Source organism: Rutidosis leptorrhynchoides, chromosome 5, assembly GCF_046630445.1.
Source record: "Rutidosis leptorrhynchoides isolate AG116_Rl617_1_P2 chromosome 5, CSIRO_AGI_Rlap_v1, whole genome shotgun sequence".
Lineage (NCBI taxonomy): Eukaryota > Viridiplantae > Streptophyta > Magnoliopsida > Asterales > Asteraceae > Rutidosis > Rutidosis leptorrhynchoides.
Window position 1 is genome coordinate 109,871,892 of NC_092337.1, and position 72,089 is coordinate 109,943,980.

The 72,089-nt window shown below is 34.6% G+C and overlaps 3 protein-coding genes across 4 annotated transcripts; all 3 read left to right on the forward strand.

Annotated features, from left to right (window-relative positions):
- Positions 1-28,719: 28,719 nt before the first annotated feature.
- On the forward strand, positions 28,720-44,710 carry LOC139850276 (agamous-like MADS-box protein FUL-L). 2 transcript variants are annotated; one of them, XM_071839863.1, is made up of 9 exons: positions 28,720-28,930; positions 29,033-29,237; positions 32,176-32,254; positions 34,891-34,955; positions 36,775-36,874; positions 37,639-37,680; positions 38,195-38,236; positions 44,119-44,222; positions 44,330-44,710. In XM_071839863.1, exons 2-9 carry the CDS (start codon positions 29,053-29,055, stop codon positions 44,448-44,450), a joined length of 738 nt encoding a protein of 245 aa, XP_071695964.1. In that variant the 5' UTR covers positions 28,720-28,930; positions 29,033-29,052; the 3' UTR covers positions 44,451-44,710. The 2 variants fall into 2 exon arrangements, with proteins under 2 accessions (XP_071695964.1, XP_071695965.1); XM_071839864.1 differs by lacking the exon at positions 28,720-28,930 and having other exon boundaries at positions 28,947-29,237.
- Positions 44,711-50,780: 6,070 nt separating this feature from the next.
- On the forward strand, positions 50,781-55,399 carry LOC139848927 (uncharacterized). The gene is made up of 5 exons (XM_071838608.1): positions 50,781-50,790; positions 51,397-51,819; positions 52,218-52,283; positions 52,433-53,809; positions 54,186-55,399. The coding sequence occupies exons 1-5, from the start codon at positions 50,781-50,783 to the stop codon at positions 55,397-55,399; spliced, it is 3,090 nt and encodes a 1,029-aa protein (XP_071694709.1).
- A 150-nt stretch (positions 55,400-55,549) lies between these two features.
- LOC139848928 (uncharacterized) lies at positions 55,550-57,471 on the forward strand. Its single transcript, XM_071838609.1, has 2 exons — positions 55,550-55,805; positions 56,168-57,471. Exons 1-2 carry the CDS (start codon positions 55,550-55,552, stop codon positions 57,469-57,471), a joined length of 1,560 nt encoding a protein of 519 aa, XP_071694710.1.
- The last annotated feature ends 14,618 nt before the right edge of the window (positions 57,472-72,089 follow it).

A 72,089-nucleotide genomic window follows, 5' to 3' on the forward strand; every position in this document is an offset into this window, starting at 1 on the left:
AAAACTTGATAGTTTATTATAAAAAGTATTTTGAATGTAAATGATTTTTGTATATAAATTTGTTAACGTTAACAAAGTATTAAATAAATACTTTGAATTAATTTGTTTCAACAAATATAATTAATATAGTTACCTATTTACTATTTAAAACATGATTGTGTATGTATATAGTAATACATATATATGTATATGATTTCCATATATAAATGTTGATTATATGTATAATTATTAAATATTCAATAAATGTTATCATATAAAATATATAGTTAAAATGTATTATAAAATTCTTAATATGTAAAATTAATATATTGAAGTTGATTTATCAATTATTATAATAATATTAATATTTTTAATATTAAATATCAAAATTAGCATCGTTATAAGATATAGATATGAAATATAAAATATATGAATTGTTATATTATTATTACTAATATTATGATCACCATTAATAAATATCTTAGTTATCATCATTATATATATTTATTGTTATATTACTATTATCTTTATTACTATTATTATTAATACCAATATTAATATTATTATTACAAAAATTATTATATTCTTATTATTAAAAAAAATTTTGATGTATTAATGTTAGTATTAATATTATGAATTATTATTATTATTAATAGAAAACTATACAACTTATTATTATTATCACTAATAATATTAGTATTGTCATTTTATTCTTTTTAATATCATTATTATTTATTATTATTATGTAATTATTATTATTATTATAATCAATATGTTTTTATCATTAATATTAATTTAGATACATAAATTATATAAGGAAATCAATAACTGGTATGATTTTGTTATACATATCTATCAAAAACTGTTTATGATTTTTGTTTATATCTCTAAAAGCATAAATTAACTGTATTAATTGTACCAATTGTTGGATGTATCTATCTGTTTATTTACATTATATATATTCTGCTTGAATTTTCTGTCCAAGATCGTTACCAGTCCAATCTCGTTACAGTACAGTCAACTCGATCCCTATATGTTTATTAAGTTTCAATTAGTTGATATCTATCAATTTATACGCTTTATATTACTGAAAATTCGAGAGTGAAACTCCAAACACAGAAAATAGAGTCGATACCCCTGTTCTTGTTTCCAATTTTATCAAACCTCGATTTCTAATTTAATTTCAAAAAGTAATATTGCAATTTTGTTAGGAATCTTTCCTTTAATCTTTCTGCAAAATATCAGGTTGCAATTCGATTTATTGAGTAAGAATTTCGAAGTCAAACATTATTTTTTAAAAAGTCAAAGATTTTGTTCTTCACAAAATTCGAATTCGGTTTGATGTTTTAGGACCAATTAAGAGTTCAGAAAGTTTATAATAATGTTTTAGAGTATAATTCATGTTATAATTATAAGCTAAAAACTATTCTAAATCCAAAAATCGAAGTTGGGTTCATGTGTTCATTCTCATCGCTGTTGCTACTGCTGGTATTATTATTTTTTTCTTTGTGTGTTGGATTAATGGAACTAGAAAGTCATTTTTGTTTAAGTTATAAATCCTAAAGCCAACTCAAAACTTGTTATAATAGATCGTTACAATCTCTGGTCGTTTTGTTTTGGGGTAAAGAAGAAGAAGATACAGAAGTATTGAATAAATAAATAATAGATTCGTAGTAAATCAGAAAAGCAAGCATGGCTTGATGGTTTAGAGGGTGGTGTTGGGTTCGAGAGGTCTCGGGTTCGAGTCTCGGCAAGGACATTCTTGTTGCTGTTTTTTTCTTTCTAAAGGTAGTCTCTTTATTTGCTTTTATTATTATTATTATTATTATTATTATTATTATTATTATTATTATTATTATTATTATTATTATTATTATTATTATTATTATTATTATTATTATTATTGTTGTTATTATTATTATTGTTATGAAGTATTAGTATTATTATGTTTGTTATCATTATTATTATTAATTATTAATAACATCACTAGTATCTTTATAATTAAAAGTTATCATTTTCATTTTGTTATTAGTATTATCATTATATTATGATTTCGATTACGATATTGGAAATAATTAACATTAGGAAGTATTAAGATGTATATGCTTACAGTTAAGATAATTAAGATATAATTAAGAATATATAAAGGTGGTATAATTAGATTGCTAATGTAATTATAAAACCTAATGATTAAAAATTATAATGTAATTCATGATTCGAACGAAAAATTATTATTATTAACATTTTATTATCTTTAGAATTTTCATTAGACTTATTATCAATAAAGTAATTATTATTTGTATATTTATTAAAATTATAATTATTATTATTATCATTTTAATTGTTACAAGTATCAGTATTATTATTAAAATGACTATTAAATTATATAAAATCATATCTAATACATATAACCTAACTATATCATTATATTATTAGTTATTTAAGATGTATAAAATAAGTATATTTAAGTTATCAATGGAACACAAATTTTATGAAAATGACAAATTACATCACTAATAATAATATATTTGTTCGATCACAATTATGTGTAATAATATATATCCAAATGATATAGGTTCGTGAATCCGAGGCCAACCTTACAATTATTCAATGTCGTCATATGTATTTTTACTACAAAATACATTAGGTGAGTTTCATTACTCCCTTTTTATATATATTTTTGGGACTGAGAATACATGCGCTGCTTCTATAAATGTTTTACGATATAGACACAAGTAATCGAAACTACATTCTATGGTTGAATTATCGAAGTCGAATATGCCCCTTTTTATTAAGTCTGGTAATCTAAGAATTAGGGAACAGACACCCTAATTGACGCGAACTCTAAAGATAGATCTATCGGGCCTAACAAGTCCCATCCAAAGTACCGGATGCTTTAGTACTTCGAAATTTATATCATGTCCGAAGGAGGATCCCGGAATGATGGGGATATTCTTATATGCATATTGTGAATGTCGGTTACCAGGTATTCAATCCATATGAATGATATTTTTGTCTCTATGCATGGGATGTATGTTTATGAGAAGTGGAAATATGAAATCTTGTGGTCTATTAAAATTATGAAATGATTATTTATGTTAAACTAATGAACTCACCAACCTTTTGGTTGACACTTTAAAGCATGTTTATTCTCAGGTATGAAAGAAATCTTCCGCTGTGCTTTTGCTCATATTAGAGACATTACTTGGAGTCATTCATGACATATTTCAAAAGACGTTGCATTCGAGTCGTCGAATTCATCAAGATTATTATTAAGTCAATTATAGCTAGATGTATTATGAAATGGTATGCATGCCGTCAACTTTCGTTGTAATGAAAGATTGTCTTTTCAAAAACGAATGCAATGTTTGTAAAATGTATCATATAGAGGTCAAATACCCCGCGATGTAATCAACTGTTGTGAATCGTTTATAATCAATATGGACTTCGTCCGGATGGATTAGGATGGTTTCTTTCAACGGTAGTTTACTGAAAGGTAATATACGGAACAAGTATACTGGATGTGTTGCTTTCCTAATACAAGGTTAGCAAGTGGGTGAAACAAAATCGCAAGTTTTGAGCTAAAATTTTAAAATCTGAAACCCACAAAACCCACAAAAATATTTTGCAAACACCGGTGAAGGGTTATTCCGGAAAAATTATCTAGGGAAAAAGCTAGAATAAATTTTCAAAAAGATCAAATGTTTTCATAAAGATCCAATTTCCTTAAAGGATCTAAATTTTTATAGTCATGTGGGACTGTAAACCATATCGTTACTATCATTGTTTATACCGGTGTATCAAAATCACTGATGTATAAAGTGTAAGAATAAAAAAGTGATTCGAGTGAAGTGTGATTTAATTTCAAGTTCTGTATTACTTGAGGACAAGCAACGTTCAAGTGTGGGGATATTTGATAATGCTAAAAAGAAACATATATTTCATAACAATATCCTTCCAATATATAAAGCTTTTAGTTGCAATTGTTCTATTTTTATGTAATATTCGTTTAAATAAATAAGTGCAAAGACAAAAGAAGAAAATGACGATTTAAAGATGCAAATGACCAAAAAGCTAAAAAGTACAAAGTACAATCCAAGTGGTTCAATTTATTGATGAGAAACGCCTAAAAATGACAAAAGTACAAGTCGCGAAACGCAAAGTACAAGATATCTAAGTGTACGAAAAGGCGTTCGAAAATTCAGAACTGAGACATAAACCGAGCATCAACGTACAACTCAATGGAGCTAAAATTACAAGTCAACTATGCACAAGAATATAATATAATATATATATAATTATATAAAATTATATATTATATATTATATATTATAAAATTCAGCAGCCCACGTTTAACTTAATTTGGTGAGCTGGAATCCGAAGCTCCGCACTCGCGGAGCTGTAAGGCACAAAAGTACTGCACTCGCGGAGATGTACAGTTCAAAGTGGGCCTATAAAAGCCAGCGAATTCTGCTCGAATGATACACCTTTTTCTTTTCCTTTCTTTCAATCTATCGATATATATATATATATATATATATATATATATATATATATATATATATATATATTTATATTTATAATTTTAATTTTAATTTAAGTTTAATAATAATTGGGTTACTGTAAGAAATGTTTTATGGGTTTTAAAGTCGGAACTCTGTCCGTGTAACGCTACGTGATAAAATACCACTGTAAGCTATGTTCTTCCTTTTTAAATTAATGTCTCGTAACTAAGTTATTATTATGCTTATTTGAGCCGAAGTAATTGTGATGTTGGGCTAAATATTAAGATGTGGTTATTGGATTTTGTACCATAATTCGGGTTTAGACAAAAGACCGACATTTGTGAATATTGGACTATGAACTATTAATAGATGGGGGTATTGTCTAATCGAATGACAACTCACTGGAATCTGTCAAACCTATCTTCAAATTAGTTAATCTAATAATTATTATATAATTATGCATGTCCTATTTAGTGACGTTTATACGACATCTTTTACGGTCATTTAATTAATTATTCGGGTTGGGTAATTGATTATTCAAACTGATCAAGTGGGTAAATTAATGTTCATATCTTATTAAAACAGGGGTGGATTACATACAAGGGTAATTGGTGTAATTGTTAACAAAGTATTAAAACCTTGGATTATACGCAGTCGATAACCTGGTGTAATCATTAAACAAAGTATTAAAACCTTGTTACAGTTCGAATCCCTAATTAGTTGGAATATTTGACTTCGGGAATAAGGTTAATTTGACGAGCATTTTATAATTATGACCGATGAACTATTATGGACAAAAACCAGATAGGTTTCAAATAATCCAGGACAAAGGACAATTAACCCAGAGTAATAAAATAAAATCAAAACGTCAAACATCATGATTACGGAAGTTTAAATAAGCATAATACTTTTATTTCATATTTTATCGTACCTTTATTTACTATCATTTTAATTACTGCAATTTACTTTACCGCAATTTAAATTCTGTCATTTATATTATCGTCATTTATCTTTACGCTTAAAATATAAAATCGACAAACCGGTCATTAAACGGTAAACCCCCCTTTTATAATAATATTACTACTTATATATATATATATATATATATATATATATATATATATATATATATATATATATATATATATATATATATATATATACAAATATAGTTGTTAAAAATATAGTACGTAATAGCTAGCTCCCTGTGGAACGAACCGGACTTACTAAAAACTACACTACTCTACGATTAGGTACAGTGCCTATAAGTGTTGTAGCAAGGTTTAGGTATATCCCATCTATATAAATAAATAAAACTTGTATCATATTACGCCGTATTTCATATTAAAAATAATAATATTTCGTACACCTCCGCTGACACATCACTCTCACTAAAGAAGATTTCTCACTCTAGGATAGTTGAGAGTGTTTGAGTAGGTGCAAAATTAAATTGAAGTGAATCTAAAACTGATCCCATAGCTAAATGGCCGTTCATAAGTGAAAAGACCCATTTTCCCCCACTTAAAGCCCATTTTTAAACATAAAAGGGCATCCTGACACACGTACAGTCGCGTCGCGGCTCCCCAAAGCCCGCGGCGTGGTTCTTAGTTTATTTTGGTGACAGAATTTGTCACAATCAAAACCATCAGTTCACGCTATTAGTCGCGGCGCGGCCTCAATTTCTCACGGCGCGGTCCCAAGTGTTTTTCGTCATCAGAATGTTTCAACAAGTTAATCATCAGGTATAGTGCATAGCCGCAGCGAGGCTTCCCAGCCCACGGTGTGGCTCCATCTGGAAATACATTTGGGGTGTTACACAACATGCTCATCAACTTAGCAATATGGTCATCTGAGAGGGATAAAGGAGTAAAGGGGGTAGGTAGAACACCATAACCAGAAGTAAAGGGGTAAGAAGTAGAGATGTTTTCAGACACATCATTATCTGACTTAAAATTTTCATTAAAACCAGAATTGTTGAGTTTTTTAAAATTTGGTGGAAAACCAACAATCATATAACTCATATCTATAGTGTGATCAATTTTATTACACTTAGAGAATTGTAAGTTAGGATTTAAACCTCTTTGATTATTGTTCCTTGTAAAAGTGTTTTCCCGTAATATTTGGAAAATTAGGTTTATTGGTCCGAGCAAAAAAAAGCAGAGTGTTGGACTTTAGCATTAGTATTCCCTGATGAGGAACCTCTGTGGGATTCATCCCTAGAAATTATATCAAAAACAGTCTTAACATCAGGAAATGGGTCAATCATTAAGATATTGCTTCTAGTATGCATATAAGTATCATCAAGACCCATAAGGAACTGCATACACCTCATTAGTTAATCATAATTGTCAAAACCATCAGCAACATCACAAGTGCAATTAATAAGATTAAGAATAGCATCATATTATTTTCACAAAGTATTTAGTTTATGAAAGTATTCAGATACGCTCGTACCATTTTGTTTGATAGTATTAATTTTAGCATGTAGATTAAACATATTAGAACCATCAACTTTGTCATAAGTTTCTTTTAGTTAAGTCTAGACAACAGAAGCAGTAGAAGAAAAAATTTGACCTTATTATAATTTCTCTTATAAAGAACCAAAAATCCATGATAAGACCACAGAGTTACACCTATCCTATTGGGCAGCATGCACAACATTAGTACTATCTTTAGCAAAATTGCCATTCACAAAGCCAATTTTATTCTTGGTGCAAAGAGCTAATAACATAGACCTAATCCAAATTTAATAGTTTTTAGTCCCATTAAGTTTTACAAAAATAACAGGAGTACCAATAGTATCACTAGCATGCAAATACAAAGGATCACCAAAGTCAAGTTTATTAATGAGGGTTATAGCAGTATCAGCAGTTTCATCACGCATGGCAAAAGATAGAGAGAAAATACCGAATACACAAAGAGCACATAAATGAAACAAATAACAAAACAAGCATATTACTAAAAATAGAAAAACAAAAAACAGTTTCACAGCAACAATCGCTGGTCAGACACCTGTTAATGAAGAAAATACCTACACTTCACTAGCAAGCAATTGGCTACTATCCAAGCACCCTGCACGGTTAAAGAAGCAGAAAACACAAAAATAAAAGTGACACATACAGAACAGAGTTATTAGGTCTAGAAGGTGTTCCTTATAGACAACTCAAATGGATGCAAGATACAAGTATTCGAAGTAATCAAAGCCAGGGTTTCACACCAATCGAACGTTGGCGGATCAAGGATGATTACCTCATTTGAATCCCACGAATAAGACTCAGATTAAGTAGAAGATGAAAAGATACTTACAGTGTGTTCGTTAACAGGAAAGAACAATAGCACTGCGGAAGAAGAAGAAGAATAATGAAGTGAAACCCTAACACTAATTTTATAAATTAGGGCAAGATAAAGTACTAGAGAGACCAGTGTTCCACAGACGTGAGTGAAACCAAGAGAGCAACACACCACCAGCAATCAGTAATTGAAATCGAATAGAAAACAGGCCCTAATTCCCCATTTTTTAAAAGGCCGGGCGGTTTCTTCAAAGAGCAGAACCAAAATCAAATCGTAAGCTCTGATGCCATGATAAAATATCAATACCAAATCCACTCCTTATTAATCAAATACAGAAACAATCACCAAGATTACAATTAAGAACCAAGATTAATTCCAAATACACGAACCAATATTAAGTTTGTAAACTGTAAACTACAATAAGATGAAGATAATAAGAATGATATGGGTGTTTCGGTTAATAAGAAGGAAGAAGCAGAATAAAGCTTGGATCGACAGAGATGATGAAATCTATTAGATGAATGAGATGATTATCTTGTGTCATTCACGACCAAGGTGTGATGCCTCGTACAAAATCAATGTGTACGGATCATCAACAACAGGTCCATTACACGGTTACAACACTATATGTTGTTTCAAAACGAGTTTTGCATTCATGAAAGATAACGTTTTTACCAACGTCAAATGTTTTACAAAAGATAACGTGCTTCTACGAACAGAAAGCATTAACATAAGTACGTGACACTAAGGTCATTACAAAACCATAGTTCGAAAATAACATAAGTTGTGAATAAAATAAAAGTTCCATGATTGAGACATCTCTAAACAATGCGGCGGAAGTCTAACACAGTGAGTCTATAACAGCAAGTCTATAACAGCGAAAGCAACAACGTCTAAGCACCTGAGAAATAACATGATTTAAAATGTCAACACGAATATTGGTGAGTTATAGTTTGATTGTAATCAGCAATGTAATGTAGACCACGAGATTTTGTATTCAAAACAGTATGAAAAGTATATGCTTAACCGTGGGCACTTGGTAACTAACTTAACGTAAAATAATATATCACCCCCTAAAAGTACACTTGGCAATTGCGTTAAAACAGACGAAGTATTAAACACCCATTAAATGCTAGCGTGACTAGCCCGAGTGGGGATGTCAAACCCTATGGATCCATATCTAAGATTCGCGTTCACCGGTTCATAAACCAATGACTAAACGTTACCGAGCTAAGGGAAAAATTTGTGCCGTTATATCACCCACACATATATAGAGTTTAAGTACTCGTGTCTAGTATGTAAAACATAAAAAGCGCATGTATTCTCAGTCCCAAAAATAGTTCAAGTAAAAAGGGAGCTATAACTCACAGTGAAAGTGCGGTAAAGTCGATACGAAAAAGTAAGCAAGTACTAAGTCGGTCTGAAAGGTCCTCAACCTAAGTCAAAGGTTACTAAGTCAGTAAATCGTCCCCAAAAGTTTAAAAGTAAATAAGTTAAGTCTTAAGTATCATCATTATCATCATGTGTAAACAATAAAGTAAGTTTTTAACAAAAATAGAGACCGAAACAAAAAGCTGAATTCGAACAGCCGCTACGACCTCTATACAAACTGAAATGATACGTGGCCAGTGGTCAAGGATCCGTTTGTGAGTCCTCTTACCACTATCCAAAATCCACATCCTAACTCGATGTTGTTTGACCGTGGCGACGGTCAAAGCGCTAGTAGGTCAGAAATTTCAGCACGTCGTTACAAAGGTGTAGTGAACTTTGGAAGACTATAGATCCTAAACCGTACCTTGGATTTAGGTGAGTCTTAAACGAAAAGTCATCTAAACATCCCGAACTATCTGAAAATCAACTTTCCAGTAGTTCCAGAAGTCTGATCAGACCTTGAAAAACAGATCTAAGTGTTCCGGTAAGTTTCTTGGTGTTTGATGTTTTTCACCGTTCTCATCTTTGATGAGTATGTGCCTCAAGTATACAACTCTTTAGTGTGTTAGCATCATTTTGACCAAGTTTTAACCATCAACACACTTATTAACGTTAGATGAAAACAAAACCAACTCTTTAAGAGTCCAATGCTACATGATGAACCAAAATCACATCCTTAGCATTAAACATCGTTTCTTATCATCTTTATATAAATCTATCTGTCTTATCATATGTAGATGATGAAGACTTGATTTTTATCACCATAATAATCATAAAAAGGTTACAAGTGCATGAGATCTACAACAAAACTTAGGTCTTCAAGTAAAATAAAACCCTAAGCTAGAAAGCTTGGATTCTAACAAATTTAATGAGACCATAAGCTAGAAAGCTTAGATCTAAACAAGATACATGAGACCATAAGCTAGAGAGCTTAGATCTAGTAAAAGAAATGGGATCAAAAGCTAATAAGCTGAGATCTAAACAAGATGGTGAAACCCTAAGCTAGAAAGCTTGGATCTCAAAGGTTCTTGTAGATCATTGAAGCATAAAGCTAGATCTACAAGTTTTATGGAGATCAAAGACACAAGTCTTGATCTTTTAACAAAATAGAGAGGTTTAAGAAGAAATTAAAAATAGAAATAAACAAGTTCAAGCTTGGATCCAATATATAAGAAGATATCAAGCTAGAAGCTTGATTCTTCATACAAGAAGCCTTAAGCATCCAAGACTTGAACAAAAAGGAGATCTTAAAGTTCTTGAACTTAGATCTTTACAAGTTTATGTTGAACCAAAAGCTACAAAGCTTTGATCCTTATTCTTGCTTCTTCATCATACAAGAGATGGAAGCTTGCAAGATAGTATGCGAATTCAAGTTACAAAAACTAGAATCCATGAACATGATGATGATGATGATACATGATTTCAAGAAGAAAAGAAGAAGAAGAAAAGAACTTGAAACTTACACTTTGAGAGAGAATTTTATAGTGAGAAAGTAGAGAGGGAATGAAATTTGTGAAATGTGAACAAGCCTTGCCATTTTATAGCCAAAAGAAAAGAGAAAAAAAAATATAAATATAAATAATACTCCCCTCAAAATAGTTGGTTTTGGGGTGGTGGTGGTGTTGGTGTGGTCCATGGTGGTGGTACAAAGGTGATGTTGACATGTTGGGTGGTAAGGAGCATGATGTCAAAACATGTAAGGAGGTACAAGCATGCTTGGTTCTCTTTGTCTCATTAAAATGGATTAATTCAAACTTAATGGGACCATTAACATGTTAAGATGGGTTCATTTACTAGTCCAATAGATTAAGTAGGGTGGGCCTTTACTAAACCAAGTCCACTTAGGTGATAAGCCCAATAATACAAACTAGTGCATTAATAAAACAATAAGTGTAATTAAGCAACCGTCAAGCTAAGTAATTGTCATTAGAAAATAACAATTAAGATTAAGTAGTCATAATACTCCAATTATGACAAAAGTTAACGTGTACCAAGTATGTATCTCGTTCTAAAATGACAAGTGACACTAACGGTCATAAATGCATTCGAGGATCAAGTTAAGTGATTAAACACTTAATTGCACGTTTTATGACATTAACGAAAGTAATTATCATGAAATAAGATCCCAGAGCATAAACTAGCTCAGTACACACATATACGCAGATTCATGAAAGTATAAAGCACAAAAATATAAGTCAAAAAAGTCGGATCGTTACATTACCCACCCGTTAATGAAAATTTCGTCCCGAAATTTTGAGGAGTGACCAACAACGGTACCGAATTTGAAGAAGAAGGAGCGTATCAAAGTTCCGAGAGACTCGTGGGCTCAGAAGTGAGCTATTTACCTTGAAAGGTACTTGGGCGTATAAAAGTAAGAATAGGTATATGCCATTAATTAAGTCTCTTGACCTTAAGATCAAAAAATTGATTTCGTTTCTTGTTAACATGAATATGTCATCTGAATATATATCCACAAAAGGAAAGATGATGTTTTTAGCCTTATAGGCATCTTCAGTAAGCTGGATGCATGAAATGCATCATGAATGTTACCAAACTCATCTAAAACATTGAGCGCTTATGTCGCAATACAAAGCTGACAGATAGAATGGAAAACATGATGATCACTACCATGCGATTTGATGTCTGGATAGTGTTAGCCACGGATTTTACTAACCCCTTAATTTCGGAAGGAGACCATAGGCATAAAGAACCCGATATTTCAGAAACGGTTGATTTGAATAAATGAATTGAAATTTTAACTGAAAGTGACTAATCAGACTTACATGCAATGCAAGCCATAATTATTTATAGTGTTTTCAGGACAGTCTGATATCACCCAGTTTAACATACTGCATGTGAACTTATCCTTGGATGAAATGAAAGCACAGTTTCATAATGTAACTATATGCTTTCAGTTACATGCTGAAGTTAGGGTTAACATCGACTAGAATAACATATAGTTGCAACCAACGAAGGAAGAAATATATAGAGTAACCACATCAGTGTTATAGATGTTTTAAGCAGTCCCTTCCAAGAGGATAACAAGATTCATAGATTTTTAAGTAATTTACATTACATTTCTGAAAGAAAACCGCATGAAAGGTGTAATTTTTGAACGAGAGTAAACTCTTCGTACAACGAGCGAGTTGATCTGAATTTATCCTTATACTCAAGAGGATGCGCGGATGAGAAGATACGTGAACCCTTGGTCATAAAGAATGGTTTACTCCAAGTGAAAAGAATCTCAAAAATGATTTCTTGTACCTCAACATACTGAATCATAGAGATGATGTTTACGAGGGTGTTGCGATTAGCCGTGAAATATTGAGAGTAGAAACCCGCCTAGTACCTTTCCTACAATAGGGTGACCACTGAGTGTACCTCAGAAAACTGATTTATCGGCCCGCATTTTTGCCATGTCTAACCTTAAAAGGAACATTTTATGAGCGCAAAGACTTCCTAATAAATTTTATAAAACTGCCATTCAAAGTGGCTCAATAGTTTTTAACAAAGATCTTAATGGTAAGCTTCATCCCTAAACGGAGGACGAGAAGAAGTGTGATCCATACATAGTGTAGACTAATACGAAAACCTTTAATAAATTCAATCAAGGAAGTTTTGAAAAACCTTTAAACGTTTGATGCGACAACATAAACAGAACGAAGTTCTTAGTAAATTTAGAAGTATGTACAACGTGTACCATTTTGCACAAAACTATTTGACTTAAGTTAAACAACTCAATAAAGGAGCGATTTTTAAATAATTTGAAGGTATAACTTAGTATATACTAACCAAAATAAGTAAAGGTCAATTTATTAACTTAATTATATACATACATATATGATTTTATAAATCGCATAAGTGACAGAAAAATGTTATTACTTTCATTTGTCCATAAATCTCGTGAGGACCGCACAAATAAACAACGTGTAAAAATTTTGATGAACATAGTTTTTCGTATTTCAGAGGTTACGAGTTGAAAAAGATCGAGTGAAAAATCTTTGAATCATCGGGTGACATGTTACTAGGTAATGAAAACTAATGAATTAAATGTAGTTTTGATAATTATCAGGACATAAGTCTTTGGGCTAAAAATGTTCACGTGCGAAGCCGTTGCTAAAAAGTGAGGTATGAAGGATAGAGCATGAGGATGAGAAGTTAATCGCTTTTTGACTTTGAAAAATGCCAAACAGGTTATGACTAATATTAAAGTTGGAATACTGATGGTGTTAATATCACTAAATGAGAATCTCTTGGAATAAGTCAGGATTTAGAGTTATGTAAGAAAGAGCATCGTTCCAACAGGTATGGCAAATAAGATCCCTGGGGTAACGCAATAATTTTGAATGGTTTAAGTGTTAGTGGATGCCCAAAGGATCTGCATGACGTGGCAGTAAGTGCCTTTATCACACACACACATACACACACATGAATCTCTCGACTTCGACGGTTGTAAAGTCTTCATGATGACTTGGATACGAACAACACGAAAAATTTTATATAACAAGCAACGAAAATTTTATAGAAATCGTTTAAGGTGACAATGTAAGAAAAGAAACGAAGTTCTTAGTAAACTAGAGTTATGTACAACATGTACTATTCTAAGTAAAATATCTTTTGAATAAAAGAATTGATTTGTAAAAGTGAAAGTAAAATTTCATATGTACTAGTCAAAAATAAGTATTATTTACTTTATTATATATAACATATACAATTTCTAAAATTTGTACGAATGGCAATAAAATAAATTTATTTTTATAAAACTTCGAGAGGATCGCACAGTAAAATAGTGTGTGTAAAATTTTGGCAAACAAAATTTTCATATTTCGGAGGTTACAAGTTGGAAAAAGATTGATGAGGATCGAGTAAAAGATTTTTGAAAATTTTGAGTGATATTTGAGCAACAATGTCACGAGGTAATGAAAACTATTGAATTTGAATGTGGTTGATGACTATTAGTAGGGCATAAGTCCTTCGACCAAAAATGCTTAAGTGTGAAGCTGTTGCTTATAAGTGAGATACAAATGAGAGAGTATGAGGATGAGAATTAACCACCCATTGATTTTAGAAAATTTCGAACTGATATGACTAATATCGAAGTAAGAAGGATGATGGTGTGATTATAATAAGAAATCTCTCGGAATAAGTTATGATTTAAAGTCGCGTAAGAATGAGTATCAAATAAGATTTTTTGGTAGTCTTTAATATAGAATTTGAATCGCTGAAGTGACGGGATACAATTTCCTTCATGTATCGTTGTAAAAGTTTGTCCATTGTATCGGTTTCTTTCATGGCTAGAAAGTGAGCAGATTTGGTGAGACGGTCAACAATAACCCAGATAGTGTCATAACCGCCTACCATTTTCGGTAGCTTCGTGATGCAATCCATTGTTATTCTTTCCCATTTCCATTATGGGATTTCGGGTTGTTGAAGTAACCCAGATGGCTTTTGGTGTTCGACTTTGACCTTGGAACAAGTCAGACACTTTCCAACATAAGTAGCAATGTCCTCTTTAAGGTTCGGCCACCAATATTGTTCCTTGAGATCGTGGTACATCTTACCAGCTCTGGGATGAATCGAATACCGTGACTTATGGGCCTCGTCTAGATTAAGGCTTCGTAAATCCCCATGACTTGGTACCCAAATTATTCCAGCAAAATATCGGAGTCCGGTCTCTTTACCTCGAATCGAGAGACGAGAATGTTCAAGAACTCGGTATGACGTGGAATGGGAAAGTTGAAGGCATGCTGAAGCAGTGACTTTTGACCATGTAATGATCATTGAAAATCAATTTATCAAGTTTTTGATAAATCTGTGATTATTGTCGGGATGGTATGATTCTTCCCTATGATGATGTAAAGATATGATATCTTTCGCCATTGCTAGGACCATTAATATAAATTTATGGTACAACTAACAAGCGTAGATAGATCTAAGGTGACGAGTAAACATTACAATTCCTAAGGGCATAAGGTTGTCTCATAAATGTGAGTGCGTGAAATTGAAAGCAACTTTTATTTAAGAGGAAGTTTGTGTGAGAAGGATGTGATATTCAACACATGGTGTTGCCATTGAGGAAGTGCCAATCTCAACATGAATTTAGGTAATGCGATCTAACGGAACTAGGATGTTATGAGTGATATATAAGTTACAATACGTAAGCACTATACTTCTAAGGGAAGAGTAATGGTTGACTATCAAGATTAAGGAGTGTAGAATGTTCAGGGTTCTTCGATTCACCGCCTTTATGGTATGGGAGATATTGTCCATCTACTCATAGATATGGGATAGATAGCTTGGTTAGAACGAGTTCTCCATTGAATTTCCAAATGTGGTCATGGAAATTATCTGAAAATCTACGCCTAAGGCTGAATAATAGATAGCAAGATGTACGCTTTAGGGAATTTTGGGAGTGTCACTACCAGTTACATAAGAATATGTACCATGCCTCTCAGCAAGGATACGACGGTGAGTATTGAACTAACATCTCGTTAAACATAGTGGAATAGGGTGAACCCAGATTCAAAAAGTGATGATGAATTATCAAAGAATAAGAGGTATGCCGTTAACAAAATGATTGTAAAATTTCACAGCTCCTCGATTCCCCCTTTATGGTATATGAGAAGACTTTAAATCTACTCATGAGCATGGGATAGATAATTTGGTTACAACTTGTTCTTCGTATATCAACGAATAAGATAATGAGTATTTCAATTCCTCATATAATAACATTGGAATTTCTGAATGAGTGGTGTAAAATTTTTCTTTGACTCGCTTTCTATTCCTCATGTCACATTATTGGAATTTATTTATGAATTACCGTAATATAATCTCGTTGGCCGGACGCCATTATATTTCACTAATTCATAGTTCCATTCCAATATTACTACATAAGGTCCGGACATGCGTTCAACCTCGAATTTATACACAATTTTCTCTAAAACGGTTTCTTAAACAATGTGCTAAGGATAACACAAATGGCCAAAAACGTTAAGAGTAATGAACATGAATGAAGATGACATAAAATGTCTTTGAAGCATCAAGAATTTTTAAAAGTCAAGAATGACATTTTTCCGGTTCGCAAACCAAAGCGTAGAGGTACGAAGGTACAAAGGCACGTAATATAACAAAAATGTTATATACATGAATATAGTAGCTGATATTGAAATGTCGAGCACTTTAGAAATCAAGAATGTCATCCCTCGGTTTCACTAACCGAGGTGTTCTTATAAAAGATAAACTCGCATGAGTCGGAGAATACGTTTAAATCGGAATGGGAGTTCCTCCCGGATTCAGAACATAAGAAGGAGGTATACGTATATGAAAACAATATACATGCGTACAAGAAACAAATAATCACATATAATAATACATTATAGGTCGGGCTGTAGACTAGACTCACTAATGCACTCTATTGACTCGGGTAACGACACCAAAGCAGCCTAATTCCCTACAACCAATGCTCTGATACCAAATGTGATGCCCCGTACAAAATCAATGTGTACGGATCATTAATAACAGGTCCATTACACGGTTACAACACTATATGCTGTTTCAAAATGAGTTTTGCATTCATGAAAAGATAACGTTTTTACCAACGTCAAATGTTTTACAAAAGATAACGTGCTTCTATGAACAGAAAGCATTAACATAAGTACGTGACAATAAGGTCATTACAAAACCATAGTTCGAAAATAACATAAGTTGTGAATGCAAAATAAAAGTTCCATGATTGAGACATCTCTAAACAATGCAGCGGAAGTCTAACACAGCGAGTCTATAACAGCAAGTCTATAACTGCGGAAGCAACAACGTCCAAGCACCTCAGAAATAACATGCTTTAAATTGTCAACACGAATGTTGGTGAGATATATTTTGATTGTAGTCTGCAATGTACTGTAGACCATGAGATTTCATATTCAAAACAGTATGAAAAGTATATGCTTAACCGTGGTCACTTGGTAACTAACTTAACGTAAAATAATATATCACCCCCTAAAAGTACACTTGGTGAGTGCGTTAAAATAGACGAAGTATTAAACACCCGTTAAATGCTAGCGCGACTAGCCCGAGTGTGCATGTCAAACCCTATGGATCATATCTAAGATTCGCGTTCACCAGTTCATAAACCAATGACTAAACGTTACTGAGCTAAGGGGAAAATTTGTGCCGTTATATCACCCACACATATATAAAGTTTAAGTACTCGTGTCTAGTATGTAAAACATAAAAAGCACATGTATTCTCAGTCCCAAAAATAGTTAAAGTAAAAAGGGAGCTATAACTCACAGTGAAAGTGCGGTAAAGTCGATACGAAAAAGTAGTAAGTCGGTCCGAAAGGTCCTCAACCTAAGTCAAAGGTTACTAAGTCAGTAAATCATCCCCAAAAGTTTAAAAGTAAATAATTTAAGTCTTAAGTATCATCATTATCATCATGTGTAAACAATAAAGTAAGTTTTTAACAAAAATAGAGATCGAAACAAAAAGCTGAATTCGAACAGCCGCTACGACCTATATACAAACTGAAATGACGTGTGGCCAGTGGCCAAGGCTCCGTTTGTGAGTCCTCTTACCACTCTCCAAAATCTAGATCCTAACTCGATGTTGTTTGACCGTGGTGACGGTCAAAGCGCGAGTAGGTCAGAAATTTCAGCACGTCGTTACAAAGGTGTAGTGAACTTTGGAAGACTATAGATCCTAAACCGTACCTCGGATTTAGGTGAGTCTTAAATGAAAAGTCATCTACACATCCCGAACTATCTGGAAATCAGCTTTCCAGTAGTCCCAGGAGTCTGATCAGACCTTGAAAAACAGATCTAAGTGTTCCGGTAAGTTTCTTGGTGTTTGATGCTTATCACGGTTCTCATCTTTGATGAGTATGTGCCTCAAGTATACAACTCTTTGGTGTGTTAGCATCATTTTGACCAAGTTTTAACTATTAACACACTTATTAACGTTAGATGAAAAGAAAACCAACTCTTTAAGAGTCCAATGCTACATGATGAACCAAAGTCACATCCTTAGCATTAAGCATCGTTTCTTATCATCTTTATATAAATCTATGTGTCTTGTCATATGTAGATGATGAAGACTTGATTTTTATCACCATAAAAATTATAAAAAGGTTACAAGTGCATGAGATCTACAACAAAACTTAGGTCTTCAAGTAAAATAAAACCCTAAGCTAGAAAGCTTGGATTCTTACAAATTTAATGAGACAATAAGCTAGAAAGCTTAGATCTAAACAAGATACATGAGACCATAAGCTAGAGAGCTTAGATCTAGTAAAAGAAATGGGATCAAAAGCTAATAAGCTTAGATCTAAACAAGATGGTGAAACCCTAAGCTAGAAAGCTTGGATCTCAAAGGTTCTTGTAGATCCTTGAAGCATAAAGCTAGATCTACAAGTTTTATGAAGATCAAAGACACAAGTCTTGATCTTTTAACAAAATAGAGAGGTTTAAGAAGAAATTAAAGTTAGAAATAAACAAGTTCAAGCTTGGATCCAATATATAAGAAGATATCAAGCTAGAAGCCTGAATCTTCATACAAGAAGCCTTAAGCATCCAAGACTTGAATAAAAAGGAGATCTTAAAGTTCTTGAACTTAGATCTTTACAAGTTTATGTTGAACCAAAAGCTACAAAGCTTTGATCCTTGTTCTTGCTTCTTCATCATACAAGAGATGGAAGCTTGCAAGATAGTATGAGAATTCAAGTTACAAAAACTAGAATCCATGAACATGATGATGATGATACACAATTTCAAGAAGAAAAGAAGAAGAAGAAAAGAACTTGAAACTTACATTTTGAGAGAGAATTTTAGAGTGAGAAAATAGAGAGGGGATGAGATGTGTGAAATGTGAACAGGTCTTGCCATTTTATAGCCAAAAGAAAAGAGAAAAAAATATAAATATAAATAATACTCCCCTCAAAACCGTTGGTTTTGGGGTGGTGGTGGTGGTGTTGGTGTGGTCCATGGTGGTGGTACAAAGGTGATGTTGACATGTTGGGTGGTAAGGAGCATGATGCCAAAATATGTAAGGAGGTACAAGCATGCTTGGTTCTCTTTGTCTCATTAAAATGGATTAATTCGAACTTAATGGGACCATTAACATGTTAAGATGAGTTCATTTACTAGTCCAATAGATTAAGTAGGGTGGGCCTTTGCTAAACCAAGTCCATTAAGGTGATAAGCCCAATAATACAAACTAGTGCATTAATAAAACACTAAGTGTAATTAAGCAACCGTCAAGCTAAGTAATTGTCATTAGAAAATAACAATTAAGATTAAGTAGTCATAATACTCCAATTATGACAAAAGTTAACGTGTACCAAGTATGTATCTCGTTCTAAAACGACAAGTGACACTAACGGTCATAAATGCATTCGAGGATCAAGTTAAGTGATTAAACACTTAATAACACGTTTTAAGACATTAACGAAAGTAATTATCATGAAATAAGATCCCAGAGCATAAACTAGCTCAGTACGCACATATACGCAGATTCATGAAAGTATAGAGCACAAAAATATAAGTCGAAAAAGTCAGGTCGTTACACAAGGAATGAAATGACCTGTTCATATACATTATAAACGATTCACAATAGTTGATTACATCGCGAGGTATTTGACCTCTATATGATACATTTTACAAATATTGCATTCGTTTCTAAAAGACAAACTTTCTTTACAACGAAAGTTGACGACATGCATACCATTTTATAATACATCCAACTATAATTGACTTAATAATAATCTTGATGAACTCAACGACTCGAATGCAACGTCTTTCAAAATATGCCATGAATGACTCCAAGTAATATCTCTAAAATGAGCAAATGCACAGCGGAAGATTTCTTTAACACCTGAGAATAAACATGCTTTAAAGTGTCAACCAAAAGGTTGGTGAGTTCATTAGTTTATCATAATCTATCATTTTCATCATTTTAATAGACCACAAGATTTTCATTTCCATATCTCATAAATATACGTCCCATGTATAGAGACAAAAATCATTCATATGGATTGAACATCTGGTAACCGACATTAACTAGATGCATATAAGAATATCCCCTATCATTCTGGGACATCCATCGGACATGATATAAAACAACATCGAAAGAACTAAAGCATCCGCAACCATGGATGGGGTTCGTTAGGCCCAATAGATCTATCTTTAGGATTCGCGTCAATTAGTAGATCGGTTTACTAATTCTTAGGCTCCCAAGCAAAAGGGGCATATTCGGCTTCGATCATTCAACCATAGAATGTAGTTTCAATTACTTGTGTCTATTTCGTCAAATATTTATAAAAAAGCATGTATTCTCAGTCCCAAAAATATATATTGCAAAAGCATTTAAAAGGGGAGTAATGAAACTAACTATACTGTATTTCGTAGTAAAAATACATATGACGTCATTGAACAAGTGCAAGGTTGACCTCGGATTCACAAACCTATATTAAGTATATATATATATTTATATGTTGGTCAATAACTGTCTAACAATTTAGGTCAGGTCATAGTGTACCACAATCCTAATGCTCGAGACTAATATGCAAAAGTCAACAAAAGTCAATTTGACTCAAAATGATTTCCAAAATTTATACATAATTATAATATATTTTAAATATCGTCATTTTATATTTTTTAAATATTTTAAAATATTTATTAGAGTAAATAATATAATTCATTTATTAATAAATAAAATTTTATATTAAAATTTATATAATAAAATATACTTTTATATATATTAAGTAATAAAATTTGTAAAGTTCATTTAATATCATAAAAATAATATGATAGGTAGTATTAAGGTAATTATATTATTTGTATTACATATTTATTTGATAAAATAACATTGATAATAATAATAAGTAAAAGTTGTATTATTTTGTAATAATAATTATTATTATTCTATTAATAAAAATATCAATATTTATATTTACTAAAAAATGATATCATGATAAAATGATAATTCTAATTATGATAGCTTTAATATTTACGATACTTTTTAATGTTAACTTTAAAATAAAATTTTTTATTTAAAATGATAATAATAATGATATTTTATAATAACAATGACATTTCTATTAAAATGATAATTTTTGTTAAAATGATAGTTTTAATACTAATGATACTTTTAATGATAATAGTAATGAAAATAATAAGATCGATAGCTTTATCTAAATCAATATCTTACAATATTTTAATTTCATCATGATACTCATACTCATTATTTCCTAATCGATTCGTTTAATAGCTTTTAATCGTCTTTTATATCGTGTTCATGTTAATGATAATAATAGTAATCATAATAATTAGGTGTTACTAATATTAGTTTTTAATTATAGTAATACTAATGATGATATATGTTATGATAATATTAATGATATTACTAATTATAACTTTAATGATAATACTGATAGTAATAATAATAAAAATAATAATTTTTAATGATAATATTTTTTATTGATAATAATAATAATAATTAAATAGAAACTAGAACGACGATAATAACGACGATAATAATAATCATTTTTAATAATAATACAAAAATTCAATTGACTATAACTTCTAATCCGTTCATCGAAACCATTCGATATCTAAATGAAAAGTTCTTAATTTTTCGCTAGCTTTCCAACGACATGCATATCTTATACCTTATTTCAACCGCATAGGTAACTAATTTAAGATTCAACATAACCTATCTAAGGGCAATATCAAAAGTACCCGCATGCATAATCCTATATACTCGAGCACTAGTCAGTGATACACTATTAATATGTAAAAATTAAATTATAAGTGCTTACGTATCAATATTGAGATTCAATATTGCAGGAAAGGTACGTAGACGCAACGGAGATGATAAACACTAAATTGACCTCACGATCATACCCATGAACCATACCCATCACCTCCATAGCTATAACCCATAATTTCCTTAGCTCTATCCCTCTCAAAAACTAATTTTGAAAACTCATTTTTAAGTTACTCGAGCAGCACTCCATCGTAGTATTTTATGTATACTACTAATAATATCGCTCCTAATACTACTAATAATAATAAGATTAATAATAATATTAATCTTTATAATAATAATAATAATAATAATAATAATAATAATAATAATAATAATAATAATAATAATAATAATAATAATAATAATAATAATAATAATAATAATAATAATAATAATAATAATAATAATAATAATATGAATAATATACGGAGTAATGTCACTCTATCTGTTTTATATGTGTGTGCAACGAGAGGACCCTGCTTGATATATAAAGAATTTTTGTGACCGAGTATCCTTTGATTTATTCATGCACTTGCATGACAACTGGTACCAGCAATATTCGATTAATAATGTTACACGTTACATGATTTCAATCATTTAATATATTTAAACTTTATAATATATTTAATCTTTATAATTAATTAAATATTATATTATATTCTCGTGCATAGTTAAAATGAAATTTTTGTTCAAATGACTCGTGCGTTGTCACTCGACTCATGTACCACTTTCAGTTTTTCGAGCGCACTTTCGTACATTTAGAAAACTAGCCTTTTACGTTACGCGACGTGTACCCTTATTAATAATTTGACTTACTCATCAATAAATTACCTTATAAAAATGTAACTTATAAAATTGAGCGTGGTGGTCATTTGCTTCTATAAATCAGTGACTCGTTGTTTATCAAAATATATTATTTTAAATCATGACATTTTATGACTAAGTTAGAATATATATATATATATATATATATATATATATATATATATATATATATATATATATATATATATATATATATATATATATATATATATATATATTTATATTTATATTTATATAGAATTGTAAATTTGTACATAATATATATGTTTGAAATATTTATCTAATGATATAATATTTAGTCTTTTAAAACTAATTACATTTCAAAGTTCGTTTTATATAATTTAACTCGTTTTAAATCGTAGTAGTTATTTTACCAAATAATGTTTTTAATATGAAAACTAAATAGTTGATTTATCAAGGGACACGAGTTAATCAAAGTAAAGTACACTTTTGAAATTTAAACGGAAATGATTACTAACTTTTGACTAACTCTCGTTAATGACACTTTTGTAAATCACTTTTACCAAATATTCCGGATACCGTTAAAAATGAAAGGTTTTCTAAATCAAAGTGGACCTCTTAACAGAGACTCGTAATCATAATTCAATGTAACTGTTAAATCAATCATTTGATAACATCTTCTAATTCCATTGATAATTATTTGAATATATATTTTGAAACAAATACGTTTATGTAAAGTATTTTACGGCTAATATTGTTAATGTTTTCAAGTTATAATATATACAAATACACCTATAATCATATCCGTTCATATAACAGTTCGTTAATCATTGGAATTTGGTCGAGGTTAAATGAATGTATGAACATAGTTTAAAATTCTTGAGATTTAACTTAACAAACTTTGTTTATCGTATCGGAATCATATGAAGATAAAGTTTTAAATTTGGTCGAAAATTCCCGGGTCGTCGCAAGGAAGGTGATGTGTCAAAAGTGTGTGCAGTAGTGCTTAATCTTTTATTTCAACTTTTAAATTTATAAAACCTTTATTAATACACTTTAACACCCTAACGAGCAACAAAACCCCAATCAGATGCAGTATTTTAGGTTATCGTCCCAAGAGAGCGTAGATGCGGATAAGAGTTGTTTTATTTAAATAGTTTAATTCTTATTAAAGAATTAAAGATAGATGTTTATGTCTTTTATGTGATAGATTCTTATCTCTTAGGGAAGTAATTCTTTAAAGATAAACAAAGCAATAAAATAAAACAAGGAATTGAAGATTCAAAATAAACAATTATAAATAAAAGCAGTTACATGAACGAATAACTCATACGGGAATCATATTAGACATGTTTCACGACTCATATTAACACAAAGCAGAATAATAATCATAGACCAACTATTATCCCTTAATAGGCTAAGCTAAGTGTTGCATATCATTCAATAGGTAGGATTTAAAGCATATGCTAGACACGTGATGTGCATGACTAACATCTCAATTCTTCATATTCAATTCAATTACATGACATATTAATCTTGTGATGAGGATCAACATGCAAATAGACTGACAAATTATATAAGCTATTAAACACCAAGTAGATCAACTCAAGTTACTAGCTGAAAGTCAATTACTACTAAATTCTCATGCAATCATTAATTAAACAAATCTAAACAAATGTTCTTCGATTAAGCCTAACAATATCAAACTCTATTATATAAGCGTAATTCCAATTAAACAAGTTTATCACTATTATGCTGTTTAACCTAGTTGAATGCAATTCAATTTAACAAGTTTGATGAACTAGATCTAAACAAGTAGCATGAATCGAATAATAGATCATTGGATCAAGTACTAATCAATCCTAGAATCATGTTATTTAATCATTAAGCATGGCAAACAAGTATATTTAAGCAAAACAGATAAAGCACACGAATCATGGATCAAGTACTAATCAATCCCAGAAACTGTACGGATAAAGCACACGAAGCCGGCGGCTTTGTTCCCACCAAGCCGGCGACTTGGAAGGTGAGGCCAGCGGCTTCATCTGATTCCCAGATGAAGTTCAGTTTCCCTCCATGTAACCACTATGAACGTTTAGTTCATAACAGAAGACGAACAGAAACAATTAAAGTAAATAAAATAGACTAAACAATAAAGTAAAGATAGAATCATACCTTAAAAAGGTAGATGTAAGAAACTTGAATTAAAACTTGAATGATTCTTGAGTACAATGAAAAGTAAATCTAATCTAATGGTTTTAGAGAAAACCCTAAAAGAAAAATGAAACTAAACTAAACTGTATTGAGTTGTACTCAATTGCACACTTAAAACTGAGACTGGAGCCCTCTATTTATATTATTCAGAAATGGTGGCCAAGCTGGCTGCTTTATTGAGAAGCCGACGGCTTGCCTTGGGTCGGTGACTCCTTCTGCAAGTTTAACTTAATTCGCAAGCACAAAACGTGTAGCCATCATAATTAAGCCGGCGGCTTGGTAGCAGGCTGGCGGCTTCAGTGATCCGGCAAATCTTTCTGATTTTGTTTCCATTTTTACTTGAACTTGGTCGACAAGTCGAGAAATCGTGTCCATTAGGCCGGCGGCTTCCGTGGAAAACCGACGTCTTTAACTGAATTTTGCTTGGTCAACAAGTTCATCACATTCTCTGAAATATTCAACTCCAAGCCGGTGGCTTCCTTGAACCCTTGACGGCGGCTTCATAGCCTTTTCTGCAGTTTTCTTTGTTTTTGATCCTGTTTGATACATAACTTTGATAAAATCATTAGAAATATATTTTTTCCCCATTTTACCTATTTTAGTATGTTTTAGGATTAAAATGTCTTTAAAATGCTAAGATAACTCCTTAAAATGTATTCAAATATATGTATAATTTAGAAGTTATCAGAAGGGGTTATAAAACCCTAAGATGAACCAAAGTTACTATCAACACTTTCGAGACTTGAATATCCGCATAAAGCACATAAACTTCCATTAAGGCAAATTAAATTTCCAATCTTCACACATTGGCCACCAACATAAAACATACATTACAAAAGTGTGTAAAAAATCAAGAACAATAGACATGAAAAGGACAAGATTGCATATGTTTTAACAAGAGCATTAGAACATGTTAAGAAATTAACTATGCTAATAGCATTTGCCACGCTATTTTGGATCGGTAACGATCAATCCCACCAAGAGATAATACCATGCCACAAGGGAGTTTTTTTTTTTTGTAATGATTTAAATAAATGATCCGCCGTTTCTGGACTAAAAGAACATAAAGGGCATTCGCCATTTGCAATAAACATCCCTCGATTAATCAGGTTTGTTCAAGTAGGGAGCTTGTAAACAGGGGTGTCTCCGGTACATGTGCAAAGTGCGCAACCGAAGAGAGCCTTCAATTTTATAGGGGCTCAAAATTTTTAAAAATTATAATGCATGTTTTTACGTACAGTAGCATAATATTATTTAAACAATTGACCTCAGGGGGATTTTCTCCCGAATTCATTCAGGATTCAAGCCCGGTTCATCTCCCCCTCGGGATGATTTAAGGATCGGGTTCCTGCAATATAATTTGAGTTTCCTCCCGAAAATGCGTGCGTGCTTGGCAAATGAGAGTATTCGATGCCGACTGTTGCCTTTTAAAAAAAAGTTAATTTTAATTAGCTAGTTACATATTACGAGTTTAAAGAGCTGATTGAGACCGATATTTTAAGAAGTATTAAGAACAGTATCTTAGGCAGTATTGAGTATATTTTTGCTTTTAAAAGATGTTTGGAGAAAAGTTTTATTTTAAGAATAGTTTAATTAAAATGAATTGACAATTATTTGTGAAAAAATAAAATGTTACGCTTGTACCGATAATTTAGTAGTTTCTTATTATACTAGTGAAATGACCCGTGAAATCACGGGTTTGTTTAAACGAAATAATTTAATAACTTATTTTAGTATTTATATTTTTAATAATAATAATAATAATAATTAGTAATAATAAATGTCTTTTAAATTTTTTTAGAAAATTAAAATTACAATTTATAAAAGATTACTATTTTCTTTTATAAAAGATTTCGTATTATGTTTTTAATTAAATTCATATATAATTATGACATCATCATTATGAAAATTAAAGGGTAATTAGCTTAATGATGACATCATAATTATAGAGCTTTATATGACTATATAGATTTATTAAATTTTTTAATATCTATAACGGGCTCATTGTTATGTCTAGAACAGGCACCTCAAAATTATTAAGACGGCAATACTTGTAAACACTTAACGGATTAGCAGATTTGAAATTAAACACTTAACAAGTTAAGCTTTATTACTTAGTTACTTTATTAATTTCTATAAAACTTTGCATGTATATTACAAAATACATTTTTCAGAATCACTAACTTCTAATTATACATATCTATTAGTTTAATGAGATTAGGCAGCAAAAGATAAAAATTATTGTCAAACTTTTGATTGCCCAAATAAAATGTGAACGGTAGCAGTTTAATTTTGCTTTTTTTTTTTTTAATTTGCAATTTTTTCTTTTGTTTTTATTTTAATTAATTTTCTATTTTCTATGTTTTATTTCTGTAATGGATCATTGAAGTCCAATAATTTTACTCCATATGTTTTTATATTTGTAATGGATCATTGAAGCTTAATGCGATGTTGCTGTGCCACCCTCCACTAGTTAAAAATAAAAACAAAGAAAAACAATAAAAAGGCTTGATGTAAAACACAAATGCGTAAGTTTTCAATTGGGCCATAAAAGTGTTGTTGGTAGCCCATATACAAAACATAAATACATAATGTGGGTTAGGCTACCAAAGCCCAGACGTGAAGCTAAAATTACATTACACTCGGTGAAATATAAATAAATTACAAAAACTAACGCCGCTGCCGGGGATCGAACCCGGGTCACCCGCGTGACAGGCGGGAATACGTACAAATATACTACAACGACTTGATACTAAATCCGGCCTTAACAAATACTTTACTCTCACGTAAACAAAACACTTTCCATTTTTGTTATTGTGGTACTCGTATTTATTAAAAGGGTGTTGATATTTAGACACTCCATCTTTATAATGTAAAACTTTTAGTCAAGCCAAAAATATAAATAATTATGTTTACGATTCCTTTCCAATTCTTTCATCTGTGAGTTTTCTTCCAGCTCTACCCTAATTCCCATCCATTCCAAACCAACTTTAATTACTTATGTCGATGTCGATTACACTCAAAATGTTTCAAATTTTAACATTCTAGATTTTTCAATCACAATTTCATTATCATTACTAATAATCTTTCTTAAATAACCATTTAGTTGAATCTAGTCTTAAAGTTGATTTTTGGTTTGATAAAAGTATAACCGAAAACTGAATTTAAATATGAAAACTGAATCAGAACCGGATCAGAATGAACACATTCTTTCAATGTCTAACTTTGTTACTCCGTATTAAATTGTTTTTTTTTTCAAGAAAAATGAAACTTTATAACTAAGCTCTTTTATTGAATAACAAAAGAAAACTTGCATAACAAGCATAACGAAATTGGGTGGCTCGAAATGAAAAAAACTATACAAAGTTGGAATCAAAACTAATCGTGCGTAATCTATAGACAAGCCATACCTGGACAAAAGCCAACCAACCGGTATTAAGTTGTTTATTGATTGTAACTTTTCATTCACAGACTTAAATTGAAGGATCAATGGTCTCAATGAGAAATTAGTGCAAACTTAGGAATATGCGCCCCAAATGCAGACAACAATGGCGTACATGTAAAGAACCAATCACATTTCGACAACACATCCTTCAAAACCAGCCTGGTTTTAAGATTATGCAAACCTTTATCAGGATAGTATATCTACCACACACTTTATCTCTCTTTCTTTCTCTTACAAATATATTTCTTCAATTCAGCCAAACACATAACAAATATATTTATCAAATCATGGGTATACACAAAAATAGAAACTAAAACATTCTTCTGTTTCATCTTAAAATCTTGTAAACATAAATCCATGCATATCACAATTTCCATCTTTTTAGGGTTTCTGTAAAATCCCAAAAATCAAAAAGTTACCTATAACCAGATCAAGGTCAAAAGATTTCATATTTCTATTTTAGTAAACCTAAAAGAAGGTAACTTGAACCAAGAAACCAAATCTTGATCAGTTATACTTTATGGGTTTTTAAAAAGATTAAAGATTTGTATTAAAATAAGCCGTACTTGTTGATTTTTAGGGTTTTTGGAATAAAAAAAAATGGGAAGAGGGAGGGTGCAGTTGAAGAGGATTGAAAACAAGATTAGCAGACAAGTAACATTTTCAAAAAGAAGAACAGGATTATTAAAGAAAGCTCATGAGATCTCTGTCTTGTGTGATGCTGATGTTGCTCTTATTGTTTTCTCTACTAAAGGAAAACTTTTTGAGTACTCCACTCATTCCAGGTAGATCTGCTACCTTTCTTTACATTTTGATTTTTAATTTATTCTTGTTTATCAAAATTTCAAACACAATCTTGGATCTCTACCTTAAACTTACTACTTTAAGCAGGTGTGTGTGTCTTTGTTTGTATTAAGGTACCAATACAACCTCATTGACTTTTAAAACCGTTTATTGCTCTTTCTTTTGCAGGATAATATATATATATATATATATATATATATATATATATATATATATATATATATATATATATATATATATATATATATTTGCACAAATAAAAAATACTTATACATGTAGTTCCTAGCCTATGGTGAATGTGTCTATTTTTTGTCCAACTTTCTAGTTCATTAATCTTGTTGTTTTGGGAGTGTTTTCTTTCAAAATGTATATACTTGATTTGTAGTTATGATGAGAGTATCAGTATTGACATAAAAAGCATATATTTTAAGAGAAGTACTATAATTGGTAGTTTGTACAACCAATGCCTTTATCGTTCTTTTGTTAAGACAAACATAAACATATGTACAACAAACTATGAATATATATGAATATGAATTTGCATATTACCAAAAATAATGTACAGGTTACTCACTTACTCATACCAAAAGTATTTACTACGGAGTACGTGATTTGTTTATGCTAGCAGCTCTCTTCTTTTTTTTTAAACATATTTTTGGGATTGGGATTGGGATTGGGATTGAAGACTCAACTTATGGACCACATATGGGTTAATTCTTTGCCACAATGACACGTGCACAGAGATATAAAGAGTACCCAATATGTAATACTCCATCTAAATATGTTTCACCTCTTGAAAAAGCATGATTAGTGTTTTTTGAAATCATAAATGGTTGTTCTATATGTCTTTGTCATAAAATATCAGTATGTTAGCGAGAGGTCAGAAGTTCGATTCCCCTAGGCTGTAACATTGCATTCAATTAATGTTATCACTGACAAGAGGTATCCACCTAAATCGTCTTTCGCTTAGTGCGTGGGCAACGGGGAGGGACTAGGGAGGTTTTACCGGCCATGCCATCGGATTGGTCCGGATTTCCTCCAGGACAGTAGTTGGGGACAGGTTATGCAATTACGGGAGATGAACGGGTGGGTAGTTAAGTCCCCTTGGGTGATCTCTGATCTCAAACTAATGTAAAAAAAAAAAAATGTACAACTTTATAATTATAGAATAAAAATTGCTTAACAGTAGGTGTAAATTTCATTTTTCAAAAAAAATAATAATATTGGAGTAGTATCTAATCATTTCTGAATATTAACTGCTTTAATTTAATTTAAAATTTAAAATAGAGTGTTTAGTGTTTATTTAAATTGTGTTAATTAAAAAATGGATAAAAAAGTATGATAAAATTTTTATGTACCTTAAATTTATACATGTAAGAAATAAGATAGATAAATTAAGCGGTAAATATACAAAATTTAACAAAAAATACATGTAATAGTCATTTTTTTTTAAATTGTTTTCTTTAAACTGTTTGCTTTTTATTTTGAGACATTTAGAGACAGATGGATCGAGTAAATGTTTAATTTAATTTACTAATAATAGTAGTACGAAATTATTGAACGAGCCTGGACGCAGCAACAACCTAGTACTCACAAACCCTTTAGTTAATGCCTGGTCAAACACCACTTTCCACAAGAATACGTACATGAAATTTAATGTAAATTTAGTTAAATTGAGCTTTTCCTATTCCTATAATTTTTAACATAAAAATATAAATTATAAATAAATACAAATATATATACTCAGTAATATATTCATTATACAATACATGAATACCATAATAAGGAGTAATTAACAATTTATATTTTATAACTTATTTAATGGATGTTTAGGGTGGTTTTTAACAAAAGTGATGATGAATTTGTAAGCATTTAATGTTGTAAATATACGCATACGAAACAGAGAACAAAGCATGATTCTTATTCTTATTAAATATTCATACAAAGAGTATAATATACAAATAAATAATAAGAAACTGGAAAACTAACGAAACAGGCAAAAAACAGATTACAATTATCAACGCATGCTATAATATTAATCGAAACATAATAAAGAAACAGAAAATTAAATCGATCAAACCTAATAGTAGGGTTAAACCGGGCTTGTGTTTGACACAATTCCCTTAAACAGATTCGACGTCTGTTCCCAGGTTACACCGGTTCGAAACAGCGTACTGCCGGACGAGAGCACTTGCCTGAAAAACGACCGGAAACGGGGAGACCGAAGTTGTAGAAGAAGAAGCTGCGAAAAACAAAGTTGCATTTAAAATAACGAGGAAGCAGAAACAGATTGCAAAACATTGCATAAGATCTTGACAAAGCTTATGTCCATGCCACTTATATATTACATAAAAGTTCTTTCCCACTCCTACGTGGGACAAGTTCCATTTCATTTCAAAGGCTTCTACTTTGCACTTAAACTAGTAACTTTGAGACGCGATATCTCATTCACCATTAACCCGTTTTGGACACACTTTAATTCAATTTAAAGCTCTCATTAGTAGCTACAAAATTCACTAAATAATCGTTAATATATATCACTTTATTATATATTAATTTATGTCCAAACATTGGGGGAACATGCTTTTCAAACCAAATTTTCCAACATTTAATTTAATAATTAGACGTATCATTTTATCGATCAGTATAGTTAATACTCGAAAAAGCATTTAACTTACATGTATTAATTATTAATTATTTAATTATTACAGTAATAATAATACATCAAACCAAATGCAGGTAATAACAAAATACTCCAAATATTATACGTATAGGTCAGTACTCCGTATATTTTTGTAAGCATATAATATAAATAAATATTTATAATTTATAAATAAATAATATTTAGTATAAAAATTCTTTATATAGTGCAGGCATTATTCTCTGGACAATAACCGTTGTATATTGAATTTGTAACAGTATGGATGCAATTCTTGAAAGGTATGAACGATATTCATATGCCGAAAAGCTGCTTACTACACCCGAAACAGAAACACAGGTACGTATAATTAAACACTGTTTCAAGTATATATGTGTATATATATATATATATATATATATATATATATATATATATATATATATATATATATATATATGTATAGGGACAGTATCAATGGGGAAGTAACCAATCGGGGGGAAGCGGAGGGAAGCAAAATTTTTTTTTTCTTCGTTTTTTGAAAAAACTTTGTTCACGAACATTATAGATTGGATGAAAATATGAGCAATTAGAAAAGACACTTCGTGATGAATGTTATTATTTTGGCGGAAAAACGATCGACAAAAATAACATTCAAGATAATATTGTTCGTGAAGAATGTTAACGTTTTTTTTCTTCATGTTTTGTGAAGTAAAATTTAGCCCGATTTAGATTTTAGGGTTTAGGGTTTGGTGTTTTGGGTTTATACCATAAACCCAAAACACCAAACCCTATACCCTAAACCCTAAACCCTAAACTCTAAACTCTAAACCGTTCGTGTTAAAAACTCAATCTAGATCCTAAATCTAAACCCTAAATCTAAACCCTAAACTCTAAATTTCTAAACCCTAATATCTAAACCCTAATATCTAAAACCTCAACATACGCTCGAAAAACAAGATAATTGTGATATATTACTTCTTCGAGCGTTTTTCCGTCAAAATAAAAACATTTATCACAAAGTGTCTTTATTAAAAGTTCATATTTTCATCCAATCTATAATGTTTGTGAAAAAGTTTTTTTCAAAAAACGAAAAAAAAAAATTTGTTTCCCCCTGCTTCCCCCCGATTGGTTTCTTCCCTCTTGATCCTACTATATATATATATATATATATATATATATATATATATATATATATATATATATATATATATATATATAGGGGCATGATCAATGGGGAAGTAACCAATCGGGGAGAAGTGGGGTGAAGCAAAAAAAAAAAAATTCGTTTTTTTTGGAATTTTTTTTCCGACATCAAGATCACACGAAAATATGAATATTTAGAAGAGACACTTCGTGATGAATGTTATTATTTAGGCGGGAAAACGATCGACAAAAATAACATTCAAGATAATATTGTTCGTGAAGATTATGAACTTATTTTTTTCATGTTTTGTGAAGTAAAATTTAGCCCGATTTAGAGTTTAGGGTTTAGGGTTTGGTGTTTTGGGTTTATTCCATAAACCCAAAATACCAAACCCTAAACCCTAAACTCTAAACCGTTCGTGTTAAAAACTCAATCTAAATCATAAATCTAAACCCTAAATTTTTTTAACCCTAATATCTAAACCCTATAAACCCTAATATCTAAACCTAAATAGGTAAAACCTCAACATACGCTCGAAAAACACGATAATTGTTATATATTACTTCTTCGAGCGTTTTCCCGCCAAAATAAAAACATTTATCACAAAGTGTCTCTACTAAATGTTCATATTTTCATCTCATCTATAATTTTCGTAAATAAAGTTTTTTCAAAAAACGAAGAAAAAAAAAATTGCTTCCCCCCCGCTTCCCCCTTGATCCTATATATATATATATATATATATATATATGGTGAGGATCCATGGAGAACCAAAGGTAGTAGAGAACTCATGGAACTCGTGCAGATTGAGTCAATCTGCTGCAGATTGAGTCAATCTGCTGCAGATTGACGTTTTTTTTTTTTTTTTGTATATTTTTTTCTGTGCAGATTGACCTTTTTTTTTTTGCAGATTGAGTCAATCTGCGTGCAGATTGACGTTTGTTTGCATTTTTTTTTTGCAGATTGACTTTTTTCTGTGCAGATTGACTTTTCTTTTGTGCAGATTGAGTCAATCTGCGTGCAGCAATCTGCGTGCAGGTTGAGTCAATCTGCAATTTTTTTTTGCAGATCAACTTTTTTTCTGTGCAGATTGATTTTTTTTTGTGCAGATTGAGTCAATCTGCGTGCAGATTGACTTTTTTTCAGTTTTTTTGCAGTTTTTTTTTTTTGCAGACCGACTTTTTTTTCCTATGCAGATTGACTGTTTTTTTTTTCCAGAATTTTTTTTTTCGTAGATTGAAACTCAATCTCCACATAGATTGAAGTTCAATCTATGAGTTCTATAGGTTCTCTACATACTCTAGTTCTCTAGGGATCATTTCACTATATATATATATATATATATATATATAAACTTTTTATACGAATTGTATATCTATTTTTCCTTGTAAGTCAAGTAGTTTTGTATAATTATAAATTGGTAGATAGCTTTGTAGGCGATATTAACCTGGACAATATTTACAATAAACACTAAGCTTTGATAAATTATCTAGACCATTTTTGGTAGCTTAATTTTTTTTGTAACATTATTTTGTTAACAACGTCTTGCAAGAAGAGGATAATTCATAATTGGCTATCTCATGAAGTTGCATACATTTATCTTTTTGTGTTGTTATATAGAAAAATACTCAAACTTGTACTATATATGTTATCTGAGGTTTCGATCATTGGCTACTACGATATATTTGAAGTTATGTGCTCGATTTTTAACTGCGGGTTTGTAAAACACAAGGAAAATTGTCGGATAACGTACAAATCTTATTAATTTTATACGATATGATGTTGTGAAATTGAGAAGTGTTGGTACGTGAACATGTTGTTCTTGTTACTGATCATTCTATTGTGTCTGCAGGGAAGCTGGACTCTCGAGGCCTCCAAGCTCAGGGCAAAAATTGAGGTCTTAGAAAAGAACATCAGGTGTGTACACATATTTTGATTTGATGTTTGGGAATTTGGCATGATCGATTCGGTATGGGTCAAAGTAGATAGTGCTAAAGTTGGAATGGATCGATCGAATAATAATGTTTGATCATCATGAATTAAAATCTGATTATATATTAATTGGAGTTAAAACGATCATCTTCGAGTTGGAATTACCCTATCGGAAAAAACCTAAATGGGGAAGATTTTCCTGCTACTTAGGGAGAATATTTTTACTCGGGTGTATGTGGTCTAAACTGGGTTATCCTTTAATTGTTTATGATTTTCTTTCTTTAGTCACCTTCAGATGTGTAGTTAACGAGTTTTAAATGTGAGACATCTAATAAGAAAATATTAGGACACAAATCACTGTCACATAAACTTATTATTCCTTATCATTAATGATCACCAAAAACACATATCTTGTTTCATTTGAATTACTCTAATTATCAGTGTTGTAAACGATGTCCGTTGAGACGTCCATTGCAACATTTTGGTGACTAGTCCGTCACGACCCCATCCCGTCTTCTAATATATCAGTCAGCGGTTAAAAGTCTGGTCAAATGGAGGAAATGTCGGGTTAACGCCGATCAAAATTCTAAAATTCAGTTTAAATCGGTTGAAAGTCTGTCAAATCAATCAAAATTGACCTAGTTTATTGTTACATTTTTGGTATTACATTAACGATAATAGCGATTATAGGTACAAATTGTTCAACGAAGCTTTTTTACTTTAAAATATGTGTATATATATCTTATATATAAAAAAGTCAACGTTGGTGAACGTCCGTTTCGACTCTCGTCTTGACGTTTTAAGGTCCGACCATCTAGATCGAACCCCGTCTCGCATCTTTTTCAACTTTGCTTATTATTTAGCAGGTGACACCCAGTTTCGTTTTGAACCAAATAAAAAAAGAGTCTAACAATAGCTTAAATTTCATATAATACCATTAGTTTAGAAAGTTTTATATAAAACATAAGTCTAAGTCAACTTGACCATATGGGTCATACTCAATATTTAAAGAAGTCAACTATTGAATTTAAATATTTAAAGAAGTCAACTAATGAATTCAATAAAAGACTAATTAATGTATAACGTTCTCAACTACACAAAGACTATATGCAATCGTGGCTAATCGAATTGATACGTGCAAACCTTCTCGGTTTAACAAACAATAAATCCAACCTTCACGATTTAGGAAAAGATAAAACCTTCATGGTTTAAGTTTTTTATTCAAGATAAACAAAACAATAATCAAAATCTGAATTACAGAACCATATGGTCATATGGATATGAATATAAATATTGGAAACAGGAGAAGTTTAATAAAGAAACACGAAACAAATTCTTCCAGGGTCACACTTCTGTCAAAACATACATTATTGTGTGTAGTGATTTACATAGCACCCAATAGTGACTAGTGTAATGCCATATAATGCATTTATTTTGAAACGATAAGCGCACACACACTTTTATTCACGAGTGACTCGAACTCACAATTTAAAAGTTGAGTTCCCTTAATACCGCTAGGTCAGAAACCATTTGATATACAATAGGATGCATTATTGTTCGTACATTGAAACTTTTTTTCGACATGAACATAAGATATAATATAACTCACTTCCTTACACATCCAAGTTACATTTATATGGGATGTGGTTTGCCAACCATATCCTATATAGGTTGTTTTATCTAGACATCAACGTGAGCTAAAATTGATGTATAATGTGTTTGACGGAATAATATTATCTATTGTTACTTTTCGAATAGTTAAACTTAAGATTGTCTCACATATATTAATTTTTGCGTGTTATAGGCATTATGTTGGGGAAGATCTTGGGCCCTTGAACCTCAGAGAGCTTCAAAGTGTAGAGCAACAACTTGAGACTGCTCTCAAACGAATACGAACAAAAAAGGTGCTCACTCACTCCATGGTTGTAGAAGTCCCCCGACTAGACCGACTAGTTATTGACTAGGCGGGATCTTAAAATAGTCCCATTAGTCAAAGTTAAAGTTAGACTATTCCCAACCCTAATTGTAATGTCAGAGTCAGATTGTGCACTTTTTTGTGAAAAAAGAGATTTTTGATTGTGACCGTATTTGACATGCGTTAATCCTAAATGTTAAATTTTTGAGTCAAATATTTGTAGGGTGATGTACTAAAATCTGATTGAAAATTGGGTTAAAAAATAAATATATTACAAAAGTATATTAATATTAAATTAAAAAAATCATTCATTGGATGCTTTTATTCTTGACCTTTCCGTCAATTTTCTGACCGGCCCATGTTAGGTCACATTTTACCGCCGCGATAATTCCGTCACACGCAGTCAAACTTCCTCCAACTCATCTCATGCCTGCAAAATGATGCAGTGATAGAATCGGTCCTAGTGAACATCGGACTAATTTCAACTAGTTTTTAACTTGGCCAATGAGTCTCTACAAGGTCACGGCTAACTTATCCCCGTACTAACTACTTTTACAACCATGTACTCACTCCATGTTTATGTTGTTTGGTTCCACACAAGAACAACAACAACAACAACAAAACTCAATACTACATGAATGGTGTATGGGAGAGGTTATATGTTGTTTGGTTCCACGTTTTTGGGTTTAATTGGACAACGGAGTTCAGATTAATTAATTTTGTGTAAAATTTAAATCATATTATTGTATGCAGAACCAAGCCATGCACGAGTCCATCTCAAAACTCCATAAAAAGGTATTCTACTTACCCATATTCACGTCTATCTTAAAAAAAAAAAATAACTATCTCTATGTCTGAATATAAAAATAAACATGCGTTTGTGCAAAGTTTCGTCCCAACTCGGGTAGAATGAACACCTTGTTTTAAAAATGTAGACGGCCTAATCAAATTATCTCATGATTGTTTCTGGCCATCAAAGATATAGTAGTGAAGTTTGAATCTTAAACCTTTTGTGAGGATAATATTGGGATTATTAAAGAAATGAAGGTGTATGTTGAACCCTAATTCTCTTTATGGATTGAAAAGGATAAAAATACTATTTAGTGTAGGAAAAATGTTAGATGGCTGATGACCATGATTTTTTTTTTTCCGAAATAAAATAAAGTTTAATGTTGCCAAATATGCATGTGTTGTCTACAAAGAAAGTCTGGTAGTTTTATTTTATTTTGTTTTATATTTTATATTAAACAAGAAAAATTATTCATTTAAATGATGAGTCTGATCTTTCTTATCTATTTTGTTGTGGCAGGAGAGATCACTCCAAGAGCAAAACAGTGCACTCTCTAAGAAGGTACTTCATTGAATAGCAACTGTGTAGTAGTTTCGGCTAAAAATGTTTCCATCACTAAACTTAATTTGCTAATTCACAAAAAAGAAAACATAATAATACCAAAGTAGCAGTAATTAAATAGTCTTTCAACTAAAGAGGTTGGGTGTTTAAGCCCCGTAACGAGCACATTCGTGAATAAATTCATGTTTGGGATGTGAATTGCTGTTTAAAATAATAAAATAATAGTAATAATAATTGTTATATTTTCCTGTTTAAACATGTTCAACTCCATCTCAAAACAATGCACTCACTATTCACTAAGAAGGTACCTCAATTTCAATTGTTTAGTTGATCCGTTACAAATTAAGAACTCAACGTAATTTGCAAGGATATTAATAAAGTTGTATGGAAATCAATAGTGTACGTACTGTAAAGAAAGAATGGATATTGACAGAAATATTAAGGGTAATTGATGTTTTTATTTCTCTCTCTATATTACACTGATAAAGGAATATAATATAGAGGCCTATGCCTTTTACACTACCATCTACAATTATTTATACTAAAAGTAAATGAAGTGATTCTCCACAATTCCGAACGTTGCAAATATCTCGGATCATGGGCTGACTGAATTACCAAGTCTTCCTGATTTTATTGATGAGCAAAAAAACGTAGTCCACCTTCCTTGATTCTCGGAGATAGTTAGGATCCACCGGATCACTCCTCCCCTTCTCCGGCAAGGATCAAACTCCGGTGATCCTAAAATTTAAGGTGAGGAAACCGCTGTCGAGCAATCTCCTCTGAAAACCATTTTGCAGCAGTAGGAAGTTGTCCCTTCAAACCAACTCGATATGATCTCCGTTCACCCCTACGAGTAGAACTACTCTTGCTTTCCACAATGGTATCTTCAGGTAGAACCTTAATTTGATCAGTGATGAGATCTTCCATAGCTGGTAAAGCCTCACCTATGTCATCGTCGAGCATTGATGGTTCGAATAGCTTAAGCTTATCCACATTCACCACTGAATACAATTCCATGTAGGCTGGCAACTCTAATTGACATGCATTGTCGCCTATTTTTTTTAGAATCCGAAACGGCCCGTAACGAATAGGTTTTAATTTTTTTCCTTCTCCCTTTAACCGATCCTTTCCAAGATGCAACCACACGAGATCACCTACTTGAAAATTTCCTTGTACGCGATGACGGTCATGCCTGGCTTTGTATTTTTGTTGGGACCGAACCAATTGTGATTCAACTTCTTGATGTACTTTACGAACGTTATCCAGAAACCTTTGGGCCTTCTCAGCTTCATGAACTTCCTTTGCATTTTGACCAGTAGACTCCACATGAAATGCAATATCAAAGGGACTATGAGGTAAAAAACCCAAGCATACTTCTGATGGTGCTTTGTTCGTAGAGCTATGCACGGTGTGATTTATTGCAAATTGAATGAAAGGGATACTTTCGTCCCATGTTTTTGGATGCTTCGCGTTGTATCCCCGTAACAAGTGAACTACCGATCGATTAACAACTTCGGTTTGACCGTCGGTTTGGGGGTGAAAGGCGGTACTTCGCTTTAACTTTGTGTCCATTTTTGACCATAGAGAACACCAAAACTTGCTTAGAAAACGTGAATCCCGGTCTGAAATGATAGACGTTGGCAGCCCGAAAAGCTTCCATACATGCTCAAAGAATAACCTTGCCGCCTCCTCGCCATTAATCGTCTTCTTACATGGTACCAAAATCACCATTTTTGAGAATCGATCGACAATGACAAATAAATAATCACTTCCCCTTCGGGTCAGCGGTAAGCCTCCAACGAAATCCATGGATATACTATCCCATGGTCGTGATGGTACCGGAAGAGGGGTGTACAATCCCACTTTCCGATTAGACGGCTTCGATGTGCTACACAATACACATCCCCGAATGAATCGCGCCACGTCTAAATGCATACGGGGCCAAAAGACATAGCGCTGCAAGTGCTGCAATGTTTTTGTGACACCAAAATGTCCTGCTACTTTCGATGTATGGGCTTCACGCAACCACCGAACTCGATCACATGTAACAGGAACACAAAGTGTACTACCTTTGTATAATAAATTATTTTTCCATGCATATTCAGTAACCCCTCCATGTGCTACCTCTTCTAATATAATTTTGAAGTCTGGATCCTTTTTATACTCGTTGGCATACTCTCCATGAAACATGGGTTGCACTTGCATGAAAGTTGACAAACAAAGATTAGTCACTGGAGGTCTCGATAACATATCGGCAAGCTTATTTTGAACACCCTTTTTATATTTGATAACAAGATTAAATTGTTGAAGGTATGTCATCCATTTCATGTGCCTCGCTTGCTGTAACTTCGCTTGGCTTTGTAGGTATTGAAGCGGTTGGTGATCGGTATGTACAACCGTTTCTTTACCCAACAAATAGCACCGCCAATGTTTAACAGCTTGGTGTAGGGCCAGCAGCTCTTTATCGTACGTCGGATAATTCTTTTGTGCTCCCTGGAACATTTCAGAGTGGTAGGCAACGGGGCGTCCGTCTTGCATTAGTACCGCTCCCATTGCATACCCGGACGCATCCGTCTCTAATTCAAAAGTGCGTTGTAAGTTTGGCAACGCAAGAACGGGTGCCTCGCTGATCTTTTTTTTTAACAGTAGGAAGGTCTCTTCTTGTTTACTTGACCATTCAAATTTACTGTGAAGTTTTGTGATGGCATGTAGGGGTGCGGCAATGACCGAAAAGTGCCGAATAAACTTGCGTAAGTATTGACATGCCCCCATAAAGCTTCGCACCTCAGTCACGGACTGGGGCCTTGGCCACTCACGAATGACCTTAATCTTCTCGGGATCAACCTGCAAGTTACCACCACCAACTACAAAACCAAGATAAACTAGATTAAGTTTGGCAAACTCACACTTCTTTTTATTCAGATGTAACTGTTGTTGTTGTAGTAGCTCAAAAACTTTTTGCAAATGCACCAAATGCTCATCTTCTGACCTACTATAAATAAGTATGTCGTCTAAATACACAACGACAAACTCATCAAGATAAGGACGTAGTATATCATTCATGAGCCGCATGAATGTAGCTGGTGCATTACAAAGCCCAAAAGGCATTACGAGCCACTCATAGAGTCCTTGACGAGTCTTGAAGGCTGTCTTCCACGTGTCTTCATCTCGTACTTGAACCTGATAATAGCCCGATTTTAAATCGAGCTTTGTAAAGATGGTGGCGTGTTTTAATTGATCCAACAAATCGTCAATGCGTGGAAGGGGATACCGGTTCTTAACAGTGATCTTGTTAAGGGCCCGGTAATCAATGCACATCCTCCACCCTCCGTCTTTCTTTGGTACCAAAATAACCGGCGACCCACATGGTGAACTACTGGCCTTGATCACTCCCAAGTTCAGCAACTCGCTCACTTGTCTTTTAATTTCATCATTCTCCATTGATGAATTTCGGTACATCCCAATGTTGGGAAGATTGGAGTCACTGATTAATTGAATTTCATGTTTCACTGCTCGGCTTGGGGGTAGATTGACTACATCATTAAAGAGTGATGAATAGCTCCCAATGAGCTTACTGATCCTGTCATTCATACTACCACACACATGAGTTAATGTATAAAAATTAAATTCATGTTTTACTGGCCTGAGTAGGAGGAGGACAAAGCCTTTAGCAGCATGAATAACCCTACTAATCTGTCCAGTAGTCACTAGCTCAATCCCAGGTGTTGTTTTGTTATTTTTGACAGTGAACTTTCTCCCATCTTTCTCAAACTGATATTTCTGTTCACGGCGATGATATATCGCATTCCTTTCCCATAAATATGGGCTGCCCAAAATGACTTGACATATATCCAGGGGAACAACATCACAGGTGACTTCATCAACATAAAGTTTAGTAATTGCAAAACGAAATTTACATTGGCGAGTTACCTGTGTGTCAGTCCCTTTTTGTATCCACCCCAATGCATACGGTCGTGGGTGAGTGGTTGTATCCAGGCCCAAACGTTGAACAAGACTAGCAGATATTAAATTCTTTTGGCTTCCCGTATCAACTATGGCTTCGATCAGTTCTTGTTTCACTTGTATCTTCAAGGTGAACAATTCTTCTTTCTCATCTACAGCTCCTTTTGTGTCTATAGTGTGTTCTTGTGCTCCTGCCATAAGTGATAGACTTTTGTCGACTTCATTGACAGCCCCAAGCTCCACTGTATCACTAACCGTAGCTGTAGCCGTTGTCCGTTTACCCTTGTCTTTGACCCATTTTTTTGGAAACAAAGATGGGTTGGCCTTCCAACACTTCTCTAGCACATGCCCATCCATCTTGCAATGTTCACAATACTTATTAGTTTTTTGTTGAAGATTAGTTTTCTGCTTTTGTTGATCCTTCTTATCATTCCGGCTTGAATTGTTACTCGACCCTCCTTTATGGCGATCATCATTACGAGACACTCCCATTCTATTCTTTTGCTCAATGGCCATTGCTATGCGGCTAGCACTCGAGATGTCTATAACTGCATGTAGACGTAACTCTGATCGGATTGGTCGAGCTAACCCAGCCACATATTTTGTAAACGTTTCTTCACCATCTAATGGAACTCCTAACATCACTGCTAGCCGCCGAAATTCGGTTGTATATTCTTGAACCTGCTGCCCGTGTTGTTGCCGCAAATTATGCCAACGTGTCCACCGATCTTGCGAATAACCCATAGGGTAGAATTCTTGACGCAACAACCGAGTGAATTCCGACCATCTAACCTCTTCATCTGATTGAGTTCGGAGGTACGAGTTCCACCACGCCAAGGCATGGCTGGTTAATTTTAATCGGGCAAATGAGACTTTCTCTACACTTTTGAAACCGTATAGTGTAAAGTAGGTCTCCAATTGATCGATCCAAGAATCGAGTTTCTCGGCATCAATAGTTCCATCGTAAGTGGGAATATCGATTTTAGCTTCAACTTTAAAAGGCCTGCTAAATTCCTTCTTTCTCGAACAACCAGAATCACTTTCGTGTTCCTCTTCAGACTCGCTTCTCCATTCAGACTCGTCCTCCTTCGTTTTCTTTTGAGGTGTTTCCCGAGCCTTGGGTTTCGTTTGTGTTTGGATCCATTCCAACACAGATGCGAGTTGGGTGGTTAGCTGATCCACCTTCGCTGATAACTCGTTCGGATTGGGATTTCCTTCAGCCGCCATAGTAGATGTTGTAGCTTGTGTTTTTGTTGTTCTTCGGTGCTGATGTAATGACACCAACGGTTCGCCAGTCAATTGATAACCAGCCTTTGTTTTCACCATACACAGGTTAGGAACGATGCTCTGAATACCACTTGATCCGTTACAAATTAAGAACTCAACGTAATTTGCAAGGATATTAATAAAGTTGTATGGAAATCAATAGTGTACGTACTGTAAAGAAAGAATGGATATTGACAGAAATATTAAGGGTAATTGATGTTTTTATTTCTCTCTCTATATTACACTGATAAAGGAATATAATATAGAGGCCTATGCCTTTTACACTACCATCTACAATTATTTATACTAAAAGTAAATGAAGTGATTCTCCACAATTCCGAACGTTGCAAATATCTCGGATCATGGGCTGACTGAATTACCAAGTCTTCCTGATTTTATTGATGAGCAAAAAAACGTAGTCCACCTTCCTTGATTCTCGGAGATAGTTAGGATCCACCGGATCATTAGTCTATTCAAACTGTCTTATCTTCATGTCGAATAAGAAACTTCCTCGGATCAAAACAAAAAAAGCACGCCTACCGATTTAATTCTAACCAATGTAGTACATGGTCACAAGAAACTTTAAAGGACATTAACAGCCATCAAGTTGATTAAATAATCTTGGTCACATTTGTAAATAATTTCGTAAACAGTTAAAGGTGAACGAGAAAAACAAGGAGCAACTGAATTCTGGGCTTCTGTTACCTCAGCCTCCGCCAACACAACCACCGTGCTTAGCTTCTCTTGCAATGGGAAGGTACATAAACTATTTGATCTCTTTATTCTATTTCAATAACTAATGGACCATGGCAATTAAATAGCTGATTAATTAAGCTAATTAAGGGCTCAATTGGTGTATTGAAGTAATTGTAGCAGTGGACAATTTCATGGAAGAGCAATTATAAGGGAGAATGGTTCGATTCAAGCTCATAGCATATCTGATGGGATGATGCCCCCATGGCTACTTCACCACATTAACGAATAACTGTTAAGGCGAATTAGTTAGAGTAAGTTTATAAAATGGCATGCTTTAAGAGTAATCATATATGCAGCCAAGGACTACTTTTTCATGTCTCGATGTTTATATTATACTTACCAAAATGTATGTTTAAATACTTAACTATATAATGGTAGTCAACAAGAATATCTACCACTGCATAATTTTAGGTTTTTAAATTTATGTATATGATATGTTTCTGTAGTAAAAACAAGCTAATGTGTGAAATTATAGTCATATTTCAGAAATAGTTCAAAAGTGTGACTTAGTGACTTGTTGAATTTCATCACTAATTTATTGGGATACCTATTCAGATTAGGGTATTGTTAATGACTCGGCTTGATTGTATGATGAGCTGGGTTCATTAGAATTGCAGTATCTATGTTTATGTTGAATATTGATCAATGTAATACACGTATATATCTATGGAGTTTACAATCTTCTACTTAATTAACTAACCTACTTCAGTGACGAAAATCATGTTGCCACTTTTTGTCACTGTAGGTCTGCCTCTTAGACCCCAAAAAACAAAGTTCGCCACTTACTATTCACATAACTGATCGAAGTCGTCAAATCTGGTGACAACTAATATCGTTACTAACATCTTACTAATCAAAGAAAGTCGTCACTAATCTGATCGTGATGATGAGAAAAAAAGTCATCCCTTACCGCCCATATTTCTACTAATATTTAATGTTGAAAATTAAAATCAAATAATTTGCAGTAATAAACAATGACATTGACATAAAAAATGTTTATTTGGAAAACTATAGTTCTCATTAACATTTATAATCTATATATATCTAAAAATTGACTTCTATTGTCATAAATTAGGGTATTTAATCAACATAGTTACCCCAAATTTTTTACCCATTTGCTGCAATTAACCACATGGTAAATGAGAGTTAATTAAAAAAAAGGTAAATTTGTTAGGTTTCAAATTTTTGGGTCAGCAGCCACATATGTATGTAGTCAAAGCACCCAATATCTGTTTAAAGTCAATGTGTTGTGGTAATTTATTTAACATATTTAAAACCGAAAAGGCAACCGCTTCCTTCCCTATTTTGAAAACGCACGTCGTTCAGGCTCTCACCCATAAATTTGCCAGGCTCCTGTATAACCGCCACAATCAACCTTCAACCACAATGACATGATCGGACGCCGGAAGGTTACCCCATACCTTCATCGGTATCGGCGAATCCTTTTCTTCCGGCATGCATGCAATTGAAGGTAAGCTTCCGGCCAAATCCGTAGCTTCCGGCCAAATCGGTTAGTGTCTGTTCAGATTCATGAAAGATGTGATCATAGATTATTTAATTCGTTAATTAATTGGATTTTATATGTTTAATTAAATCTCAGATCTGTAACTCCCTATAATTGATTTCGGAATTTGCTCAAAATGCCCTTTCGTTTTCGTAATTAAATAACAATTTTCAGTTTAGGTCATGGTTTCATGTTTCATGTATGTGTATAAATGGGTAGCCTCTACAGTAGTATGATTACAGAAAGCAAGAACAATCCATCTTGGATTATTATACATTATACAAAAACAACTGACATTGCAATGGCACTACCTATTGAAAACAACATGGCACAGGGTGGTCAACGAACGTATGTTTATCTTCATGAATTGCAGCTAGGTGAAGATGTCGTTGTTAAGGTCATGATCTGCAGGACATGGGATACGCATTCGGCGTACGGCAAATACCTCAGCACGGATTTTATAGCTTCAGATGAGAAGGTGCAAAATTCCCCTTACATTTGGTTTTTGAATTTCTGTGTAATTTAAGTTACGTATATGTATATGATGTTTAATACTGAAGTTGTGTATGGGATGTACATACATACATTGTGGTTGAGTGCATTTGGTATTGCATAATCTTCTACTCCTTTAAAATAGATACATATATCATAATTGAGATACCTTTTTGTGTGTGGGGTTTTTTTGAATGAATGCATCCTTCTTTAGACATAAAGGTCAATAGTGTGTGCATCTTTCTCTTTCTGAATGTAGTTGACCACTATATAGTGGATGCAAGTACAATGAATCCCTTTGTTTGTAATTGAAAAGTTTGTAAAAAACTGTGTAATATATATGCATATTATGAATTGGACCCATGTTTTCTAAATTTGTCCCTTTGTATATTTTATGCTGATGTGGTTTTTTTAAATGAATCCAACCTCCTTTACACATATATATCAAAAGTGGCTGCATCTTTTTCTTTCTAAATTTAATTCACCCCTGTATAGTACATGCATACACAATGAACCTCTTTATTTGTAGTCGATAAGTTTGTAAAAACTGTATGACATCTATAGATATTAGGAATTGGACCCATATTTTGTAAATTTGGTCCTCCGTATATTTTATACAAGTCTTTGTATGACTTCAGCCTTCTTTACACATATATATCAAAACTTTCAGCATCTTTTCCTTCCTAAATTTAATTCTCCCCTGTATAGAGCCTGCATACACAATGAATATATTTATTTGTAGTTGATAAGTGTGTCAACACTGTATAACATATCTATATATTAGGAATTGGACCCATGTTTTGTGAATTGGCTCCTTTGTATATTTTATCCAATTCTTTGTACACTTACACCTCTATATATGTATGCATATACATATTTAGAGTTGATGCCCACAAATGAAGCCTCTGCATTCGTAGATGTTGATTTTTTGGTCACCGTATAATCATATATACACCTTCGTATATTTTATGCTGGTGTGGTTTATTTAAATGAATTCATCATTCTTTTGACATAGATGATAATACTTTATGCACCTTTTGGCTTCTGAATTTAGTACACCCTCCTATAGTTCATGCATATTTTCTATAATTCTTTGTTGACTTGCACCTCTCTATATGTATGCATATAAATATTTAGACTTCCTGGCCACACATACATGCTCTTCATTTGTAGTTGTTGATGCATATTAGTAATTAGAATGCTCACATATTGACCCCCAGTTTCCTGCCAATGATTTAATTTCTTGGATGTTGTACAGGGAGGCGTGATTCAGTTGACCGCCAAAAGCACTGTTGCACATTGCTTTATACCTAGGCTCAAGGAAGGTTCAGTGTATTTGCTCAAGAATTTCGAGGTCGTTCCCAATAGAGACAGTTACCGTATATTGAGGGACAACAAGTTCTTGATTCAGTTGCAGGGGTCTACCTTTTTGAGGAGGCAGCAGTCGGCCGGTACAGCGGGCTAAATCCAACACCCTTTCGCCTGCATTCCATTTGAATCCTTGGAAGCAACTGACGGGAAATATTTGATTGGTAGGGTTTCTTAAAAATTTACATTCCATTTCTGTTTATGTCAAAGTGCTTATACAAGATACCCCTACTAACTTCTGAATTTTAGATGTCGTTGGATGCGTGTTGAATGTGGGAACGCCACAGAACCCAAAAAAGGGAACGCCCACTCTAGAATTTGAACTAGCGAACGAACGGTACACGGCCCATGTGACTGCCTATTTGGCTTCTGCGAACTTAATTCTTAGGTATCATCTAAAAACTTTTATGTTGAGCCTCCCTCTTTGTTAACAGGGATCAGCGGATCAGGGTGACATTGTGGGGAAACTTGGGCTCTTATTTCCTAGGCCGGAAACTTGCGACAAACACACGCTACTGCATCATTTTAAGCTCAGTCTCTGTGAAACAAAACTACTATGGTATGCTTTATCACTTCCGTAAATGGCCCCCCGACTAATATCATGTTCAGTAACAACTACTATTACCCTCCCTTTACAGGTACAAAGGCTTTGTCAAGCACATCATCGACCATGATTATGGATGACACGCAAATACCCGATCTCAGTGATTTCATCAACAAAATCAGGTATATGTGGTTTCATTTGTTACCAAAAAATGTGCATAGTTGACCTAAAACTGGTATTAAAGAGCAAGGGAAATTTCGACAGCGGCGTTGAGTTTTCGGACACTCAGGAAGATTTATATTCCGGGCGCCATTTTCCACCACCCAAAGAAGGGACACTCGCTGATCTCCTGGCGCTGGCCCGTAAAGGGAAAAACAGTGCGGTAAGTACACTCCAATAGAAAATGTGTTTTCATGTTATCACCAACAGGGGTTTCCCGTCACATAATACCACTAACTGCTGCGGTTAAATTTTAGGGTGACGTTTTCAAGTGTAAAATTGAACTGGTTAACATCCGCATGAACAAGGGGTGACATTACACAACCTGCAGTATCAGCAAAGCGAAAAAAGGGATCACGAGGAAGTTTTGTGGCTACTATTGTGAATCTTGCGCCAAAATTGTGCCTGAGCCGATTACCAGGTATTTATTGTCTATACTTATATGTAGGTTCCAAACTCCAACCATCTATCTCATTTGTTTAACCTTTCACTGAGGCCTGTCTGATACATGCCCGCTATACATTCCCAGGTTCCGAGTACAATGCGATGTCCGAGATGCGACTGCTGAGACCATGGTTGTTTTCTTTGATGAAACCGCGGAACGGCTGACTCAGACAACCGCGCCCGTTCTGTTGGCTGAACAAGATGAGGTATGTTTAACAAGTTTTGTCGCGTACGTTTGTTTGCGCATGCTAACAGTTCATGCTTATATCTATCTAGGAAACCTGCACAACCGTTTTGCCGAATGCGCTTGCAAACCTCTTGGGAACCACACAGGTCGTGTTGATAAAGACTAGCTCTTACTATGAACACGGAACGTTTGAAAGCTTAAATTGTATAAAGGTGTACTTGGATGACCCAGTTCCCGAAACCCCACCCTCTGGATGTGACGAGGACGTCACCGTACCTACAGTTACTGAACCAGTTACTCACACTAATATTTCCCCATCGTCCGCCTCAAAAGGGCTGAAACGCGAGATTGATGTCCCTACACCAGCAAAGGACTTGGAACGTCTGAACCGCCGGAGGTAACCTATTACCCAGCCTACTTATATAGAAATATGGAATCATATATACAAGGGCAGACACCCGTTGTATAATGCTCCCATTATTATCAATTGTGAAGCCCACGCTTAAACACATCGTTGTCATGAAATACAGGTTCATAGTTACTACGTCTGATTCGGATGATGACCAGCCCCCTGCAGCAACAAATGTTGAAGAGAAGGAAATGAAGAATAATGCATAAAAAGGAGCCGCATAATTAAAATAAAGAGCTCAACTTAATGAGTTATAATTTCAGTCTTTTATCTTTGTAAGCACATTTTTCGATCTCCTACCGCTGTTGGCGTGTTTAGCCAACATGAATAAACTTTGTCCCCCATGTTTTTGGGCATTTATAATAAAGTCTATGTTTCCGTTATTCGTCATGCTTTAAAGGTATTATAACCATGTCGGTTTTTATGGGTTTGCATTATATGGTTGTGTTGCTGTTATTACCCGATTCCCATTTAGTGGAGAATGCAGTTACCATACAACCCTCCAAATTTAGGATGTTAGTACCTTTGTATGCATTCTGACCCGATTGAATTCACCGTATGCACTATTCTTAAATTGCATGCCACTATAATCTGGGCTTGGTATAAGGGCCTGCTGCAATATTTTTTAAGTTATGGTAACTGGTAACTTACATAAACGAAAATAGGCTTGAATTAGAGGCAGTTGATTTATGTACTTGCATGAATGTTTACTATGCATGATTCGTTTACACTGTATACAATCGTATTTAGGTGTACCATGTTTACTTCACTTTTGTACAACGCCGACTCGAGCTCCTAGCATACAATACCTGCCCAAATAGTATTTTGCCTTATGTTTCCCAGGTGACCGGTCCTCATAAATGCCAGGAATACAAACAAGGAAAGGGTGACTCATAAATGGCAGGGTGAGTATCATTAAAATAGTACATCGGAATCCTTTGCCTAAATTAGGCATCCAAGGAGGTAGAATTGTCAAGTATGCGTTGTAGTCCATACATATATGAAGTGTAATCATGCCTATTTTCCTACTTAACTATCCATGGCCATTATAGTAATTAAATTATCGACTGTTAGAGGATGTATTGCATCAGGAGTCATGATAAATTTAAGCGCATACCCACAGTTACATTTAGTGTGAATCTATGGATTAGATAACATAAATATAATCCCCTCATGTTCCCCTTCTCCAACCCTTGGCTTTCTGTAAACCCCCTGCATTACTTAGCCACATCATATTAAATGTTTAGGGATAAGTGAAAAGCCACAAGGAAAGGAAAAGCCTGTAAACTGTCTACTCACATTTATTTGTTGCTATACATAAATACTACTTTCTCTCATTATAACCCAATATCTCGAATGACCTGCACTTAGGTTTGGCTCCCCTATGCACAGATGTCTCCAGGTATGTTTTACATTCATAGCACGTTATATCAAATTTTAGCACATCCCATACATACCAATGCTTATCCTCCTCCCTTTTTGTGATCACCAGATTCCATCCTTCATCTCACACATTCAGGATTTCCCAAGTGTGGGCTGTCAATATACACATCAACAAAGATAGGAGCTGTTGGAAAACCACAGCCGTATTGTGTTCTAAAGTTAACTCAAGGATGTAGCAGCAATTCAGGTTTTCACTAAATCCTGTAAAAAAACCCTGATTTGCACCTAATTTTGTTATACATATTAACCTCACGATACATTTGCTTATGATCATACTTTAAATCATAAAAAAACATTTTTATGCGTTCGTGCCTCTGCATTTTCCTGTAAGGAATAAGAGTATATCCGTGTAATGTTAAGAAACATTTGTATAATATATCGGGTAATATATGCTTTATATTATTCATAGTACAAATTTGTGGTTGTATTTACATAGACACAGGCTGGTACGTATACCCAAGCCCAGGAGTTTGCCTAGCTTACATTCTTTAATTAACACAATATGATTTAACGTTACTACGTTAACACAAACTTTACCAGATATATAAGTTGTTGCTTTTTCCAGGTAAAGCCACTGCCGGCGAAGCACCACTGACATTCTCCACTATTCTGCACCATTCATTGATTTTAGAAACCATCAAGACCCAGCTACATGGCCAAAGTCAGACTTTTGTTGGCCTTAAGTACATTGAACCGACTAACCATGTCAAATCTGGTAAGTATTTGTCCATTTCATCAATGCACTCATTGTTTGTCCATGGTATTAAAGTCTCTCATCAGACAATCGTGGCTGTGACACACTGGCCCATTACTTTTGATACATTTATTTTCAATGTAGCGAACCAAACAGACGACAGCGCAACCCTATCGTTCTCCAGGATCCTACAGCATTCACTCATTATAAAATCGATGGAGACAAACATGCATGGTCGGGTGCAGACGTTTGTGGGTTTGAAAATTATGCCGCCCCCTGCGTTGCCAAAACCTGGTAAACTTACAATTAACTCTCACCTAAAGGTGTTTGCTAAGCGAAAGTGTAAGGACATAACTTTTATATTGTGTTCTCATGCAAGAATTGATAAGAAAAGTATTCTGATTTTATATTTTTTTTTAAACCATGTTTCCTAGGATGCCCATAGTGTCATGATTTTTATTTTGTCTAGCGGTGTTGATGGTCAAGATTTGTCATATTTGAAGTAGCTCCCTAACTAACTGTTTATCCATCGTTCTCATACATGGTGAACCAGAACAACTAAGATTTGTTTTTGGATATTCGACCCGCTTAGGCTTTCCCAGCTGACCGTTTAAATTGTTTCGAGTTGTTAAACGTTGTTTTACTGCTTTCACTAAATTTATCATCGAACATGTACACTTTATTTTACTCAGGCAAACTCGGCAAAGAACATACAAGTTATAAAAAGCGCAACCCGCATATTGCCTACACGTCTTCAGGTAACTTCTATGCCCAACAGGAACTCCACCAATAACCAATTATTTTAAACATAAACTAAAGTGGTTAAATTATTTATGGTAACCACCCATACAGGTCAAAGTGCATTTGTCATTAAACCATCATGGCTAACTAATTACTCTATTTGCAGGTACACAGGTGTCTTACCATAACCAAGGCGCACCAACCTTTAAGTGTATGTATTGCAATGCAAGTATGTGGTATGAAGAGCGTAGTAACAAACCCAATACCACAAAGACACCAACGTTCTCACTATGCTGTCAAAACGGAAAACTCCTCCTCCCAAAGCTACAGGAAGCCCCAACATTGCTGAAATCGTTATTAGACTACACAACTACTTCGACGGCTAAATTTCGCGAGCAAATCCGGGTGTATAACAGCATGTTTTCCTTCACATCATTTGGCGCAAAAATTGATCACTCAGTCAACCGTGGCCGAGGCCCTTATACATTTAGAATAAGCGGCCAAACATACCATAAAATTGGTTCACTTTTGCCAGAGGAGGGAAGCCAGCCCAGATACGCACAACTGTATTTTTTTGACACAGAAAATGAAACAAGGAACCACATGTCTGCCTTTGTTAGTCCCGAAGCACGACAACCGTCAGATGAACACTTAACCACGAGTCTGATCAACATGTTGAATGACCACAGTGCCGTTGCACAAGCGTTTTGGATGGCACGAGATTGGGCAACTAATAACATATCGTCAAATTTTGAACTCAGGTTGCTTGCTAGGGTAACACATACCCGACAATATAACACACCCACTGTAGCGGAAGTAGCAGCATTGATAACAAGCGATTTTGGGCAATGTACAACCTCACGTGATATCATTGTCCAAAAAAAAAAATCACCCCCGAAAAGGATATCAGAACTACACCAACTGTATATGGCATTACAATACCCTTTATTATTTCCCTATGGGGAAACAGGGTATCACGAAGAAATCCCGTACCGTAATAATAACGGAAGACGGAAAACTATTAGAGGGTTTGTCACCATGCGTGAGTTCTATTGTTATATGATTCAACAACGTGAAAATGAGGGCACCACCTTGCTACGAGGTGGACGATTATTTCAGCAATATTTAGTCGACGCGTTCACAGCCATCGAAGAACAACGGCTTAAATGGCTAAGGAATCATCAAAACGAGTTACGCCTTGATCTATACAATAACGTTTGTGATGCTGTGACACGAGGAGACACGAAAGCCACCTCAATAGGAAAACGTATCATCCTCCCATCTTCACACACAGGGAGCCCGCGGTATATGGTCCAGAACTACCAAGATGCGATGGCTCTTTGCCGAGAATTTGATAACCCCAACTTATTCATTACCTTCACCTCCAATCCTAAATGGCCAAAAATCGACGCCATGCTATCCTATATAGAAGGTCAACGCGCACCAGATCGACCCGACATCGTTGCACGCGTCTTCAAACAAAAGCTTGATTGCATAATGACTGACATAATGAAGAAACACATTTTTGGCACAACGGAAGCAGGTATCTTTTAGACACTTTTAAACTTCCCATTATAGGGCCATTTCCTTCTTATCGTGGACACTATTGTCAAAGTGGCGTCAAAATAACTGTTTCTGTTACCCTACCTCTATGTTATCATTTAAATACCTGTTAAAACATAAAAAAAATTAAATAAATATCTATAAATACAAAGACCCATATTAAAATACATAGCAGCAACCTACTAATAATTATAGGTATTACCCTGTTGACCAATTTAAGTATTAAGTTCTTAGTCAATAACCCTGTAGATAATTAAACTACTTGCAGACCCTATGACATGTTTCACTCAAACACTATATGGGCTCATTTTACAATTAACCACGATTTCCTGATAAAAACCTATTGTTTCCTTCAGGTATACATATAATCGAGTTTCAAAAACGCGGGCTTCCTCATGTACATATGCTGATTTGGTTAACTCACGACTGCAAATGCAAGAGTCCATCAGACATCGATGACCTCATATCCGCTGAGATCCCATCTAAGACTGACGACCCAGAAGGGTACAAAGCCGTTAGTGAATACATGTTACATGGACCATGTGGTGGAAACAACATGGATGCACCCTGTATTATTGAAAGAAAATTTTCAAAACATTTCCCTAAACCGTATTACGCAGAGACAACAATAGATGAGGATGGATACGCAAACTACCGCCGAAGGAAAAATGGCGAAACGGTTACTAAAGCCAAAACTACACTTGACAACAGCTTTGTTGTCCCTTACAACAGATACCTCCTACTAAAATACAACGCACACATAAATGTAGAATGGTGCAATAGATCTCGGGCTATCAAGTATTTATTTAAATACTTAAACAAAGGCCCTGACCGAGCAACAATTGTTATACAGGAAAATTTAACTCAGATAGAAAACTCCTCAGTAGAAAAGATTGTTGAAGTAGACGAAATAAAAAATTATTTGGATTGTCGTTACCTGTCTCCATGTGAGGCTGTTTGGAGAATGTTTTCGTTCGACATCCACTTTTCTCAGCCATCCGTGATAAAGCTGTCATATCATTTACCAAATCAACAAGCTATTACCGTACATGATTCAGCTAACCTCCCCGCGCTTCTACATAGAGAAAGCATAAAGGAGACAATGTTCACTCAATGGTTTGAACTGAACAAGCGAGACGAGAATGCCCGACAGTTTACATACGCTAAAATCCCTATTCACTATGTATGGAACCAGGATGCAAAAGAGTGGACCCCTCGAAAACAACGGCGATGCATTGGACGGATTGTGTACTCAAACCCTGCATCGGGTGAGCGTTATTATCTCCGTATGTTGTTAAATATAGTGAAAGGTCCCCAATCATTTGAAGATATCCGTTCAGTCAATGGCATATTACATCCCACGTTCAAAGATTCTTGCTTTGCATACGGTCTCATAAATGATGATAAGGAGTGGACGGAAGCGATAGACGAGGCAACATTATGGGCTTCTGGTTCACAGCTTCGCGATTTGTTCGTCACAATTTTGCTTTTTTGCAACGTCAGTAAACCTCTCAAACTTTGGGAACAACATTGGGAGGCCTTATCTGATGACATTCTTCGCAAGAGGTGAAAACTGTACAACTACCCGGACTTAATCCTGACTGAGACTCAGATTAAAAACTATTGCTTGGTCGAAATAGAAGCTATCTTGAATAAAAATGGTAAAAGTCTAGCGGATTACCCGGATTTGCCCCAACCTGACCAATCTCTACTAACGCATATGGACAATCGACTAATTCGAGAGGAATTAAACTACAACCTGCAGGAAATGAGAACCCTACACACCACGCTTCACAACTCTCTCACCCCAGAACAACTAGCCATTTATGAGAAGGTTATTGCAGCAGTCACACAAAAGAAGGGCGGGCTTTTTTTCCTATATGGCCCTGGTGGTACAGGAAAAACGTTTGTGTACAACACCATATTGACCAAGCTGAGATCAGAAAAGATGATCGTCCTTGCGGTAGCATCATCAGGTACGCCCATTTTTTTTTAAAAAAAAGCAGCTGTGCAGGATATGTACCTCAATATTTACTACAATTAATAATTAAAAAACAGTCATTCATTATACATAAATGTCTAGCGCCTACTATTTTGGTACTGTTTACCCCCGGTTTATAATTATAAGGTTTTACCCATAACTAATCTTTCTCCCTGTTTGTGTTTACACTTAGCCGTTTATTTACTATCACATTAGACATTTGTTACCCCCTTATGTACTATATTAGCCATGTATAATTATACAGATAACGTTAAACCATGCAGTTACCATTGTATTGTCGAATACATGTTTACCCTTTTATATGAAAACACATACTTTAACAATTTACATTCGCAGGAATCGCATCGTTGCTTTTACCAGGTGGCAGGACTGCTCACAGTAGATTTGTCATCCCATTAGAACTCATGGAGAATAGCACTTGCGGTATAAAACAAAAAACACACCTGGCTGATCTCATTCAGCAAGCACGGTTAATAATTTGGGACGAAGCTCCCATGACACAAAAAAATGCATTTGAAGCATTGGATAAAACCTTGCGGGATATTTTAGGCGCTCAAGATGAAACAAACAGAACCAGGCTCTTTGGCGGGATGCCGATTCTATTGGGAGGTGATTTTAGACAGATCTTACCGGTCATCCCTAAGGGCAAAAGACAAGAGGTGGTGCATGCGTGCATTAACCGTTCTAACCTGTGGAATCATTGTCAGCTACATACACTAACACGAATTATGCGGGTCAACGAATACGCTCCCGACGGTGCCATTGATACAAGAAAAAGGTTATTCAATAAGTGGGTGCTCGATATTGGAGATGGCAACGTCCCAGCGTCTACCCGAGACGGGGAAGATGAGGCTACATGGATAAAAATTCCCGACGAATATATTGTTGAATCAGATACCTCCCCAATTGACACTATTGTGGACACCATATTTCCAGATTTCATAGCAAACCATCAAGATGAAGACTACTTACGCGAAAGGGCAATTTTAACTCCACGAAACGACGATGCAGACCAGATTAATAAACGCATGTTCAAGAAACTACAATCTCAAAGTATGACATACCAAAGCTCGGATGAAATATGCAAGGGATCAACAGATGCACTGGAGCAACACCAGGCATATCTAGTCGAGTTTTTAAATAAACTGAATTTCCCCGGCGTCCCACCGTACAAGCTAAAACTGAAGATCGATCAACCTATAATGTTGTTACGGAATTTGTACCCCAGCGCAGGCATGTGTAATGGAACCCGGCTTATAATTACCGACTTTCAGAAATTCGTGATTCATGCCTGCATAATTACTGGCTCGCATATAGGGAATACGGTCATAATACCTAGAATAGTCTTAACCGTTACACAGTCCAAATGGCCATTTGTTCTGCAGTGCATCCAGTTTCCCGTTAAACCATGCTATGCGATGACGATTAACAAGAGCCAGGGACAATCCCTAGAATTAGTGGGCCTATACTTACCAAAACCGGTCTTCAGCCATGGGCAGCTATACGTGGCAATGTCACGAGTCACTCACCCCGATGGCCTGAAAATAGTGATGGTCAATAAACTATATGACGGGTTACAGAACCATACACGAAATGTCATCTACAAGGAAACATTCACAAACCTACATCCTACTACTTAAAGGTTCATCATCACTCTCTCTAACCAATTAATTATATACTGTCCTTCATTTGCTTATAAGTTATAACATATTTATGCTATTAATTAAAAATATACAATTAATTGAAACACGGGCGATATTCGCAATAACAGCCACGGTTACTTCCTACTTTAACAATATGTACCCCTACAATTAACTGGTTCAGGTGAACTTTTGTTTCAGGCATCCCCTGCAAATGGGAACATTATAAAATAGCATACGCGCATTAATCTGGTACATTACTACTCCTCACTTTTAATTTTACAAATTATACTTTTACTATTTTGGCAGTCATGGACTTCGTTGTGTTATTTGAAACTTAATTCAAAGATATAGGATATACTCTGCTATATTCATTCAGCTCACTTTTACTTTTACAGAATATAAGGTTTCTAATTTAACAAACATGTTCTTAGTTGTCTTATTTGGCATTTTCTTCAAGTTACGCTCGCAATAAGGCTATTTGCAGCCTATATCGCTAATAAACTGTTGGTTTTAAACAGGCATACTACACACCCATAGTTCTGCGCACCTATTCTGTAACTCAATTTCATTTACCTCCCAGAAAACAGCGGCTAACCTGCCTTTAGACTCAGGTATACAATGTAGATAGGCATTACCTTTGAAAGAGATATATAAATACTAAGTTTAAGAATATAGCATACAAATTGGACTCTACTAGGTGATACCATCAAACGATCGTAATAGTTCATAGTTATTATACCAACACATGATTTACTTCAGATTTGCTATAAATGGCAGCAGTTACAGGATGTCGATATTCAACTGAAATAAAAAAGCCATTATACCCAAGCTTCCACGCGCACAGGCAACCAATTTGGCAACCAAATATCGGAGTCGACTCCGCAGCTATATTCAATTGTTTAACCCTATGTGGAAAATGTGTCCACCAGTCTACATTTATAATGTCGTCTGATCCGAAATGTAATAGCTAGCACCGATATTTTTAATTCGTTTTCCTGGATTCATATGCACTATAAATTTATGCTACAATACCCTCAATTCTGGAAATAGCACAGGTAAAAACCATCGATTTCGTATACATTTTGAAGCCCTCTGTTTACAAAGCCACTTTAAATAGATCCTCATAACCTTGGATATTGAATTAGCAAACACATTCGACATACAAAACAAGCCACCGTTCACGTGCAACGCACGGGCATTGGCTACTAGTTCTCATTAATATTTGACATTGTTATAAAAAATAAATGATCAAAGATCATTTGGTTAATATTATCATAGAAGAATTATTACTCACCTTTACTAGTGGTTAGGGAGTTTTTAAGGGTTATGAGAAAGTTGTTAGTGATGTTACTGAATTATTATTCCTTTTGTTTCAAATTAAAAGTTATGTTTTGATTTTTTAAAGTATTTATTTTCAAACATTGATTTCATAAAACTTATTTTGTGTTGTATAATATTTGATGAAAATTATATCAAATGAAAACACATTAAAAACTAATTTATTCATATAAATTTATAAAACTTATTTTGGTTGTCAAAGGTCTAAGATGGTGCTCGTGGTGGTTGGATGCCGCTGGCGGACGACGACTGCTATTGGTGACTGCTAGCAAAAGGTAGATGTTGTTGGTCGACTGCTTGAATCTACGGCTGTTTGAATCTGGGAGTTTGTAAATGTCATTGGAAATCTTGGTGGAGATGACTGGTTCTTATATTGTTCGATTCTGCATTTGGTATTGTTCTGTTGCGGCTTGTTCGGTTCATTCATTCCATTTTTTCTATCGCCGGGTCTTTTGTGGGCTTGATTTATTGTCGGCGTTGTTGAATTTGATAAATAGGCCTCGAGTTAGGTGTTCTTGGGTTGCCGGTGATTGGTTTGGATTAGCGGTTTCTGAGGAGTGAAAATCCGGGGTTGGATGCGAGGTCGGTTTATATGTTTGTTTAGGGTTAGATTTGGTGGTTTTTGTTTACTTGACATATCAATTGTAATTCCTATAGTGTTCGCTCTATATTCATTGTGGTCGTTCATATAGTTTAGAACGACCAAAGTGAGTGTCATTGAGTTTTGGTCGTCTGTGACCAAGTAATCCGACAACAGATATTTATGATCTGCTCAGTGTGCTCTACCGAAACCTCGATTCTATTCTCTATATACATATTAATATGTTTACAGAAAAAAATAATTTAAAAACTAAACATAATACATCAATTTTTAAGCGTAAATATAAATATTGTTACTCTTGATGGTATCCATTAATCTTTTATATATTACTAGCCTTTAAGAGCTCGTGCGTTGTACGGCTATTCTTAATCAAACAAATTGAAAACCTATAATGTTATATGAAATCTATATTTAAGAGCCCGTGCTCTATAAAATACTATTCGAAAATGTTCGTATTGGAACAGATTAAGCGTATGATACAATTAAAAATTTACAATAAATCTAAAATGTCATACATAGTTCTAAAATTTCGCCAAAAACATAAACATACTCGACCTTCACACGGAGAAGTTAATACAATTGTGTTCACTTTTAACTGTTTTCCCACCGACATCATCGAAAAACAACATGTTGGTGAATCGAACATAGTTTTAATGGAAGATAATCATGGAGACCGTTATTGTCCATTATTGCTAATTGTCTCACATGCACCGTTAAGGTTCATAAGGGAGCCTGCAGTCTCACAATGCACCTGTTCATTCATAACATCAAATCAAATTATTATAATAGCAAAATTGGATTACTATATGAACTATAAATATATTAATGGTAATTTTTTTAAAAGAACCTCAAATAATTTGGAAAAGAGAAGGGTTATGAGTCAACCCAACTTGTATTGACCCATAACAAACATTAAATGTTTCCTTAACCCCTAACCCACCAATTTTGCTACTTTAAGTGAAAACACATAGAAAGAGCCATTTACTTCAGTGTGTGTATGTGTTTATAGAAATCCTTACTTCGTTATTAGAAAACTTAAAAATTCTGGACAAGAGAAGAGTCATGGGATAACATGTAATATAAGTCAAAATCTAATAATTTTCAGCTTCTTAGCTCGCAAAGTAGGCCCGAAAATCACCCAATTGGGGTGTCCATCCACCTTTGACTTTACATGTCAAAATTGTGACTAACTGGACTGTAAGAATCATTATTTTGCAGATTTAGCTCTAATATCTTGAGTATTCATAGTATTTTTCTGCTTTCAAAATGAAATTGAGAAATTAATAATTATTGGTTGAAAATTAAAGAAAGTCAAACCAAGGTCAAAAGAAAAGGTAGTTTGTTTAACATTATAAGTCAAAGTAGGCCAGCTAACAAGAAAATTATTCTAGGTATTCAGATAAATAAATAACATTCACCGTGTAAGGGATTTATCATTTATATATGAAATTTCCAGATAACGACATATTCACAATATAGTAATAAAACTTACCATTAGCCATTACGACCAATGCACTACCATTTGTTGCACCAGCGAGTGACGTAACGTAATAATTCTTCTCCTATTGCTCCATTATCCATTCCTTCAATACAAAGAAAGTTCATAAATGATTAAATATGCAACAATAGTATAATTATCATAAAAAAGGGTGAACTTAAAATTGTTTTTTACCTTGTGCAAGAAAACGGGTGAGAGCTCGTAGACTTGTGAACTGAACCCGATGCATGCATCAATAACGATAGCCCATAAATTAAGTGAAAATGAAACACAGCTAATATTAAGACCATCGTTCTTTCCTTTTGATAATGCTAAAAACGAACATATATTTCATAGCATTATTCCTCAAGAAAGACAAGCTTTTAGTTGCAATTGTCCTATTTACAAGTGATATTCGGTTAAATAATAAAAGGTGAAGACAAAAGATAGATTCGATGAATTGAAGATGCAAACGACCAAAAAGCTCAAAAGTAAAAAATACAATCAAAGAGGTTCCAATTATTGATAAGAAACGTCTCAGAATTACAAGAGTACAAGATTCAAAACGTAAAGTACAAGATATTAAATTGTACGCAAGGACGTTCGAAAATCCGGAACCGGGACCAGAGTCAACTCTCAACGCTCGACGCAACGGACTAAAAATTACAAGTTAACTATGTATATAAATATAATATAATATTTAATTAATTATATATATTATATTTATATAATAAAACCGTCGGCAGACTAGGATCCTGTAAGACCCCAATATTTATTTTACACAGAGTTTTAAATGATGTACGTATCGTGGGTGAAGCGTGGTATGGAATAGAAGCTCAGAACCTGTTCAGAGGGTTGTGCGCGCCGCGCACCTTGAGGTGAGCGCGTCGCGCACCTGGTCTGCGGCAGAAATCTGACTTTTTCAAATTAGAGTTTAATGAGGGGCTTTTTGGTCTTTTCACTTGAGGCCGGATTTGAGAGTTTATCAGTTGGTTTGGATTCAATTTTGGATCATTTTCACATCCACAAACACACACTAAACTATCTAGAGAGAGGGAGATTTCTAGAGAGAGATTTGGGGTTTTGGAGAAAAAGGAGCTTGAATTGATCAAAGTCTCGGGTTTTAAAGTTGTTCACCTCGTTCCTAGCTACTTTTTGGTGGTTGTGGTAAGTTCTAACTCCGAATTTCATTGTTTGATTTTGATAATCAAGTTAGGGTTTGAACTTAAATTGATGAGAAACCCATTTAAACTCTTGGAGTGAGTTTAGTGATGCTAGTAATCGGGTTTGTTGTTATTGTTGGTGGATTTTGGGTTGGTGAACTAATTGGCCATGATTAGGACTTGAAATTGGGTTTAATCACTTAAGTTAGTGATTATGGAAGTATTGAAACCCATTTAGGGTTATTTGGTTGACTAGTTTTGACTTTGGGTCAAAATTAGGGTTTAGTGATGATTATGACCCAATTGGCGATTTAATGAGGTTTATAAACTTAAAATGGATTAAGTTGAAGTATAAAACCGATTTAAAGGTGTTTTGGTATCAAAACTTGTAAATGGTGAGATTTTGACCTTATGGGTCAAAATTAGGGTTATTGGGCAATTTGGAGATTTGTAAGTGTTTAACACTTGTGTTCGGGTTTAATTGGCGTGTTAGGACCATTCTCACTTATGTTAGTGATTATTGGTTAATTTTGGGCGCGGTTTGTACTTAGAAGTGCATTTGGGTCGAATTTGCACTAAGTGTCAAATTGGGTTGGTTTGTAAATCCAATCTAAGTGTGTTGTTGAATTTGTGATAATGGAATAGGTACTTTCCATTAGCGAGTTGCGGTTTACTTGGAAGCATTCATCAAGGCGACAAGGTGAGTGTTAATATCCTATGTGCATATATATGTGTAGGATGGGTGCGGGTCGGGTGAAGTGGTTCTCGGTTATAGAGCTCACTTCACATATAGGTGGATTTGATGGACTTGCGTTTAGATCCAATTGGCAGGGTTGTGCGTTTTGGTTGACCTCCTTTTGGCGAGGTGTACACTTGTGTGTACGTTATCACATGTATTGTGATGTGGTTGTGGATAACCCCGATGTGGTGGATTTTATAATCCCGTGACCGTGGGTTTGAGTTGGGGAAGTGAATCGCGTGTAGTTCAGATTCACGATGATGCGTGTAGTTCGGTCATCTTATCAAAATGAATCTCGTGTAGTTCAGATTCATGGTGACTCGTGTAGTTCGGTCATCTTATTGAGGTAGTAATCTCGTGTGGTTTCGGATTACTAAGGCTCGTGTAGTTCGGCCAACCTCGATGTTGTGAAGATAGTAATCTCGTGTGGTTTCGGATTACTAAGGCTCGTGTAGTTCGGCCAATCTTCATTGTGGTATTTGGTTCTCGGTATTGGGTTAAGGTGTTAACCTTGTTCGTTTATACTGTTATATATTAATGTATTGTTGTGTTGTAGCTAACCCTCCGGGTGTAGCTATTTGGCGTAGTTCACATCGTCGTTGGTGAACTTATAATTGTTGTTGTATCTTTAGCTCGTTGCTTAGAGATCGTACGGTATGCTTAATGTAGTACCTTATATATGGATGCTTCGGTATGCGGTATTTGTTATTTCGTTGCGTGTCCATTTTATGCATATATATGTATGTAGTATATTATCATTCACTAAGCATTAGCTTACCCTCTCGTTGTTGACATTTTTATAGATTTGCATGGATGCGGTTGCTCGGGTAAGCGTGGGACTAGTGGACTCGCGTAGTTGCTTTAGAAGGCTTGCTTTTGGTTTGATTAAGATTGGGTAGCGTATCCCCAATCGCCATGCTCGGCTTTATTTTGTATTAAAAGTCGTGTGGTCGAAACTTTTATTTTGTACGAAAGTCGTAAAACGGCCGATGTGGGCCCGGTCTCGTAAAACTCATTTTATTATTGGAACGTGTTAGTTTTAACTAATATAAATTGTTGTGAAAAGCGTTTGGTCTAAAAGTGTCGGGAAGTCGAAGATCTTTTCGCGAAAAATGGACATTTTGATCAGAACTGTCACAGGCCTTGTGTACGCCGCGCACAGGCAGTGGTGCGCGCCGCGCACCCTTCTGTCCAGTTTAAATTTTTTTTTTTTATTCCGCGCTTTTGGTTGGTTAACGGGTTGGGTTGTTACAAGTGGTATCAGAGCATGGTCTAAGGGATTTAGGTGACTTGAGATAGGTGCCTAGACTTAGACTTTTGTGTGTGCTATTTTGTTGCGGGACTTGTAGGATTACGGGTCGGAATGGGTTTAGTTAGTGCCTTGTTTATAGGTTGACTTACGTTTATATTGGTAATGTAGATATTATTAATATATTATTTGTGTTGTGGTAATAATTCTCGCGTGTGTTTGTACCGCGTAGAATTTTGGTTGGGTTGGTTAGATCATCGAGCGAGGCGGTCATTGTACTAACGAGTTGAGACGACTTGTGTGCGTAATAAGGACTTGCAAACCTTATTACGGGTGAAAATCGTGTCTAACAAGTGATGTACGACGAGTGTTGAGCAAGATGGGGCGGTGTTGTGCGTATGTTTTTATACATTCGTGGACTAATCGTTTTGCATTCTTTAGAATGACGACGCAAAACGAGATCGAGACGAATGACGAGGAGTTTAACTCTAGAGTTGCGGCCGCCGTTGCGGAGCAAATGAGTGCGTTTCGAGAAGAAATGGATAGGAAGTATTTCGAATTTCAGGGTAGTAGTGAAATGGAGCATTGTCTTAAGAGCTTCATGAGGACTAAACCCCCGATGTATGACGGGAAACCGGATCCTCTGGTAAGCACAACTTGGATTTCGGACGTCGAAGGGTGTTTCCGTACTATTGATTGCCCTCCCGAGAGAAAGACGAGACTCGCTACGAGTTTGCTGCGGGGTTGGGCAAGGGATTGGTTGGATGGTAAGATTGATCTTGTCGGTGGCGAGACATTTATGGCTTTAACGTGGGACGACTTTAAGGAGGAGTTCTTCGAGGAGTTCCGGACTTCGGCCGATTTGTGGGAATTGCGTAATGAGTTGCGAAATTTGCGACAAGGATCTATGGATTTGAGTACTCTCAAGACGACCTTTATGGCGAAGGCTCGTTTTTGTCCGGAGTATTTGGGGAATGATCGTTTTTTGATGGGGGATATCTATCGGACCTTGAATGATGACTTGAAAAGTAAAATTAGTCGGGGTCAAGCGAAATCATTTTCGGAATTATTCGACTTGGCTAGAGGTTTCAAGTCGTATTCACGATCGAAAAAGGGTGAACCTTCAAGTGAGCGAAGGGTCGTTTCTTATAGTGCTCCGAGTAAGAGGGCTAAGGGTCCGAGTGTGAGCACGGGTGGTACGCGAACGGGTATGTCGGATTCTAGTGTGGCTAGATGTTACAATTGTGGCGTGAGGGGTCACAAGTCTTGGGAATGTTCGGTACCAAAGGGTGATGGTATGGTGTGCTTCAATTGCCAAAAAGAAGGACATCGTAAGTCGGAATGTCCCAAGTTAGCGGGGACGGGTGCGGCAAGGAGACGTTAAGGTACGTTTCAATTTAATAAATATGTCTTTTGATTATTTATTAAGTTCCGTTTGAGTTTGTGTAGTATGCCTTTTGTTGTGCATGTTATTGTTGTGGGTGACGTTCCTAAAGGAAGTACCATATGTTGATGTTTGATTGACAGGCAAAGGGCGTAAGACTTGGTGCAACCAAGCATTCCTTAGTATTTAGGAAATGTTTCTACCAAACCATGGAAGTGGGTTTTGGTGTTCGATTGTTAAGCGCGTTTTCGCTTTCGTGTTGAAGTTGATGAACCATGAGGTTCGTTGGGTGGATTGGAACTCGAAAAAGATTGAGTGTTTGATCTCGACGTATGTTGGTAAAGGAGTCTACGTGACGCGACATTAGGTGCCTCTTTTATACCTACTAGCTTGGTGTTCGACTCCGATTGTGTTGCGGTACACTTTTCGTTCAAAGTGTTTAAGGATTGGTTAAAATCCTTCGTGTGCTCAAGGTTGGAACAAGATGTGGTGAAGGGTCGTGTGCACCCAATTGTTGGTAAAGTCTACCTTGGTAGCATTGTACGGGTGTACAAGTTGTGATATTTGAACGTGGTTCCAAGTGGGGGAGTTACACTCCCGCACGAGGAAGTTTTAGTGTGAGATTTCGGATGATGTTTTTAGTAGATCCGGAAATTTTGTCGAGACCTAGTTTGGTCGATTTGTGGTAGAGTACGATTTCGGATAAATTGTACTTATGGTTTGGATTGGAAATTTCCACCGAGGTGGTAATGTGGTAAATCTCGTTGAGAGATAATTGACGTGTGTGGCGAGCAAGGTGAAATCCTTCGGTTAAGGGAGGTGTGTGTCGGGTTCTCTTTTGGAGAATTATTGTTCGGTACCTATGTTTGATATAGGTGGTTCTTGCTCGATTGTATTGGCGTTGTGTACGCGTAAGTATGGTGAATGGCTAGTGGTATCCGTTAGGATTCACTATGGCGTAGCAGAGCGCGATGTTACGCTACTCGTCGTTCGAGGCCAAAAAGGCGTTGATTGATGAAGCATGACTTTCGGAGTCCGCTGACTTCATCATGGTATTGGTGATTGATGAAGCATGACCTTTAGGGTCCGCTGACTTCATCATGAGCGAGGTGTTATATCGGTGAAGCATGACTTTCGGAGTCCGCTGACTTCATCCGATGTTGAGATTGGTGAAGCATGACCTTCGGGGTCCGCTGACTTCATCATGGGATTATTGATTGGTGAAGCATGATCTTCGGGTCCGCTGACTTCATCATGGTAGTGAATCGCGTGTGGTTTCGGATTCACGATGACGCGTGTGGTTTCGGTCATCTTATTGTGGAAGTGAATCTCGTGTAGTTCAGATTCACAAATGACTCGTGTGGTTTCGGTCATTGTGTGGAGGAGTGAGTCTCGTGTAGTTCGGATTCACAAATGACTCGTGTAGTTCGGTCATTCCTCTGGGATAGTGACTCTCGTGTAGTTCGGATTCACTATGGCGCGTGTAGTTCGGCCATTCCCGTTTGTTGTTGTAGTGAAGGTAGTGAGTCGCGTGTAGTTCGGATTCACTAAGGCGCGTGTGTTTTCAGCCAGCCTTCGTGTGTTGCGTGATCCGTCGGTTGTTTTATACACCGATGGTGGGGTCGTAAGGACCGTGTTGTTTGATACACTGATGGTGGGGTAGTGAGGACCATGTTGTATGTTTAGTGATGCGTTAGCCATGTTTCGCTCACATGTTTGTTCCGGGTGTGACGATGGTTGATTTCGTACACCTTGAGTTTTGCGTTCCCATAGTCGTTTTGGGCGCTATCGGTTCTAGCCGTTGGATTATGATGTTACGGTAGTTGCGTATTGGTCGTATGGCGCACTATAAGGGATGTTTAGTGATTGCTGTAATCCGTAAGGGTTCGTTTGGTTCGGTCTTCATCGTTTCGGGTTGTTGACCGTAGGTTCTGACTTGGTTGTTTTTAGCGTTTTACTCAGTAAGTGTACGCTAAGAGATCTATATCTCGGTATGAGATTTGGTTGAGTTTTCCCGATGTGAGGGAATGTGCATGGTTATAGTGCTCGTATTATGATTTGATAAATCGCGTGTGACGATTTAGTTGCTTAAAGGCGATTCATCGGGAAGGATTGCTTAGGAAAGTCGGATTGGGACTTAAGCTTGAGGACCGTGGAGTGTGGTCCGTATGGTTATGTGACAAGGATCACGAGGACGTGATCGATTATAAGTGGGGGAGAGTTGTAAGACCCCAATATTTATTTTACACAGAGTTTTAAATGATGTACGTATCGTGGGTGAAGCGTGGTATGGAATAGAAGCTCAAAACCTGTTCAGAGGGTTATGCGCGCCGCGCACCTTGAGGTGAGCGCGCCGCGCACCTGGTCTGCGGCAGAAATCTGACTTTTTCAAATTAGAGTTTAATGAGGGGCTTTTTGGTCTTTTCACTTGAGGCCGGATTTGAGAGTTTATCAGTTGGTTTGGATCCAATTTTGGATCATTTTCACATCCACAAACACACACTAAACTATCTAGAGAGAGAGGGAGATTTCTAGAGAGAGATTTGGGGTTTTGGAGAAGAAGGAGCTTGAATTGATCAAAGTCTCGGGTTTTAAAGTTGTTCACCTCGTTCCTAGCTACGTTTTGGTGGTTGTGGTAAGTTCTAACTCTGAATTTCATTGTTTGATTTTGATAATCAAGTTAGGGTTTGAACTTAAATTGATGAGAAACCCATTTAAACTCTTGGAGTGAGTTTAGTGATGCTAGTAATCGGGTTTGTTGTTATTGTTGGTGGATTTTGGGTTGGTGAACTAATTGGCCATGATTAGGACTTGAAATTGGGTTTAATCACTTAAGTTAGTGATTATGGAAGTATTGAAACCCATTTAGGGTTATTTGGTTGACTAGTTTTGACTTTGGGTCAAAATTAGGGTTTAGTGATGATTATGACCCAATTGGCGATTTAATGAGGTTTATAAACTTAAAATGGATTAAGTTGAAGTATAAAACCGAGTTAAAGGTGTTTTGGTGTCAAAACTTGTAAATGGTGAGATTTTGACCTTATGGGTCAAAATTAGGGTTATTGGGCAATTTGGAGATTTGTAAGTGTTTAACACTTGTGTTCGGGTTTAATTGGCGTGTTAGGACCATTCTCACTTGTGTTAGTGATTATTGGTTAATTTTTGGCGCGGTTTGTACTTGGAAGTGCATTTGGGTCGAATTTGCACTAAGTGTCAAATTGGGTTGGTTTGTAAATCCAATCTAAGTGTGTTGTTGAATTTGTGATAATGGAATAGGTACTTTCCACTGGCGAGTTGCGGTTTACTTGGAAGCATTCATTAAGGCGACAAGGTGAGTGTTAATATCCTATGTGCATATGTATGTGTAGGATGGGTGCGGGTAGGGTGAAGTGGTTCTCGGTTATAGAGCTCACTTCACATATAGGTGGATTTGATGGACTTGCGTTTAGATCCAATTGGCACGGTTGTGCGTTTTGGTTGACCTCCTTTTGGCGAGGTGTACACTTGTTTGTACGTTATCACATGTATTGTGATGTGGTTGTGGGTGATGTGGTGGATTTTATAATCCCGTGACCGTGGGTTTGAGTTGGGGAAGTGAATCGCGTGTAGTTCGGATTCACGATGACGCGTGTAGTTCGGTCATCTTATCAAAATGAATCTCGTGTAGTTCGAATTCATGGTGACTCGTGTAGTTCGGTCATCTTATTGAGGTAGTAATCTCGTGTGGTTTCGGATTACTAAGGCTCGTGTAGTTCGGCTAACCTCGATGTTGTGAAGATAGTAATCTCGTGTGGTTTCGGATTACTAAGTCTCGTGTAGTTCGGCCAATCTTCATTGTGGTATTTGGTTCTCGGTATTGGGTTAAGGTGTTAACCTTGTTCGTTTATATTGTTATATATTAATGTATTGTTGTGTTGTAGCTAACCCTCCGGGTGTAGCTATTTGGCGTGGTTCACATCGTCGTTGGTGAACTTATAATTGTTGTTGTATCTTTAGCTCGTTGCTTAGAGATCGTACGGTATGCTTAATGTAGTGCCTTATATATGGATGCTTCGGTATGCGGTATTTGTTATTTCGTGGCGTGTCCATTTTATGCATATATATGTATGTAGTATATTATCATTCACTAAGCATTATCTTACCCTCTCGTTGTTGACATTTTTATAGATTTGCATGGATGCGGTTGCTCGGGTAAGCGTGGGACTAGTGGACTCCCGTAGTTGCTTTAGAAGGCTTGCTTTTGGTTTGATTAGGATTGGGTAGCGTATCCCCAATCGCCATGCTCGGCTTTATTTTGTATTAAAAGTCGTGTGGTCGAAACTTGTATTTTGTACGAAAGTCGTAAAACGGCCGATGTGGGCCCGGTCTCGTAAAACTCATTTTATTATTGGAACGTGTTAGTTTTAACTAATATAAATTGTTGTGAAAAGCGTTTGGTCTAAAAGTGTCGGGAAGTCGAAGATCTTTTCGCGAAAAATGGACATTTTGATCAGAACTGTCACATGCCTTGTGCGTGCCGCGCACAGGCAGTGGTGCGCGCCGCGCACCCTTCTGTCCACTTTAAAATTTTTTTTTATTCCGTGTTTTTGGTTGGTTAACGGGTTGGGTTGTTACAGATCCAAACTTGTGTGAGCTGGATTTACGAACTCCGCGACTTGCGGAGTTTGTAGTACAAAAATACCGCGACTCGCGGAGATGTCCTGGACAAAAATGCCTATAAAAGCTCGCGCATTCTGAACGTTTTATATATCCATATATCATCTCTCTCTATATACATAAATATATATATATATATAATTTATATTTTAATTTTAATTTTAATTAATAATAATAAGGTTATGTTAGCGAATGTTGTAAGGGTGTAAGTCAAAATTCTGTCCGTGTAACGCTACGCTATTTTTAATCATTGTAAGTTATGTTCAGCCTTTTTAATTTAATGTCTCGTAGCTAAGTTATTATTATGATTATTTAAATCGAAGTAATCATGATGTTGGGCTAAATACTAAAATTGGGTAATTGGGCTTTGTACCATAATTGGGGTTTGAACAAAAGAACGATACTTGTGGAAATGAGACTATGGGCTATTAATGGGCTTTATATTTGTTTAACTAAATGATAGTTTGTTAATTTTAATATAAAGATTTGCAATTGGACGTCCCTATAAATAACCATATACACTCGATCGGACACGATGGGCGGGATATTTATATGTACGAATAATCGTTCATTTAACCGGACACGGGAATGAATTAATAGTCTATGGAATTATTAAAACAGGGGTGAAATTATGTACAAGGACACTTGGCATAATTGATAACAAAGTATTAAAACCATGGGTTACACGCAGTCGATAACCTGGTGTAATTATTAAACAAAGTAATAAAACCTTGTTACAGTTTAAGTCCCCAATTAGTTGAAATATTTGACTTCGGGTATAAGGATAATTTGACGATGACACTCGCACCTTAAATTTATGACCGATGGACTGTTATGGACAAAAACCAGACGGACATATTAAATAATCCATGACAAAGGACAATTAACCCATGGGCATAAAACTAAAATCAACACGTCAAACATCATGATTATGGAAGTTTAAATAAGCATAATTCTTTTATTTCATATTTAATTTCCTTTATTTTATATTTAATTGCACTTCTAATTATCGTACTTTTATTTATTGTTATTGTATTTAATTGCACTTTTAATTATCGTACTTTTTAATTATCGCACTTTTATTTTATCGCACTTTCATTTATCGCAATTTCATTATCGTTAAACGGTAAAAACCCCCCTTTTATAATAATAATATTACTTATATATATATATATATTTGTATTTTTATAAATTAAACTAATATAGCGTTAAGCTTTGTTTAAAGATTTTCCCTGTGGAACGAACCGGACTTACTAAAAACTACACTACTGTACGATTAGGTACACTGCCTATAGTGTTGTAGCAAGGTTTAGGTATATCCACTCGATAAATAAATAAATAACTTGTGTAAAATTGTAGCATATTTAATAGTATATATACGCCTCTGCGCACATCAAGTATTTTTGGCGCCGCTGCCGGGGAACAAAATCTAGCTTAAAAGCCGGAAGCGCAACGCTAAATATAAAAAAAAAATTATTTTTAGTTTACTTTTATAAAAAAAATACGCTTTTGTAAAAATAGGTTTTAAAAATTCAAAAATATAAAAAGAAAAACAAAAAATTTATATATTTTTAAGAGTTTGTTAAATATTTAAGTTTTATAAAGTTTCTTTATTTTTATTTTATAAAAATATAAGTTTTATTTAAATATTTTATTTTTATTTAAAACAAAAAAAACACCGAAAAAAAATATATATATATATAAATCTATTTTTAAGATTTTTATAAAATTATAAAGTATTTCTATTTTTATTTTAGTTTTTAAAACATAAGTTTTTATTTAATTAATATAAATATTTTATATAAATATTAAAACAGAAAAATAAAAAATATAAATAAAAAATATATATTAAAAACCGAACGATTTTGGCCTGCACCTCATTTGAAAATTCAAACCCCGCGACTCGCGGAGTTTTCTGGTACGTGGCACCGCGACTCGCGGAGCCACCCTGACACGCGTGTCTAGCAACCCTAATCAGCATTAATTACGGGGTATAATTTATTATAAT

Excerpts from the sequence above, each read along its gene's own strand:
- LOC139848927 (XM_071838608.1), top strand. Across the intron at positions 51,820-52,217 it reads CCCTGCGTTGCCAAAACCTG|GCAAACTCGGCAAAGAACAT; the intron begins GTAAACTTACAA and ends TATTTTACTCAG. Across the intron at positions 53,810-54,185 it reads TTTTGGCACAACGGAAGCAG|GTATACATATAATCGAGTTT; the intron begins GTATCTTTTAGA and ends TGTTTCCTTCAG.
- LOC139848928 (XM_071838609.1), top strand. The coding sequence starts at position 55,550 with ATGGACAATCGACTAATTCGAGAGGAATTAAACTACAACCTGCAGGAA. Across the intron at positions 55,806-56,167 it reads CCTTGCGGTAGCATCATCAG|GAATCGCATCGTTGCTTTTA; the intron begins GTACGCCCATTT and ends TTACATTCGCAG.
- LOC139850276 (XM_071839863.1), top strand. The coding sequence starts at position 29,053 with ATGGGAAGAGGGAGGGTGCAGTTGAAGAGGATTGAAAACAAGATTAGC. Across the intron at positions 29,238-32,175 it reads GAGTACTCCACTCATTCCAG|TATGGATGCAATTCTTGAAA; the intron begins GTAGATCTGCTA and ends AATTTGTAACAG. Across the intron at positions 44,223-44,329 it reads GCTTCTCTTGCAATGGGAAG|TAATTGTAGCAGTGGACAAT; the intron begins GTACATAAACTA and ends GGTGTATTGAAG.